The sequence below is a fragment of the Amblyraja radiata genome, chromosome 30 (assembly GCF_010909765.2).
Source record: "Amblyraja radiata isolate CabotCenter1 chromosome 30, sAmbRad1.1.pri, whole genome shotgun sequence".
Classification (NCBI taxonomy): domain Eukaryota; kingdom Metazoa; phylum Chordata; class Chondrichthyes; order Rajiformes; family Rajidae; genus Amblyraja; species Amblyraja radiata.
Genome location: NC_045985.1, coordinates 31,047,585 through 31,119,673, shown reverse-complemented (window position 1 = coordinate 31,119,673; position 72,089 = coordinate 31,047,585). Strand labels below are relative to the sequence as shown.

The 72,089-nt window shown below is 46.8% G+C and overlaps 2 protein-coding genes and 1 long non-coding RNA gene across 3 annotated transcripts; all 3 read left to right on the top strand.

The window, feature by feature from the left end:
* The first annotated feature begins 26,756 nt into the window (after nt 1-26,756).
* LOC116990229 (E3 ubiquitin-protein ligase TRIM17-like) lies at nt 26,757-27,484 on the top strand. Its single transcript, XM_033047776.1, has 2 exons — nt 26,757-27,323; nt 27,413-27,484. Exons 1-2 carry the CDS (start codon nt 27,105-27,107, stop codon nt 27,482-27,484), a joined length of 291 nt encoding a protein of 96 aa, XP_032903667.1. The 5' UTR covers nt 26,757-27,104.
* Nucleotides 27,485-27,925: 441 nt separating this feature from the next.
* LOC116990228 (E3 ubiquitin-protein ligase TRIM39-like) lies at nt 27,926-50,151 on the top strand. The gene is made up of 4 exons (XM_033047775.1): nt 27,926-27,981; nt 37,296-37,318; nt 37,416-37,531; nt 49,536-50,151. Exons 3-4 carry the CDS (start codon nt 37,492-37,494, stop codon nt 50,066-50,068), a joined length of 573 nt encoding a protein of 190 aa, XP_032903666.1. The 5' UTR covers nt 27,926-27,981; nt 37,296-37,318; nt 37,416-37,491; the 3' UTR covers nt 50,069-50,151.
* A 7,649-nt stretch (nt 50,152-57,800) lies between these two features.
* LOC116990232 lies at nt 57,801-58,140 on the top strand. The gene is made up of 2 exons (XR_004416483.1): nt 57,801-58,019; nt 58,110-58,140. It is a non-coding gene; the product is annotated as an uncharacterized LOC116990232 (long non-coding RNA).
* Nucleotides 58,141-72,089: the final 13,949 nt, after the last annotated feature.

The following is a 72,089-nucleotide window of genomic DNA, read 5'->3' as shown; positions in this document are numbered from 1 at the left end:
ATAGAAAATAGTACTCGCTAGAATTTAGACGATTTAGGGGGGGGGTCTTATAGAAACTTATAAAATTCTTAAGGGGGTGGACTGGCTAGATGCAAGAAGATTGTTCCAGATGTTGGGGAAGTCCAGAAAAAGGGGCTCGCAGTGTGAGGGTACGGGGGAAGCATTTTAGGACCGAGATGAGAATTTCTTTTCACACAGAGAGTGGTGAATCTGTGGAATTCTCTGCCACAGAAAGTAGTTGAGGCCAGTTCATTGGCTATGTTTAAGAAGGAGTTAGATGTGGCCCTTGTGGCTAAAGGGATCAGAGGGTATGGAGAGAAGGCAGGTGCAGGATACTGAGTTGGATGATCAGCCATGATCATATTGAATGGCGGTGCAGGCTCGAAGGCCCGAATGGCCTACTTCTGCATCTATTTTCTATGTTTCTATGTTTACTATCCTCCTTTATATCCTTGGCTAGGTTACCTTCGTATCTCATCTTTTCTCTCCGTAGTGTCTTTTTAGTTGTCTTCTGTTCTTTAAACATTGCCAAATCCTCTGGCTTCCCGCTCTGCTATGTTGCATTTCCTCTTTGCTATGTTGTATTTCTTCGCTTTAATTTTTATACTGTCCCTGACTTCCCTTGTCAGCCGTGGTCACCCCTTATTCTCCTTGGAATCTTTCTTCATCTTTGGAATGAACTGATCCGGCACGTTCTGTATTATTCCTAGAAATACCTGCCATTGTTGTTCCACTGTCATCCCTGCTAGGGGTGACAATGGAACAATCTTTCCAGTTAAATTTGGCCAGCTCCTCCCTCATATTCCCATAGGACCCTTTATTCATCTGTAACACTGACACCTCCGATCTACCCTTCTCCCTCTCCAATTGTAGATTAAACCTGACCATATTATGGTCACTGCCTCTTAATAACTCTTTAACCTCAAGTTCCCTTTATCAAATCCGGTTTATTAATAAACACTAAATCCAGAATTGCCTTCTCCCTGGAAGGCTCCAATACAAGCAGCTCTACGAATCCATCACAGAGGCACTCTACAAAGTCCCTTTCTTGGCGTCCAGTACCAACCTGATTTTCCCACTCAACCTCCATGTTGAAATCTCCCATAACAACCACAGCATTACTTTTACTACATGCCAATTTTAACTCCTGATTCAACTTGCACCCTGTATCCAGGCTGCTATTTGGGGGTCCGTAGTTAAGCCCCCATTAGGGTATTTTTATCCTTACAATTCCTTAGTTCTATCCATACTGACTCCACATCTGTTTCAATGTCACCCCTTGCAAGGGACTGCATTTCATTCCTTACCAACAGAGCTACCCCAGCCATTCTGTCCACCTGTCTGTCTTTTTTTTAAGAGGTATACCCTTGGATATTCAGTTCCCAGCCCTGGCCCTCTTGCAGCCATGTCTCAGTAATTCCCACCACTTGCCAATTTGTAACTGAGCCTCAAGCTCGTCCACTTTATTTCTTATACTTCACGCATTCATATACAACACGTTGACCTCAGTATTCATCTCCCCTCTCGCAATTGACCCTGACCTTGCTCTCTTATCCCTTCTCGAACTTACTTCCAATTAATTCGAGAACCTTTTGTAATTTTTCCTGTACTCACTTCCCCTTCAACTCCATCTTTATATTCCCAATTTGTCAATCCCTCCTCCTCACTATTTAGTTTAAACCCACACATGTAGCCCTAGCAAACCTGCCTGCCAGAATGTCGGTCCCCATCCAGTTAAGGTGCAACCCGTCCTTTTTGTACCCCAGAGGAGATTCCAGGGATCTATAAATCTAAAGCCGTGCTCCCTGCACCAGCCCCTCAACCACACATTCAGATCCCTGTCTCCCTATTCCTGTCCTCACTAGCACGAAGTACTAGAAGCAATCCAGAGATAACCACCCTAGAAGTCCCGCTTTTTAGTCTTCTCACTAACTCTGTAAACTCGGGGTACAGAACCTCCTTCCTCTTCTTCCCAATGTCGTTTGTGCCTACGTGCACAACTACTGCCGACCGTTCACCTTCTCTCTCGAGGATGTTCTGAATTTGGCTCGTGACATCCTGAACCCTGGCACCAAGGAGGCAACAGACCATCCTCGCATCTCGCCTGCCGCCACAGAATCTCCTCTCTGCTTCTTGGACAATGGAGTCACCCACCTGACGGACGCCGGTCGAGTCCCATCTCTAGGATTGGAGCCACCGACCTGACATTGTGACACGCGCGTTGTACATATTAAATCAGATTTATTTTAACACTTGCTGCCTGTCATGTAAGCCTCTGCCTGTTGGAACGAGGCCATTTGTGTTGGTTCATTGTTATATGTGTACAGAGATCCAATGATAAACTCCTATCTCTGTGTTATCCAGTTAAGTACAACAGGACTGACATATGACGAAAGAGTGGATCGACTGGGCTTGTATTCACTGGAATGTAGAATGCTGAGAGGGGTTCATATAGAAACATATACATTCTTAACGGATTGGATAGGCTATAGATAATAGACAATAGGTGCAGGAGTATGCCATAGGGCGACAGATGGCGCAATGGGCTAAGTGTTCGGCTGGATCCTGCTTGGAGTGTGTACTGTCGTTGTGTCCTTGGGCAAGACACTTCACCTACATTTTGCCTGGGACTAGAGACGGAAATGAGCTACTAATTGGCTACAATCTCGCATATTTACATGCAAATGTTCATTAATATGCACTGTCCCTATAAACAAAACATTATTATTATTATTATTATTATTATTATTCGGCCCTTCGAGCCAGCACCGCCATTCACTGTGATCATGGCTGATCATCCAAAATCAGTACCCTTTCCTGCCTTTTCCCCATATCCCCTGACTCCGCTTCTTTAAGAGCCCTATCTGCCTCTCTCTTTAAAGTATCCAGAGAACTGGCCTCCACCGCGCTCCGAGGCAGAGAATTTCACAGACTCACAACTCTCCGTGTGATAAAGGCTAGATGCAGGAAAAATGTTGCCGATGTTGGGCGGAGTCCCGAACCAGGGGGTTACAAATTAAGAGTAAGGGGTGGGTAATTTAGTACTGAGATGAGGAAAAACTTTGTCACCCTGATTTAGGATGACCAGCAATGATCATATTGAATGGCGGTGCTGGCACGGAGGGGAAGGGGAGGGTGGGTGATAAAAGGGCAATGTGGGAGGCGTGGATGGGAGAAGACTGTACGGGGCAGGGTAGGGATGAGCAGGGCGAAGGGGGCGGGGGGGGTTAATGAGAGGGGGTGGGAATGATGTCTACCCCGGGGAGGAGCTGGTAAACCCGGTGGGTCGGGCAGCATCTGTGCATCAGGCAGGGTCCCGACCCACATCAGTGACCTTCTCACCACCCCACAGACGCTGCCCGACCCGCCGCAGAGTCCCTGCAGCCCGAGGAGTAGGGGGTGGGCAGCGGCGTCCCAGTTAAGGGCGCGGCAGCGCGTGTACACATGCATCTGCCTGCTCTGCTGTGTTTGAAGAGAATGCATGTCCTGAGGGGGGGGGGGGGGGTAAAATAAACCACTTCTGGGGTTGAACTGTAGACAGACACAAAATGCTGCAGTAACTCAGCAGAACAGGCAGCATCTCTGGAGAGAAGGAATGGGTGATGTTTCAGGTCGAGACGTTGAATTGTGTTTACTGGACAATTGTATTGGGGAGAGAGAGATAACTCCGGACCTTACGCCGGTGAGTGATCCCGTTTTCTCCATAACATACATAAGTGCTTAGGGGATTGGGCAGGCAAGATGCAGGAAACATGTCTCCCATGGTGGAGGAGTCCAGAACCAGGGTTCGCACCGTTTAGGAATAAGAGGTATATTTATTTATGTTTGTTTGTTTTTATATACACTGATATTTTTTGTGTGTATCCTGGGTTTTACAGCCGTGTGCTGCTGCAAGCAAGTATTTCATTGTTTTGCTTCGAGACATATGGCAATAAATCACTCTTAGCTCTAATATTTAGTTTAGAGAAAGAAGGGAGAGATGGAACTTTTTATTCGCCTTCCATCACAGTGAGGAATGTGGAGGAGTCACTGTGGTGGATGTTTATGTTTAAATGTATTTTGTGTGTTCCATTGCTTTTTATTAGTATGACTGTATGGCAAATCAAATTCATCATATGTTGCTAAATATGTCGGCTAATCCTTCGGCCCACCGGGTCCGCGCCGACCAGCGATCCCCGCACATTAACACTATCCTGCACACACGAGGGACACTTTAGATTTACACTAAGGCCAACCTGTACGTCAAGAGTCAAAAGTGTTATATAGTCATATGTCCCAGATAGAACAATGGAATTCTTACTTGCTGCAGCACAATTGAATATAACCGAAGATCTCGGAGAAAACCCATGCAGGTCACGGGGAGAACGTACAAACTCCGTACAGACAGCGCCTGTAGTCGGAACCGAACCCGGGCCTCAGGCGCTGTGAGGCAGCAACCCGACCGCTGCCCCACCTTGCACCGACTGTTGTATTACAACCGCCCTTTAAATCATTAAATGATATTAATGTCGTGGGCAGCTGGAAGCACTCACTCATTGGCTGTCAAAGCAAAGTTTAAACCAATTTCCTCCCTCCTTGGGTTTGAACCCATTCTTCCAATGATCCGTTCCGAAGAAAACGAATCTGTTGCGTGGAGACCAAATGCTGCAACTTGAATTGAATTCCTTTATTGTCATGCACGCTATTCCTTTATTGAAATTGCATGCACGCTATTCAAACACTCTATAAATTCACAGAGGCGGCGGACTTTAGGACCCGGGGGAGCCCGGAGCTCAGGACCCGCCGCCCCCGGCTGCTGCTGAACCCGCGGGAAGGGAGATTGTTTCAATCTTTATATTTGCACAAAAGTAATTTATGTTCCGTTGCCGGACGCGGTTAACGCGTTAAAATGAACGGATCGACAGACAGCTCTGATTTCAGTTGCTGTTTATTTCACTCTTCCCACAGTTACATTCCCCCTGGTTTTATTTCCGCGCTCACTGGGGTTTGTGTCACGATGCGGAATTTGGGGATTAAATGGGACCCGTCGTTCAGCGCCGACCGACCTGTTGTCCACCGGGTTTCTGCCCCACGGCCACTGAGCCCCGCTCCTGACGCCTGCCCCGGGACCCGATCCTTTTACACACCCGGAGCGGTACCGGAGCAGATTCTCAGACACTGGTTTTCATCCCAAGGCCCGAAGAAAGGATAAAGTTTCTCCGTTAATTTATTCCCAGTGAAGGTGTGGAGATGGGACTTGGTGTCCGCGTCGTAAAGTGAAACTGTCCCGGACTCGTAACTGCGATAAACTCCCACCCTCCCGGGGATGGGACTGGCGGGGAGAGGGGATGGAGGGGAGGTGAATGCAGTAAACACGTCACCCTGCCGCGCGATGCTCCAGACTCCAGTCTCCGGGGTCAGTGAGAACATTATCTTCCTCTCCACAGATTCTGCGGCGACTCCCAGCCTCCAGCCCCGACTCCCCGCCACCTCCACCTCCCAGTATTGTCTCCCCGATGTGAATCCCTCCGATCCCAGCACACACTGCAAGTATGTAAACCTCTTCCCGGTGTCAGGAAGACTCCTCCAGGTCCCGTTAAATCTCACCCTTTTCCGATCCTCAGACAGCTCGAGCCACGGATGCGCTGTTTTCACATCCAGGATGACGGAGACTGTGGGGAGAAGCAGAGAATCAGAGAGTCCACAGGGGTCGGGGGGAGACTCGGGCAGCGCGGCCCCGGGATCGGGGGCGAAACCGCTCGGCCTCAGGCACAGGCGGGCGGACAACTGAGACCTTGTCCGGGGACATAGTTAATTCAGAAACAAAGGTTCTGGATTTAAAGTAAGGTAACTTTGAGGTTATGTGACGTGAATTGGCCAAGATAGACTGGAAATTGATTCTTAAAGGGTTGACGGTGGATATGTAATGGAAGGCATTTAAAGACCGCATGGATGAACTACAACAATATTCATCCCAGTTTGGCAAAATAATAAATCAGGGAAGGTAGTGCATCCGTGGATAACAAGGGGGATCATGGATAGTATCAAAACAAAAGATGAAGCATACAAATTAGCCAGAAAAAGCAACCTGCCAGAGGACCGGGAGAAATTCAGAGTCCAACCGAGGAGGACGAATGGCTTAATTACTGCCTGCCATTCTGAAAGGGACCCGTTAATCCCTACTCTTTGTTTCCTGTCTGCCAACCACTTCTCTATCCATGCCACTAAGTTACTAAGAGAAAGGTTGAACAAGTTAGATCTTTTTTCTTTGGAGCGCAGAAGGTTAAGGGGGGACTTGGTAGAGGTCTTTAAAATTATGAGAGGGATAGACAGAGTTGACGTGGATAAGCTTTTCCAATTGAGAGTAGGAAAGATTCAATTAAGAGGACATTAATAGAGAATTAAGGGACAGAAGTTTAGGGGTAACATGAGGGGGGACGTGTTTACTCAGAGAGCGGTAGCTGTGTGGAATGCGCTTCCAGTGGAAGTGGTGGAGGCAGGTTCGATTTTTCTCATTTAACAATAAATTGGATAGGTATATGGACGGGAAAGGAATGGAGGGTTATGGTCTGAGTGCAGGTAGATGGGACAAAGGGAGAATACGTGTTCGGCACGGACTAGAAGGGCCGAGTTGGCCTGTTTCCGTGCTGTAATTGTTATATGATTATATGGTTATGTCAGCATTCTACCCCAATACCATGTGTCCTAATTTTGCTCACTAATCTCCTATGTGGGACCTTATCAAATGCTTTCTGAAAGTCCAGGTACACTACACCCACTGGCTCTCCCTCGACCATTTTCCTAGTTACATCTTCAAACAATTCCAGAAGATTAGTCAAGCATAATTTTCCCTTCGTAAATCCACGCTGACTCCGACCGATCCTGTTACTGCTATCCAAATGTGCGGCTATCTCATCTTTTATAATTGACTCCAGCATCCTCCCATCACCGATATCAGGCTAACTGGTCTATAAATCCCCGTTTTCACTCTGCCGCCTTTCTTAAAAAGGGGAATAACATTCGCTACACTCCAATCCACAGGAACTGATCCTGAGTCAATAGTACATTGGACAATTATCACCAATGCACCCACGATTTCTAGAGCCGCTTCCTTAAGTACCCTGGGATGCAGACCATCAAGCCCTGGGGATTTATCAGCCTTCAGTCCCATCAGTCTATCCAACACCATTTCCTGCCCGTATTGTCTTTTTGGTTATCTTCTGTTGTTCTTTAAACATTACCCAATCCTCTTGCTTCCTGCACATCTTTGCTACGTTGTACTTCTTCGCTTTAATCTGTATACTGTCCCTGACGTCCCTTGTCAGCCATGGTCGTCAGCTTGGAATCTTTCTTCCTCTTGGGAATGAACTGATTCTGCACCTTCTCTATTATTCCTGGAAACACCTGCCATTTTCCTTCCAATGTCATCCCTGCTTGTGTCTCTTTCCAGTCAACTTTGTCCAGCTGATCCCTCATGGCCCCATAGACCACTTTATTCAACTACAAAACTGACACCTCCGATCTACTCTTCTCCCTCTCCAATTGCAGATTAAACCTGACCATGTTATGGTCACTGCCTCCTAATGGCTCATTAACCTCGAGGTCCTTTATCAAATCCGGTTCATTACATAACACTAAATCCAGAATTGCCTTCTCCCTGGTAGGCTCCAAAACAAGCTGTTCAAAGAATCCATCACGAAGGCACTCTACTACGTCCCTTTATTGGGGTCCAGTACCAACCTGATTTTCCCAGTCTACCTGCATGTTGAAATCTCCCATAACAACCACAGCATTACTTTTACTACATGCCAATTGAACTTGCGCCCTATGTCCCTAAAAATACCCTAATGGGACTAATCTACAGGCCTGTCGATTAGTCCCATTAGGGTATTTTTATCCTTACAATTCCTTAGTTCTTTCCATACTGACTCCACATCTCCTGTTTCAATGTCACCCCTTGCAAGGGACTGAATTGCCTATTGTCTATTCTCCATTGTCTAACACAAACTCCTCTCTACATTCCAGCCAGGCAGTCCTGAGACCCCATAGATTATATGGGGGATCAATTAGTTTGGGAACAACAACAGCTGAAACAGTTTAAACATTTACTTAGTTCCGAATTACTGTTAAATGCAGCATTTATTTCTGAAAGGTCACCCACCATTTTGTGACTGCACTTTCACTTCACCAAACTGTAGTGTAACCCTCACCTTCAGGAACACCACACTATCTTTTTGATCCATCTGTTGCTGCAACTTTAACAGTTCCTCCTGAATAGATTTTAAATTCTCTTGAATCTTTCCAAGATTTTTCTCCATTGTATTTAGAATATTCTTCTCTTCCTCTCGGATATCTGACAGTGCGCGCTGCTCTTTCTCAGTGAAAATCTGGTGCAGTTCAGCAAACTGGGATGTGATCTTGGACTGAAGGTTGTGTGACTGTTCCTGTGAAATGAAAGGTGAAGATCAACATATAATGTCACTGATTGTGTTTCCTCACGACTTTGACTGACATTTGCCATATGCATTTTTTATTTGCTTTGGCAATTCAATTATTTGTCTAAATGCTTCTGAAATGTCGTGACGGTAATCTCAGAACCCATTAATCTTCTACCCCCAATACAATTCCCTGCTGCCAATTCCTTTTCACGTGCCCATTAATTCCCATTTAGCCACCCACCACCCACTTTCCCAGGGATTATAACAGTCACCGATTGACCATTGAACCAGCGTGTATTGGGGACGTGGAAGGAATTCGACGCCGTCACATGGAGATGGCGTGAACTACACGGGCAGCACCCGAGGTCAAGATCCAATCCGCTCACCAGAACTAGGAGACAGCAGCACTACTTGTGTCACTGCGCTGCCCTATTATTACACGCATCACAGGGATCAAATCTACACAAGGTCAGGAAATCGAAACTGGAAAGCCTTACCAGAACTCCAGAAATCTTCTGTTTCTTTTGCTGCTCCATTTGCTGTATCTCTGATTCCTTTTTTTGTGAGAGACTGGATGGAAGATTTCACCTGATCCTGGGATTGTGATTAAAAATCAAAGAATAAAAGTGTTAGACCATAAAGATGGAATTAAACAATAATAGACACAAAATGCTGGAGTAACTCTGCTGGACAGCAAGCATCTCTGGAGAAAAGGAATGGGTGACCTTCTTAAAACTGAAATTCCTTCTCTCCAGAGATGCTGCCAGTCCCGCTGAGAACAACAGTGTCAGACGAAAAAGACGGAATTAAACAATGATGCGATCAAAATCGGTTTGCTTTTACCTTGTAGTTTTTAACAGCTTCATCTATCAGCGTGAAGCGGTGATCTCTGTGATCCCACCCATCTGCATAAATCACACAAAGCAGCTTCTTGTCAGTTTCACAAAACAGCTTCACTTCTTCCTGATGTTCCTCGCACTGTAGTTTACTTTCCTTCTCTGTCTGATTCAGGCTCAGTGTTCGAGATTTCTCAGACAGTCTCGCCAAGGCCCAACTAACCATGAGGGTGCGGTCTGTAAACTGCTCTCTATATTCCGGGCAGGAGTTTCTCTCCTCCCTGCCCCAACTCTGTGTGATACAGGAGCGGCAGAAGTTGTGCCCACACTCCAGTGACACCGGATCGGCGAAGAAATCCAGGCAGATGGGACCAATTATCTCCTCGGTTAAACTTTCGAACATGTCTTTCGCAGCCATTCCGCCACTTACTGGTTCAAAACGCATTGCCTTTCGCGCAACTGCTGAACCCCTGCAGTATCGCGAGTGTCTACTGCGCATGCTGCCGTCTCAGGAATTATGTTTAAGTTGAGAGGAGAAAGATTTCTAGAAATCCGAGAGGCAACGTTTCACATCGAGGGTGGTGGGTATATGAAACAAACTACTAGAGAAGGTAGACGAGGTCAGATATAACTGCATTTAAACACCGTTTGGACAGGTTCGTGGATAGGAAAGGATAGAGGGACATTGGCCAAACGCGGGCTGGTGGGATTTGTGCTGATGGGGCATCTTGGTGGGCATGGGCAAGTTGGGCCGAAAGGCCTGTTTCCGTGCAGTGTGATTCTATGACTCTGTGAGGAAGGGACAGGGCCGGCACTAACGAGGCCTCGGGTGTAACTGACTTGCTCCTGTTGGGCAGTGGAACCCGCCGCCCGCACCTCCGTTCACAGCCCGGGATCAGGATGTACGCAGACCTCCCTCCGGCATCATTCTAATCCCCGTCACTGCACCTGTCTCTCATACACCATTCTTCAGCTCACACCTACCCTCGCCGACAATGGGTATACCTAGGCACCATTTGCCATTTGCCATCTTCCCTTCTCCCCTCTCCCATCAGGCAAATGATGTGGAAGTGTAAAAACGCACTCCCCCAGATTCAGAAGGTGGATAAATCTGCTGGAGAAACTCGGCGGGTGAGGCAGCATCAATGGAGGGAAGGAATAGATGACGTTTCGGGTCGCGACCCTTCTTCAGACAGTTTCTTCCCAGCGGTTATCAGGCAACTGAATCTCCCTATACAACTCGAGAGCAGAGCTGAACTACTATCTTCCTCATTGGTGACACTCGGTCGATCCTTGATCGGATTTTACTGGCTTTGCCTTGCAATAAACGGTAGGCACTGATAATGCATCTTTCCACTGTAAATGGCTGGATTGTAATCGTGTATTGTATTTCCGCTGACTGGATAACACACAACCAACAGCTTTTCACTGGACCTCGGTACACGTGACAATAAATTAGATTAAAATAAAGTTGCGGCCAGCTCTGATTGATCTTGGACTTTCCTCGCCTCCAGCTCTTCACTCCCACCCCACTCACCCCACTAGTCTGAAGAAGGGCCTCGACCCGAAACGTAACCCATCCCTTTCCTCCAGAGATACTGCCTGACCCGCTGAGTTACTCCAGCATTTGTGTCCATGTTTGGTATAAACTAGCATTTGCAGTTCTTTGTTTCAACACCAAGTCTCAGAGCTTCTTAGGTCAGGGCAGAGGGCGGCGATCAAAGTCCGACCTCGAGGATTAGGGAGAAGGAGGTAAAGCAACAGGGACAGATGATCAGGGTTGTAAATATGTCAAGGTATTGGACCTTTCAAATGCAATACACTTGCAATATCATGAACTCCATTCAATTTAATAGATTAATTCAATGGAGATATTCAATGTCATTTCTCTGAATTTGGATAATTTGCACAACATGTAACATGCACAGGAATCTCATCAAACAATGGTTTTCATCTGAAATAAGTGCCTTTGTGCTTCTAATACTGTAAGTTGAATGTTGGGAGTGGGAGATACAGTGGGTCTCTCGGTGTTGTTGATGGCCATGCCGAAATAGAACAGGCTCTTCGGCGCACAAGAACAGTGAGAAGAATGAATGACTGGGGTGGGACAAGTATTCGATTATGTTGGCTGTTTTTCAATGATCTTAGAGGGGTGATCTTAGAAGATATTTACAAAATCATGAGAGGAATAGATCGGGTACACGCACAGAGTCTCTCGCCAAGAGTAGCGAAATCAAGGACGAGAGGATCCAGGTGAGGGTGGGAAGATTTAATTTACCTGACGGGTAACATTGTTCACACAATGGGTGTTGGGTGCATGGATTGAGCTGCTGGATGAGGTAGTTGAGTCAGGTACTATCGCAACTTTCAGGAACCATTTAGACAGGTACATGAATTCAAGTTTACACATGAGACTATTAAATAAAAAATGAGCGTATAAGAAGGAACTGCAGATGCTGGTTTAAATCGAAGACAGACACAAAAAGCTGGAGTAACTCAGCGGGACAAGCATTATCTCTGGAGAGATGGAATGGGTGACGTTTCGGGTCGAGACCATTCTTCATTACAGTGTCTGGTATTGCAGTGATGTTATTGTGCAGACTGATATAATGAACAATTCACGATAGGAAACACTGTGTATTTAATTTCAGGGAATGAAATTTACCCGAAGCTTATTTCAAATGCCATCCACTTTCTGGTCAGGGATGTGTTTGACGGGGCTGAGCCCAGCCTCCCCTCAGCCGGGCCCTGCCCATTTCATTGAGTGTTCCGAAGCCGGGAAGGGAGATAGTTTCATCTTTATATTTTCACAAAGGTTATTTCTGTTCCGTTGCCGGACGCGGTTAACGCGTTAAAATGAACGGATCGACAGACAGCTCTGATTTCAGTTGCTGTTTATTTCACTCTTCCCACATTTACATTCCCCCTGGTTTTATTTCCGCGCTCACTGGGGTTTCACGACGCGGAATTTGGGGATTAAATGGGAGCCGTTCGTTCAGCGCCGACCTGTTGTCCACCGGGTTTCTGCCCCACAGCCCGTGAGCCCCGCTACTGACGCCGATCTCGGGACCCGACCCTTTTACACACCCGGAGCGGAACCGGAGCAGATTCTCAGCCAGTTGTCATCGCAAGGCCAGAAGAAAGGATAAAGTTTATCCGTGAATTTATTCCCAGTGAAGTTGTGGAGATGGGACTTGGTGTCCGCGTCGTAAAATGAAACTGTCCCGGACTCGTAACTGAGATAAACTCCCACCCTCCCGGGGATGGGACGGGCGGGGAGACGGGATGGAGGGGAGATGAGTGCATTAAACTTGTCATCACACCGCCTGATGCTCCAGACTCCAATCTCCGGGGTCAGTGTGACCCCTCTCTTCCTGTCCACAGACTCTGCGGCGACTCCCAGACTCCAGCCCTGACTCCCCGTCACCTCCACCTCCCAGTAATGTCTCCCCGATGTGAATCCCTCCGATCCCAGCACACAAGGCCACAACCAGTGTGTAAACCTCTTCCCGGCGACAGGGAGACTCCTCCGGGTCCGTGTCCATCTCACCCTCTTCCCATCCTCTGTAGTGTAACCCCTCACCTTCAGAAATATCCCGTTGTCTTTTTGTTCTATCTGTTCCTGCAACGTTGAGAGTTCCTTTTGGATTGAATTTAAATTCACTTGAATATCTTGAACATTTTTCTCCATTGCGTCCCGAATTTTCACCTCTTCTTCCCGGATATCTGCGAGTACATGCCGCTCTTTTCAGTGAAAATCTGGTGCAGTTCAGCAAACTGGGATGTGATAGGTGACTGAAGGTTGTGTGACTGTTCCTGTGGAATGAAAGGTGAAGATCAAGATATAATTTCACTGATTGTATTTCCTCACGATATGCGAGGGGATAGTTGGCCAATCAACCTTGTGGCATGGAGCACAGACATAAGCCATTTGGCCCAACATGTCCATGCTGCCGACCGTAGTAATCTACAATAGTCCCACATTCACTTGGATTTAATCCGTATCTTTAATTACCGAGGTAACTCAAATCCTTGTCCAAATGCTTCTGAAATGTGGATAAAAGTGCACAGTTCACAAGTTATAGAGGTAGAATTATGTGATTCGGCCCATCGATTCTACTCCGCCACTCAATCATAGCTGATCTCTGCCTCCTAATCCCAATTTCCTGCCTTCTCCCCATAATCCTGACACCCTTTCCAATAAAAAAAAAAGGTCTCTCTGTGCCTCAAAAACATCCACTGACTTGCCCTCCACAACCCTCTGCGGCAATGAGTTCCAAAGATTAATTACCCTCTGACAAAATATGTTTAGTTTTTTTTAGTTTAGAGATACAATGCGAAATCAGGCCCTTCGGCCCACCGGGTCCGCGCCGACCAGCAATCCCCACACATTAACAATTTTTACATTTACCAAGCCTATTAACCTACAACCCTGCACGTCTTTGGAGCGTGGGAGGAAACCGAAGATCTCGGAGAAAACCTCACGGGGAGAACTTACAAACGCCATGCAGACAGCAGCCATCGTCGGGATCCAACCCGGGTCTCCGGCGCTGCAGTCGCTGTAAGGCAGCAACTCTACCGCTGCGCCACCATGACTGCTTTTCTAAGTTCCTCCTCACCTCCTTTCTAAAAGAGCGCCCTTTAATTCTAAGGCTGCTACCTCTGGTCCTGCAGTCACACCAGTGGAAACATCCTTTCCACGTCCACTCTATCTACTGTCAGTACCTGCCCGCCCAATCTCTATCTCTATAGCTCCAACCCTCGTCTCTTGATAAAGGACCTCGAGGATTTGATAAAGGACCTCGAGGTTAATGAGCCATTAGGAGGTCGTGACCATAGTATGGTCAGGTTTAATCTACAATTGGAGAGGGAGAAGGGTAGATCGGAGGTGTCAGTGTTGCAGTTGAACAAAGGGGACTATGGGGCCATGAGGGAGGAGCTGGCCAAAGTTCACTGGAAAGATAAACTAGCAAGGATGATAGTGGAACAAAAATGGCAGTTATTTCTCGGAATAATACAGAAGGTGCAGGATTAGTTCATTCCTAGGAGGAAGAAAGATTCCAAGGGGAGTAAGGGGCGACCGTGACTGACAAGGGACGTCAGGGACAGTATAAAAATAAAAGAGAAAAAGTACAACGTAGCAAAGATGAGTGAGAGGCAAAAGGATTTGGTAATGTTTAAAGAGAAACAGAAGATAACTAAAAAGGCAATAAGGGGAGAAACGATAAGGTACAAAGGTAAGGTGGTCAGGAATATAAAGGAGAATAGTATAAGCTTCTTTAGGTATTCGAAGAGGAAAAATTTAGTTAAGACCAAAGTTGGATCCTTGAGGACCGAAAAAGTTGAATTTATTACGGGGAACTAGGAAATGGCAGATGAGTTGAACAGGTACTTTGGATCCGTCTTCACTAAGGAGGACACAAACAATCTTTCTGATATACTAGTGGCCAGAGGATCTGGGGTGACGGAGGAACTGAGGGAATCCACATTAGGCAGGAAATTCTGTTGGATAGACTGATGGGATTGAAGGCTGATAAATCCGCAGGGCCTGATGCTCTGCATCGCAGGGTACTTAAGGAAGTGGCTCTAGAAATCGTGGATGCATTAGTCATAATTTTCCAATCTTCTATAGACTCAGGATCAGTTGCTGTGGATTGGAGGGTAGCTAATGTTATCCCACTTTTTAAGAAAGGCGGGAATGAGAAAACGGGGAATTATCGACCAGTTAGCCTGACATCGGTGGTGGGGAGGATGCTGGGGTCAGTTATAAAATATGAAATAGTGGCACATTTGGATAGCAGTAACAGGATCGGTCCGAGTCAGCATGGATTTACGAAGGGGAAATCATGCTTGATTAATCTTCTGGAAAATTTTGAGGATGTAACTAGGAGGGGGGGGGGCAGAGAGAGAGAGAGAGAGAGAGAGAGAAACTCCAGAGTATTCAAACCCAGCTTCACCATTCTCTCAGCACATGACAGTCCCGCCATCCCGGGATTTAACCTTGTAAGGCTACGCTGCACTCCCTCAATAGCAATAGCAAGAATGTCCTTCCTCAAATTAGGGGACCAATACTGCACACAGTACTCCAGATGTGATCTCACTAGGGCCCTGTACAACTGCAGAAGGACCTCTTTTCTCCTATACTCAACTGCTCTTGTTATAAAGGATGATTCAGTTGCCTGAACTACAGGGAGAGGTTGGGCAGGCTAGGATTTTGTTCCTTGGAGTGCAGGAGGCTGAGGGGTATCTAATGGATGTGTATAACATTTTGAGGGGAGGGGTGGGGTGAATGCACAGTATTTTACTCAAGGTCGTGAAATCAAAGAGCAGAGAACACAGGTTTAAGGTGAGAGAGCAAGATTGAGTAGAAAGCTGTGGAGCAGCTTCTTTACACAGGGAGAGGTTGGGCAGGCAAGGTTGGATGGGTATGGAACGAGCTGCCAGAGTATGTGTCTGAGACAGGAACTATAACCGCACTAGAGACACTTGGACAAGTACATAGATAGGAAATGTTTAGAGGGGTGTGGCCCAAATGTGGGCTAATGCGACTAGATAGAAGGGCCGGCATGAATTGTTGGGCCGAATGGCCTGTTTCCATGCTATATGACTTTGTAATTAAAAACAAACACAGCAGCCTATAAGAACTCAGCAGGTCGAGCAGCATCTGTGGAGATGAAAGGGGTAGAAACGGATCTGTGGCGGTTTCAGACTGAGACTCTGCATCAGGGTCTGTGAATGCAGGGTCTCCACCTGAAGCTACAACAAGCACCGTTTCCACCACGGTTCCCCTTTCCAGATTCCAGCGACTGCAGTGGCTTGTGCCCACCCCACCCCCCACCCCGACACCGAGCATTGTACAGCCCCCCCCGCCACCTCCAGCTCCCATCTGCGGCAGGGAGCCGGGCGGGGTTTGGGACGTGGACAACGAACTCCCCCCGCTCTCCAGTAACGCTGCCTCGCCACTGAAGCGTTTCCAGATCTCTCTGTTTCAGTTTCCTGCTGCGCCTTCGCTTGGGACGGAATGACTCAGAGCCTGCACCGCCATTCAATATGATCATGGCTGATCATCCAACTCAATATCCCGTACCTGCCTTCTCTCCATATCCCCTGATCTCTTTAACCAAAAAGGCCACATCTAACTCCCTCTTAAATATAGCCAACGAACTGGCTCAACTACCCTCTGTGGCAGAGAATTCCAGAGATTCACCACTCTCTGTGTGAAAAATGTTTTTCTCATCTCGGTCTTAAAGGATTTCCCCCTTATCCTTAAGCTGTGACCCCTTGTCCTGGAGATGGGGAGTGAGAGGTAGAAATAGTAAGGTAAGAGTCATTGACCGAAAGAGTGAATGATAGTTCAGCCCCACGATGCTCCCACATTCACAGCGATGACCACGGGTCACTGGTCACAAGACTGTCCACTGACACCCCCTCTGTCCAGTGCACTGGCACGGACACTCCTTCTGAACAATTCCTCCAGTTTGATGACCTGGAAAAGATCATCCACACTTTCATCTCCTCCCGCCTAGATTACTGCGGGAGGAGATGAATGTCCAACTAGTCCAAAACGCCGCAGCGAGACTCCTGACGGGCACCCGAAAAAGGGACCACATCACCCCGATCCTGTGCTCTCTCCACTGGCTCCCTGTGCGGTTCCGTTTAAACTTCAAGATCCTCCTCCATGTCTACAAAGTTCTCAATGGGCTTGCCCCCACCTACATAAAAAGTCATCTCACCCACCACTCCACCTCCAGGCCCCTCAGATCGGCCGACTTGGTGTTGTTGAATATCCCACGGTCGAGGCATAAGCTCAGGGGCGACCGCGCATTTGCGGTTGCAGCTCCTAGGCTGTGGAACAGCATCCCCTTTCCCATCAGAACTGCCCCCTGCATCGACACTTTTAAGTCAAGACTAAAGACTTATCGATACTCCCAAGCCTTTCCTGACGTCCTCAGAGTGAGGGCTACATGTATATATGTATGTAGTTTGTTTTGTTGTGCTATTCTTATAACATATGTAAAGCACTTTGGCCAACGAGAGTTGTTTTTTTAAATGTGCTATATAAATAAATGTGATTTGACTTCAACAGTGCACCGGCACAGGTATGGTCTGGTGCTTTATTTATCACCTGTACCGAGGTACAGGGACATACATTGTGGGATACAGTTTAGTACAAGTATCACTATACATAAACACTTAGATACATATTAGATAAGCATTGTGGATACAGTGTTGGTGTACAGCAGTAATACAGTGAGACAGAATACAAAGTTGTCAGTTTGGCGCCATGTTCAAGTCCCAGTTGTTGTAAGTGCAGGGATCTTGATCTGACCGTGAAGGCCCGTTGTCCTGGCGGCGTTGCAGGCTCGGCCTGGCCAAGCGTAGCCGTGGTGTCCTCCACCGCTGCTCCACCGCGTCTGGTCCACGTGCTCGGCCTCTTGGAGCGCCTCCAGCGGCCCACTCCCCCGTCGAGGCCGTGCATTGATTAGATTAGATTAGATTATACCTTTAATAATCCTTTTCAGGAAATTACAGTGCCACGACAGCTTCAAGACAAACATAACACCACACATTTCCTCAAATGGCTTCCATACTTAACAAGTTAAAAAAACGTTAAAATACAAGTTAAAATACAATTAATTTATAAAAAGTGCAATTATTTATGCGCATTATAAAGTCTTATAGCAGCTGGTAAACAGGACTTCCTATATCTCTCCGTTTTGCACATTGGTGCAATCAGCCTCTGACTGAAGATGCTGCTCTTGATCACCCTCAGGGCATGGAGTGGGTGAGTGGGGTTTGTCATTATAGAACCTAGTTTATTTAGAGTTCTGGCCTCTGCCACCTGCTGGACCGTTCGTTGCTCAGCCCCGGCCACTGAGCCGGCCTTCCTGATTAGTTTGTCCAGTCTGTTTTTATCCGCTATACGGGCGCCATCTCCCCAACAGGCCACAGCAAAAAACAGAGCACTGGCCACCACTGAATGGTAGACACTGCACAGTAGGGGTTGGCAGATATTAAATGACCTCAGCCTCCTTAAAAAATACAGTCGGCTTTGTCCCTTCCTGTACACCGCCTCCATATGACACTTCCAGTTCAGCTCACTGTCAAGCTGCACCCCAAGGTACCTGTGATTAGCGACCACCTCCACCTCAGTGCCCTTAATGGTGATCGGCGTTGCTTGAGTCCTCCTCCTCCCCCTCCTGAAGTCCACAACTATCTCCTTTGTTTTTTTGGTGTTAAGATGGAGGTTATTGTGTGCGCTCCACTCCACAAAGTTACTTATTATGTCTCTGTATTCCTCCTCATTGCTCCCTTTAATGAGGCCGACAACAGCTGTATCATCCGAAAACTTCTGCAAAAAGCAGCTGTTGGTGTTACATTGGAGATCCGCTGTGTAGATGGTAAACAGGAACGGAGCCAGCACAGTTCCTTGTGGAGCCCCTGTGCTGCTCAAGATGGTGCCCGAGACACTGTTCTGTAGGCGCACGTACTGTGGTCTGAGGGAAAGGTAATCCAAACACCACAGTATCAGTGCTGGATCCACTTTCATCTTCTCCATCTTCTCCCCTAGCAGTCGGGGCTGAATTGTGTTGAAGGCGCTTGAAAAGTCAAAAAAAGTAATCCTTACAGATGCATCAGTAGTGTCCAAATGTGTGTACACCCTCTGCAGCATGTAAATGAGGGCATCATCGACACTGATGTTAGGCTGATATGCAAACTGTAAAGGATCCATTTGATTTGACACACTAGTCCTGATGTAGGAAAGGACAAATCTCTCAAACGTCTTCATTATATGTGAAGTGAGCGCTACTGGTCTGTAGTCATTGTGGAGAGTGGGATGGGTCTTCTTTGGAACAGGTACCAGGCAAGATGTTTTCCACAGCCTTGGAACCCTCTGTAGACGCAAGCTCAGGTTGAACAGGTGTGTTAGAATACCACACAGCTCTGAAGAGCAAGTCTTCAGTAGCCTTGGGCTGGTGTCATCAGGCCCCACTGCTTTCCCTGGCTTCAGTCTGTCCAGCATCACCTTGACCTGAGCAGTATGTAGAGTCATGGGTGGGGCTGCCGGTGGAGTGGGAGGTGGAAAAAGGGGACTCCGTACAGGTGACATCTCAGGAGTGATGGAGAGAGGGATGGGAGGTGGAGAGGAAGCAGCAATGGTCAGCAGACCAGGTGGGGGAGGCTGGGGTGGTGTGGAGCCGTCAAATCTGTTGAAGAATCTGTTCAGATCATCAGCCAGACTCTGTTCACCATCATGCAGTGTACCACCATCCTGCCTCATGCCCGTGATCTTTCGCATTCCAGCCCATACCTGCTTCACACCATCTTGCTGCAGCTGTCGTTCCAATTTGAACCTATAGGCTTCTTTCCCCTCCTTAATCCTCACCTTCAGTTCCTTTTGGAGTTCTTTGATTTTATTCCTGTCGCCCTCCCTGAAAGCCTTTTTCTTCTCATTTAGTAAGGCCTTCAGGCTGCTGGTAATCCAAGGTTTGTTATTAGGGTAGCAACGAATTACCCTGGGTGGCATGATGTCATCATAACAGAAATTGATGTAATGGGTAATGCATTCTGTTAGGCCGTCAATGTCTTCCCCATACTCCTCACAGAACGCATCCCAATCTGTTGTCTCAAAACAATACCTCAGGGCTTCATCTGCCTCAGGATACCAGTCTCTTGATGTTCTGATGGTGACAGGCAACCTCTTGGCAGCTGGTGTGTAGGAGGGAGAGAGATGTAGCATGTCGTGGTCTGATCGACCAAGAGGGGGCAGTGCAGTACATTTGTATGCATTTTTGACATTTGCATACAAGAGATCCAGCGTTTTATCGCCTCTGGTTGTACAGTCAATATACTGTTTAAAAGTGGGCAAAGTCTTAGAGAGACAGACATGGTTATAATCTCCAGACACAACAATGAACGCCTCTGGGTACTTGGACTGGAGTCCCGCTATAGTGGTGTGCAGCACGTCACACGCGACTTCCGCCTTGGCAGATGGAGGAATATAAACAACAATGGCTACCACCACAGTGAACTCCCTGGGTAGGTAATAAGGTCTTAAACTAACCGCTAAGAGTTCAATGTCCTTGTTGCATATCCGTTCTTTGATAGTAGCGTGATTAGGGTTACACCACTTGTTGTTGACGAGCAGTAAAAGCCCCCCCCCCCCCCCCTTTCTGATTACCGCTCGCTCCGGTGTCCCTGTCCGCACGTATCGACCTGAAGCCGGTGAAACTGATTAAAGAGTCGGGCGTGTGTTCCGTCAGCCACGTCTCTGTCAGGCTAACAATGCTGCTCTCCCGATACACTTTCTGGTACCTGACCAGGGTTTCTAATTCGTCTAATTTGTTCGTTAGACAGCGAACATTTCCCATGGTGATAGATGGAAGGGCTGGTTTAAAAGTCTCTCTCCATGTTCTCGTCAACCTCCTCTTGTTTCTCTTCACTCCCGCACGCGTTCCCCGATGTCTCCTCCGTAAGAGTTCCCTCGATATGTCATGTCGAGTCCCGAATATTGAGCCATGTACCAAGCTTAGCAGTTCCTGACGGGTATATATCACGGCAGTTTGCTCCGCCCGTCTGGCCGATATCAGGCACATATTTCCACTCCACTCCCGTTCCCCAGAAAGTATGGTTAAGTCTTGATTACGAACTCAACAACACGCAATAGTTGTAGCTATAACACTTATATGTAGTCTACTAAAATACTAACTAAGCATACACACTAATAATCCTATATAATACTAAAATAAATAAACACTACACACAGCTGCACGCGACAGGCTGCCGTCTCACCGGCGCCATTTTCCATGATTCCCGCAGCCGGTCTGCTCACCGGCCCTCCAGCTTGGTTCCCGTGGGTCCTCGATACGTGGCGGGCGAGCCGGGTCTTCCGGGCTGGTCCTCGGTTATCCCACTTTTTAAGAAAGGCGGGAGAGAGAAAACAGGGAATTATAGACCAGTTAGCCTGACATTGGTGGTGGGGAAGGTGCTGGAGTCAAATATAAACGATGAAATAACGGCACATTTGGATCGCAGCAACAGGATCGGTCCGAGTCAGCATGGATTTACGAAGGGGAAATCATGCTTGACTAATCTTCTGGAATTTTCTGAGGATGTAACGAGGAAAATGGACAAGGGAGAGCCATTAGATGTAGTGCACCTGGACTTTCAGAAAGCATTTGATAATGTCCCACATATGAGATTAGTGGGCAAAATTAGGGCACATGGTATTGGGGGTAGAGTGCTGACATGGATAGGAAGTGGTTGGCAGACAGGAAACAGAGAATAGGGATTAATGGGTCCCTTTCAGAATGGCAGGAAGTGACTAGTGGGGTACCGCAAGGCTCGGTGCTGGGACCGCTGCTATTTACAATATACATCAATGATTTTGATGAAGGGATTCAAAGTAACATTAGCAAATTTGCAGATGACACAAAGCTGGGTGGCAGTGTGAAGTGTGAGGAGGATGTTATGAGGATGCAGGGTGACTTGGACAGGTTGGGTGAGTGGGCAGATGCATGGCAGATACAGTTTAATATGGATACATCTGAGGTTATCCACTTTAGTGGCAAGAACAGGAAGGCAGATTATTATCTGAATAGTGTCAAGTTAGGGGGCTTATTCATCAGTCTATGAAAGTAAGCATGCAGGTACAGTAGGCAGTGAAGAAAGAGAATGGCATGTTGGTCTTCATAACAAGAGGTGTTGAGTATAGGAGAATAGAGGTCCTTCTGCAGTTGTACAGGGCCCTAGTGAGACCACACCCGGATATTGTGTGCAGTTTTGATCCCCTAATTGGAGGAAGGACATTCTTGCTATTGAGGGAGTGCAACGTAGGTTCACCAGGTTAATTCCAGGGACGGCGGGACTGTCATATGCTGAGAGAATGGAGCGGCTGGGCTTGTACACTCTGGAGTTTAGAAGGATGAGAGGCGATCTTATTGAAACATATACTAGTATTTGGGGATTGGACACGCTAGAGGCAGGAAACATATTCCCGATGTTGGGGGAGTCAAGAACAAAGGGTCACAGTTCAATAATTAGGCAATTTAGAACGGAGATGAGGAAAAACCTTTTCACCCAGAGAGTTGTGAATCTGTGGAATTCTCCGCCCTAGAAGGCAGGGAAGACCAATTCTCTGGATGCTTTCAAGAGAGAGTTAGAAGGAGCTCTTCAAGGTAGCGCAGTCAAGGGATATGTGGAGAAGTCAAGAACAAGTCACAGTGAATGGCGGTGCTGACTCGAAGGACCGAATGGCCTACTGTTGCAACTATTGTCTATTGTCTAAGGTGTTGGTTTAAACCGAAGTTAGGCACAAAGTGCTGGAGTAACTCAACAGACAGGCAGCATCTCACGGGAATGGACCCATTCCTTTTCTCCAGAGATGCTGCCTGTCCCGCTGAATTTCTCCAGAATATGGTGTCCATGTTCAGCATTCAGTCCACTGCTGACTGAATAGGGCTGCGTTTGACAGAAACACAACCTGTACACCCTCGCTCTACCCAGCAATTGCTGACTCACAGCCGCCCTCTGCTCCCATTGGCCAACGCCACGACTGGCAGCCCCGCCCCGCTGCAGCTTCGCAGCGAAGGTGAAACCAGTGGAAATCCCCTGGTAGCGTGGGGGAGGGGAGAGGAGGAGGGGAGAGGGGTAGGGGAGAGGGGGAGGGGAGAGGGTGAGGGGAGAGGGGGAGGGGAGAGGAGGAGGGGAGAGGTGGAGGGGAGGGTGGTAAGGGGGAGGGGAGAGCGGAGGGGGGGGGAGGGGGAGGGGAGGGGAGAGGGGGAGTGGAGAGGGGAGGGGAGGGGGGAGGGGAGAGGGGGAGCGGAGAGGGGGAGCGGAGAGGGAGAGCGGAGAGGGGAGAGGGGGAGGGGAGATGGGGAGGGGAGAGGGGGAGGGGAGAAAGGGGGAGGGGAGAGGGGGGGGAGATGGGGAGGGGAGAGGGGGGAGGGGAGAGGGGGAGGGGATAGGGGAGGGGAGGGGGGAGGGAGAGGGGGAGGTGAGCGGGGGAGGGGAGAGGGGAGGAGAGAGGGGGTGGGGAGGGGAGAGGGGGAGGGGAGTGGGGGAGGGGATAGGGGAGGGGAGAGGGGGAGGTGAGCGGGGGAGGGGAGAGGTGGAGGGGAGGCAGGAGATGGGGATGGGAGAGGGGGCAGGGGAGAGGGAGAGGGGCAGGGAAGAGGGGGTGGGGAGAGTGGAGAGGGGGTAGGGAGAGGGGAGAGGGGCAGGGGAGAGGGGGAGGGGAGAGGGGAGAGGGGGAAAGGAGAGGGGGTGGGGAGAGGGGGAGGGGAGAGGGGGAGGGGAGGGTGTGAGGGAAGAGGGAGAGGGGAGAGGGGAGAGGGGAGAGGGGAGAGGGGGGAGGGAAGAGTGGGAGGAGAGCGAGTGGGACGGTAGACGGGGAGGGGAGAGTGGGAGGGGAGAGGGGGAGGGGAGAGGGGAGGGGATAGGGGATAGTGGGAGGGGAGTGGGGGGGTTGAGAGGGGGAGGGGAGAGGGGGAAGGGAGATGTGGAAGGGAGGCGGGAGATGGGGATGGGAGAGGGGGAGGGGAGAGGGAGAGGGGCAGGGGAGGCGGGAGGTGGGGAGGGGAGGGGGAGATAGAGGGGAGCGGAGAGGGGGAGGGGAGAGGGGGAGGGGTGAGTGGGAGGGAAGAGGGAGAGGGGAGAGGGGAGAGGGGGGGGAGAGGGAAGAGGGGGAGGGGAGAGGGAGGGGAGAGGGGAGGGGGAGGAGGGTTGGGGAGACGGGAGATGGGGAGGGGATAAATGGAGGGGAGACGGGGGGTGGGAGGCGGGAGATGGGGCGGGGAGAGCGGAGGGGAGAGTGTAGGGGAGAGGTGGATGGGAGAGAGAGGGGAAGAGAGAGAGGGAGAGCGTGGAGAGGGAGAGGGGGAAGAGGGGGAAGGGGAGACATCAGGTGCAGGTGTAGGCCATTCGGCCCTTCGAGCCAGCACCGCCATTCAATGTGATCATGGCTGATCATCCCCAATCAGTACCCCGTTCCTGCCTTCTCCCCAAATCTCCTGCCTCCGCTATCATTAAGAGCTATATCTAGCTCTGTCTTGAAAGTATCCAGAGAACCGTCCTGCGCTGCCCTCTGAGGCAGAGAATTAGACAGACCCACAGCACTCTGTGTGAAAAAGGGTTTTCTCATCTCCGTGATAAATAGCTTTGCCCTTATTCTTAAACTGTGGCCCCTGGTTCAGGCCTCCCCCAACATAGGGAACATGTTTCCTGACTCTAGCGTGTCCAAACCCTTAATAATGTTATATGTTTAATAAGATTACCTCTCATTCTTCTAAATTCCAGAGTGTACAAGCCCAGCCGCTCCATTCTCTCAGCATATGACAGTCCCGCCATCCCGGGAATTAACCTGGTGAACCTACGCTGCACTCCCTCAATAGCAATAATGTCCTTCCTCAAATTAGGCGACCAAATCTAAACACAACACTCCAGGCGTGGTCTCACGAGGTCCCTGAACAACTGCAGAAAGACCTATTTGCTCTTGCACTCAACCCCTCTTGTTATGAAGGCCAACATGCCATTCGCTTTCTTCACTGCCTGCTGTACCTGCATGCTTACTTTCATAGACTGATGTACAAGGACCCCCAGATCCCGTTGTACTTCCCCTTTTCCCAACTTGACACCATTTAGATAACAATCGGCCTTCCTGTTTTTGCTACCAAAGTGGATAACCTCACATTTATCCACATTAAACTGCATCTGCCATGCACCTGCCCACTTACCAAACCTGTCCAAGTCACCCTGCATTCTCAAAGCATCCTCCTCACAGTTCACACTGCCACCCAGTTTTGGGTCATGTGAAAATATGCTAATGTTTATTTTAATCCCTTCATCTAAATCATTGATGTATATTGTAAATATCTGCGGTCCCAGAACCGAGTCTTGCGGTACCCCACTGGTCACTGTCTACCATTCTGAAAGGGACCCGTTAATCCCTACTCTTTGTTTCCTGTCTGCCAACCAATTTTCTATCTATATCAGCACTCTACCCCCAATACCATGTGCCCCAATTTTGCCCAGGGAGAAATGTGGCTGAGGTGGTGGGGTGATGAGGTTGTGGAGGGAGGGGGAGAGGGAGGGGGAGGGGGGGGAGAGGGGGAGGGGGAGAGGAGGCAGAGAGGCAGGTGAGTGTAGGGTAGAGATGGTGAAGGGAGAGGTGGACGGGGGTGGAGGAGGGGGGAGAGGGACGGGGAGGGGTGGGTGGATGTGGATGGGGTGGGGAGATGGGAGGTGGAGGAGGAGGAGGGGGAGTAGCAGGGGCAGGAGGGAGGCGGTGGGGGGGGGAGGGTCCGGGCGGAGGCGGAGAGCGGAAGGGGGGGGGCATAACGAGGGACGGGGCTAGAGGGAGGGGCGGGATTGGGCCATAGGGGGGGGTGGGCGGAGGGGCGAGGGAGGTGAGAGGGGGAGGAAGAGGAGAGGGGGCGGAGCGAAATGGGTCGGGGAGAGGCCATGGCGTGGGAGGAGAGGTGGTTGAGGGGGGGCAGGGGTGGTTGAGGTGGATAACCCTGGGATGAAACTGTCTGAAGAAGGGTCTCGACCCGAAATGCCACCTATTCCTTCGTCCCATTGATGCTGCCTCATCCGCTGAGTTTCTCCAGCAGATTTATCTACCTTCTGAATCTGGGGGAGTGCGTTTTCACACATGTACATCATTTGCCTGATGGGAGAGGGGAGAAGGGAAGAGGGCAAATGGAAAATGGTGCCTAGGTAGACCCATTGGCGGCGAGGGTAGGTGTGAGCTGAAGACTGGTGTGTGAGAGGCAGGTGGAGTGACGGGGATTAGAATGAAGCCGGAGGGAGGTCTGGGTCCATCCTGATCCCGGGCTGTGAACGGAGGTGCGGGCGGCGGCTTCCACTGCCCAACAGGAGCAAGTCAGTTACACCCGAAGCATCGTTAGCGCCGACTCTGTCCTTTCTTCACAAAGTCATAGTCTCACTGCACGGAAACTGGCCTTTCGGCCCAACTTGCCCATGCCCACCAAGATGCCCCATCAGCACAAATCCCAACAGCCCGCGTTTGGCCAATGTCCCTCTATCCTTTCCTATCCACGAACCTGTCCAAACGGTGTTTAAATGCAGTTATATCTGACCTCGTCTACCTCCTCTAGTTGTTTGTTTCCTATACCCTCCACCTTCGATGTGAAAAGTTGCCTCTCGGATATCTAGTAAATCCTTCCCCTCTCAACTTAAACATAATTCATGTGGTCCTTGATTCCCCTAAATGTCTGGGTAAAAAGACTGGGGTGCATTCACCCCAGCTATTTCCCTCGTGATCGTATACCCCGTATACTATCAGATTACCCTGCAGCCTCCTGCGCTCCAAGGAATAAACTCCTACCCTGCCCAACTTCTCCCTTTCGCTCATGACCTCGAGTCCTGGCAACATCCTCGTAAATCTTTCCTGCTCTCTTTGCAGCTATCTGTTCTCCCTTCGACTGCCGCAAGAACTATTCAAGGCTGTTTAATATCTGACGGATCCTTCCCTCGTGTGAGATTAGTTGGAAGCCGCCAGGAAATCTTCACATTGAACACTAGCAGCAAGTTAACATTCATTCCCCGAGACGGCAGCGGTTGCAATAGACACTCGCGATACTGCAGGGGTTCAGCAGTTGCGCGAAAGGGAATGCGTTTTGAACCAGGAAGAGGAGGTTAAAATGGCTTCGAAAGACCAGGTCGTGAGTTTAACCGAGGAGGCAGTTTGTCCCATCTGTCTGGATTTCTTCACCGATCCGGTGTCACTGGAGTACAACTTCTGCCGCCCTGTATCACACAAAGTTGGGACAGGGATGAGAGAAACTCCTGTCCGGAATGTAGAGAGCAGTTTACAGACCGTACCCTCATGGTGAATCGGGCCTTGGGGAGACTGTCTGAGAAAGCTCGAACACTGAGCCTGAATCGGACAGAGGAGGAAAGTAAACTTCAGTGCGAGGAACATCAGGAAGAACTGAAGTTGTTTTGTGAAACGGAAAAGAAACTGATCTGCCTGGTTTGTCGAGATGCGCGGGAACACAGAGATCACCGCTTCATGCCGGTTAAAGAAGCTGTTCAAATATACAAGGTAAATGCAAACTGAATTTAATCACATCATTTTAATTCCTTCTTTAATGTTCAACAATTTAATAATCTGATTTTCAAACACAATTCCAGGATCAGATGAAATCTTCTTTCGAATCTCTCACAAAAGAGAAATCAGGGATCCAGCGAATGGAGCAGCAATAGAAACAGAAGATTTCTGGAGTTCTGGTGAGGCTTTTAAGTTTCGATTTCCTGATCTTGTGTAGATTTGATCGCTGTGATGCGTGTAATAATAGGGCAGCGCAGTGACACAAGTAGTGCTGCTGTCTCCTAGTTCTGGTGAACGGGTTCGATAAACTATTGAATTGCCAACACAAGTAAAAAAATGCACAGGACAAATGTCACGGTCAAAGTCGTGAGGAAACACAATCAGTGACATTATATATTGTTCTTATTTCATTTCACAGAAACAGTCACACAACCTTCAATCCAAAATCACATCCCAGTTTGCTGAACTGCACCAGATTCTCACTGAGAAAGAGCAGCGCGCACTGGCAGATATCCGGGAGGAAGAGAAGAAAATTCTAAATACAATGGAGAAAAATCTTGGAAAGATTCAAGTCAATTTAAGTTCCATTCAGGAGGAACTCTTAAAGTTGCAGCAACAGCTGGATCAAAAAGACAGTCTGGTGTTTCTGAAGGTGAGGGGGTACACAACAGTTTGGTGAAGTGAAAGCGCACAGTCACAAAATGGTGGGTGACATTTCAGAAATAAATGCTGCATTTGCCAGTAATTCAGAACAGGGTAAATTTTCCGTCTGTTCCAGAGCTGTGCTGCTGTTGTTCCCAAACTAAATGTCCTCCTGCATAATCTGTGGGATCTCTAAACTGCCTGCAGTTTCCTTGGGATGAATTATTGTGATCTTGTCACTGAGTTAGTGGCTGTTTGATATTCCCCGAAAATATGGAAAATCTCCAGGAAAGAAAATATCACGTGGAAAGTTTGTCGTATGTTCCTCTTTGGTGGGAAATAAATTTGTGGCGTCAAACCGATCTGTTGAAGTCAGCATTGGTGAGACCACAGCTGGAGTATTGCGCTAAATTTTGGTATCCAAGCCTGAGGAAATACATTCTTGCCATAGAGGGAGAACAGAGAAGGATAAAGCGGAAATCCTTTAGGACCGAGATGAGAAAAACATTTTTCACACAGAGAGTGGTGAATCTCTGGAACTCTCTGCCACAGAAGGTAGTTGAGGCCAGTTCATTGGCTATATTTAAGAGGGAGTTAGATGTGGCCCTTGTGGCTAGATGGATCAGGGGGTATGGAGAGAAGGCAGGTACAGGATACTGAGTTGGATGATCAGTCATGATCATATTGAATGGCGGAGCAGGCTCGAAGTGCCGAATGGCCTTCTCCTCCACCTATTCTCTATGTTTCTATGTTTCTATGCACTTAATCAACCCTTGTGATTAATCCTCGTTAACATGCTTTAAGGTCGCCAGCACTTAAGGGGACATATTCTATCCTAAATTATCCTTTTGCTCTTAAAGGGACCTAGTCTCCCCCTAGTTATTATTTTGCTGTTAATACACTTGTAGAATCTCGACGGCAATATCCAATTGCATTGTCCCTGTGACAATGACAATAAATGTTGGGCAATGGAACATCCCTGGGGCTTGTTGTAATTTGTGTGAAACCTCTGCTGTCGGGATGTGGATGTCCCGTGTCAGTCTACTCAAGATTTGTGTTTCATTTCTTGCAGGAGGAAACTGGTGGGAAGAGGAGATAGGACATGCTCTTGACTGAAACACTGCACGTTTGTGTAGATCAGCTCAAAAAAATTGTTGAGCTCACTTGATAACCAGCTGCTAAATATTTGCAGGGTTAGTGATGAAGATAAAGCAATCTCAGTGGCAGACGCTGCCTTGCCGATTGAAAAATTCGATCACCACTTTTTGATGAACACGCTGTGGAGAGAAACATCTGCCATACTGAGTTGGATGATCAGCCATGATCATATTGAATGGCGGTGCAGGCTCGAAGGGCCGAATGGCCTACTCCTGCACCTAATTTCTATGTTTCTATGTTTCTATGTTAATTCCCGAGATGGTGGGACTGTCATATGTTGATAGAATGGAGCGGCTGGGCTTGTATACTCTGGAGTTTATAAGGATGAGAGGGTATCTTATTGAAACATATAAGATTATTAAAGGTTTGGACACGCTACAGGCAGGGAACATGTTCCCGATGTTGGGGAGTCCAGAACCAGGGGCCACAATTTAAGTATAAGGGGTAAGCCATTTAAAACGGAGACGAGGAAACACTTTTTCTCACGGAGAGTTGTGATTTTGTGGAATGCACTTCCTCAGTTGGCGGTGGAGGCCGGTTCTCTGGATGCTTTCGTGAGAGAGCTAGATGGAGCTCTTAAAGATAGCGGAATCAGGGGATATGGGGAGAAGGCAGGAACGGGGTACTGATTGGGGATGATCAGCCTTGATCATATTGAATGGCGGTGCTGGCTCGATGGGGGCGAATGGCCTACTCCTGCACCTAATGTATATTGTCTATTGTCACTCACCTCAATATCCTCTTGATCCGATCTGCCTCCACATGTGAATATTCCGCATCATTCCTCCATCCCCACCGCAATCCTCCTCACTCTCCGCACTCGTCCTCCCCGTACATCCTTCCTCGCCTCACGAAATTTCCCTCTCCACCCCTGGCTAAAAACACGTTAGTGATGTCTGTTGTCCACCCGATGTGATTGTGGGTGAAACCCCGGGCAAGGTTTCAGTTGTCCGTCCGCCTGTGCCCGAGTCGCCCCCCGACCCCCGGGGACTCTCTGATTCTCTGCTTCTCCCCCCAGTCTCCGTCACCCTGGGTGTGGAAACAGCGCATGCGCGGCTCGAGGTGTCTGAGGATCGGAAGAGGGTGAGATGGACCCGGGCCCGGAGGAGTCTCTCTGACACCGGGAAAATGTTTACAGGCTGGGAGTGTGTGCTGGGATCGGAGGGATTCACATCGGGGAGACATTACTGGGAGGTGGAGGTTGCGGGGAGTGAGTGGTGGATTCTGGGAGTCGCCGCAGAGTCTGTGGAGAGGAAGGGACCGGTCACACTGGCCCCGGAGACTGGAGTCTGGAGCATCAGGCAGTGGGGTGACGAGTTTGATGTACTCACCTCCCCTCGATCCCGTCTCCCCGGGAGGGTGTGAATTTATCTCAGTTACGATTCCGGGACAGTTTCATTTTACGACGCGGACACCAAGTCCCATCTCCACACCTTCACTGGGAATAAATTAACTGAGAAACTTTATCCTCTCTTCTGGACTTCTGATGAAACCAGTGGCTGAGAATCTGCTCCGGTTCCGCTCCGGGTGTGTAAAAGGGTCGGGTCCCGGGACAGGCGTCAGGAGCGGGGCTCAGTGGCCGTGGGATAGAAACCCGGTGGACAACAGGTCGGTCGGCGCTGAACGACGGGTCCCATTTAATCCCCAAATTCCGCATCGTGAAACAAACCCCAGTGTGCGCGGAAATAAAACCAGGGGAATGTAAATGTGGGAAGAGTGAAATAAACAGTGAACTGTGTCTCTCTGGGATTCTCATGTATCCTTCCCTCCTGTTTCTCCCTCTGTCTGCTCCTTGTCTTGATCCGAGATTCATTGTCCCCATTTCTCTCTCTAGATTTACGAGCACGTTGCCAAAACTAGAGCCACTGAGCAATATGGAGAGGTTGAGTAGGCTGGGACTCTATTCCTTGGAGCGCAGGAGGAAGAGGGGTGATCTTATAGATGTGTATAAAATCATCAGAGGAATAGATCGGGTAGGTGCAGAGTCTCGTGCCCACAGTAGGTGAATCGAGGACCAGAGGACAAAGGTTTAAGGTGAAGGGGGAAAGATTTTATAAGAATTTTCACACAAATGGTGGTGGGTGTATGCAACAAGCTGCCAGAGGAGGTAGTTGAGGCTGAGACTATCCCAAAGATTAGACTGATACATAGATAGACAATAGACAATAGGTGCAGGAGTAGGCCCTTCGGCCCTTCGAGCCATTCAATGTGACCATGACTGATCATCCATAATTAGTACCCAGTTCCTGCCTTCTCCACATATCCCCTGACTCCGCTATCTTTAAGAGCCCTATCTCCTCTCTCTTGAAAGTATCCAGAACACCGGCCTCCATCACCCTCTGCGGCAGAGAATTCCACAGACTCATAACTCTCTGTGTGAAAACGTTTTTTCTCATCTCCGTCCTAAATGGCTTACCCCTTATTCTTAAACTGTGTGTGGCCCCTGGTTCTGGACACCCCCACATCGGGAACATGTTTCCTGCCTCTGGCGTGTCCAAACTCTGAATAAACGTATACGTTTCAAAAATAAACCCTCTCATCCTTCTAAACGCCAGAGTTTACAAACCCAGCAGTTCCATTCTCTCAGCACATGACAGTCCCGCCATCCCGGGAATTAACCTTGTGAACCTACGCTGCACTCCCTCAATAGCAAGAATGTCCTTCCTCCAATGAGGGGATCAAAACTGCACACAATACTCCAGGTGTGGTCTCACCAGGGCAAGTTTGGAGGGATATGAACTAGGTGGGACTACTGTAGCTGGGACATGTTGGCCAGTGTGGGCAAGTTGAGCCGAATGGTTTGTTTCCACGTTGCATCCATCACTTCATGGCTCTGCAATTCTCAGCCATCGAACAGGAAAGTCTGAGCGGGATCTCTGCACCAGTACGGCGAAGTTCAGGACAATGGAAATCTCGCTTGCACTAGATTCACGGGCAACAGATACTCAAAGCCACACACGAGAACATCAATGATATTTCAGTTACACAAATGGTTGTGCAGGAACTAAACACTAGTGCAAATCACAACTAGAAACTAAACCTATCGCGCTGCAAGAGGGGTCCTGTGATGTTTTGTAGCTGAGAGGGAGGAAAGGTTGAGGGGAGACACGAAATGCTGGAGTAACTAAGCGGGGCAGGCAGCATCTATGGAGAGAAGGAATGGGTGACGTTTCGGGTCGAGACCCTTCTTCAGACTGATGTCAGGGGCGGGCCAAAGAGAGAATGTAGGCGGAGACCGTAAGGCGAGTGGGAGAACTGGCCAGGAGCGGAAAAGACTGGAAAAAGTTGTGACCACTGCCCAGTCCATCACCGGCTCTGACCTCCCCACCATCGAGGGGATCTACCGCAGTCGCTGCCTCAAAAAGGCTGGCAGCATCATCAAAGACCCACACGATCCTGGCCTCACACTCATTTCACCACTGCCATCAGATAGAAGTTACAGGAGCCTGAAATCTGTAACGTCCAGATTCACGAATAGCTACATCCCCACGGCCATCGGGCTATTTAACTCAACCTCAAACAAACTCTGAATTATAACAGCCTATTGCACTGTATCTGTTTATTTATTGTGTATATATGTGATCTATGTTCTATAGACACACTGAACTTTTGTCTCCTGTTCTGTATTATGTTTACATATTCTGTTGTGCTGCAGCAAGCAAAAATGTCATTGTCCTCCCCGCTCTCTCTCTCCCCGCTCTCTAATCCTCGCCACTCTCTTTCTCCCCCTCGCCACTCTCTCTCCCACCGCTGTCTGTGCCGCCTGCTGCGCCGGCAGCTTCATGTGTGCCCTTAGAAAACAATCGGCGACTTGTGAAGTACAGCTCGCCTATCTGCATGTCCTTGCTAGTCTGTAGACCTTCCCCACTTGCCCTCGCTCAGGACCCTCTCGGCGGCTGCTGGCAAGTTTCACAGCCCAGATCCCCCGCCCCCACAGCCCCTCTCCCCTCCCCTCGGGAGACAGACAGACAGACAGACAATCAGACAGACAGACAGATCGACAGACAGACAGACAGATCGACATACAGACAGACAGATCGACAGACAGACCAGACAGACAGACAGACAGACAGACTCGTCCACAAGGCGCTGGGTATGCTATATTGCTGCGCTAAGCTGCCGCTGCCCGCTCCGCCTTCACTTTGGTCTCCGGTGAGCGAGCGAGCGAGCGGACCCCGCGGCCGTCCGACCTACCCAGTCCCAGCGCTGCGTCTCCCCCGTGCCCGCGCACCACCGTCCGCTTCAATGGGAGCCGACCAGCCGCGCTCGCTCCCGCGACCAGCCCTGTGCTCACCCGGGTCCTAGCGCCCGCCGCCTAACTCCAACCTCTCAAGAAGCTCCACAGTCTCTTAAGTCTCACTGACAACTTAAAAAAAAGAGTTTAAATTGTTCTCAATGTTAAATGAAACACTTAGTGGACCTGCCACTAAACTTTTATTTTCTAAGAATCTTAGGGAAACGTCCCTCATTGCTTCTCTTCAGAGATGCTGCCTGTCCCGCTGAGTTACTCCAGCATTTTGTGTCTATCTTTGGTTTTAACCCGCATCTGCAGTTCCTTCCTATACAACATTATGATATATCCCCTATCTTTACAGAGTTATAGAGGACCAATAAGTCGGTGTGGGAGTAGGATTGATGATTACAGTGAGAGGCAACGAGAAGTTCAGGGTGGTCGCATGGAGCAATCGCAGGTCGTCGCCCAACCAGCGTTTGATTTCGACAATGAAGTCAAAAAATGTGTAGGAAGGATTATGATGGGTGGTGGGGGAGGGGGGACTTATGGAGCGCAGAAGGTTAAGGGAGGACTTGATAGAGGTCTTTAAAATGATGAGAGGGATAGACAGAGTTGATGTGGATCAGCTTTTCCCTTTGAGAATAGGGAAGATTCAAACAAGAGGACATGACTTCAGAATTAAGGGACAGAAGTTTAGGGGTAACATGAGGGGGAACTTCTTTACTCAGAGAGTGGTAGCGGTGTGGAATGAGCTTCCAGTGGAAGTGGTGGAGGCAGCTTCGTTGGTATCATTTAAAAATAAATTGGATAGGCATATGGATGAGAAGGGAATGGAGGGTTATGGTATGAGTGCAGGCAGGTGGGACTCATGGTAAAAAGTTGTCCGAGATGGCCTGTTTCCGTGCTGTAATTGTTGTTATATGGTTTCTATGCCCCGCTGAGTTACTCCAGCACGTAGTGTCAGTCTATAGTCACAGAATGATACAGTGTGGAAACAGGCCCTTCGGCTCAACTTGCCCACACCTGCCAACATGTCCCAGCTACACCATTCCCACCTGCCTGCGCTTGGTACATATCCTCCCAAACCTGTCCTATCAATTAAACATTTTTTTTAACGATGGGATAGTTCCAGCCTCAACTACCTGCTGTGGCGTCTATCTGAAGAAGGATCTCGACCGCAAACGTCACCCTTTCATTCTCTCCAGAGATGCTGCGTCCCGCTGAGTTACTCCAGCTGTTTGTGCCTATCTTCGGCTCAAACCAGCATCTACAGTTCCTTCCGACACATACCTCCTCTGGCAGCCTGTTCCATATACCCAACATCCTTTGTGTGAAAACGTTACCGCTCGGATTCTTAGCAACCTTTTTCCCTTCACTTTGAACCTTTATCTGGTCCTCGATTCCCACACTCTGGACAAGAGACTGCATCCACCCAAATTCTGCGCTTTCGTCTATATTCAGGCCGGTTTAATGTCTAACTGTCTCCTCCCTCGTGTAATTAGTTGGGAGTGGCCAGGACACTGAACATTGAACACTTGCAGCCCAATAACATTAATTCCCCCGAGACGGCAGCGCGCGCAGTGGAAAACACTTTGAACCAGGAAGTGGAGGACTTAACAGAGGGGCGGACTTAATATGGCTGCGAAAGACAGGTTCGCGAGTTTAACCGAGGAGGTAGTTTGTCCCATCTGCCTGGATTTCTTCACCGATCCGGTGACACTGGAATGCGGGCACAACTTCTGCCGCTCCTGTATCACACAGAGTTGGGACAGGGAGGAGATAAACTCCTGCCCGGAATGTCGAGAGCAGTTTACAGACCGCACCCTCAGGGTGAATCGGGCCTTGGTTAGACTGTCTGAGAAAGCTCGAACACTGAGCCTGAATCAGACAGAGAAGGAAAGTAAACTTCAGTGCGAGGAACATCAGGAAGAACTGAAGCTGTTTTGTGAAACTGACAAGAAGCTGATCTGCCTGGTTTGTCGAGATGCGCGGGAACACAAGTCTCACAACTTCATGCCGGTTAAAGAAGCCGTTCAAATATACAAGGTAAATGCAAACTGAATTTAATCACATCATTTTAATTCCCTCTTTATTGTTCAACAATTTAATTCTCTGATTTTCAAACACAATCCCAGGATCAGGTGAAATCTTCCATACAGTCTCTCACAAAAAAGCAATCAGGGATCCAGCGAATGGAGCAGCAACAGAAACAGAAGATTTCTGGAGTTCTGGTGAGGCTTTCCAGTTTCGATTTCCTGATCTTGTGTAGATTTGATCCCTGTGACGCGTGTAATAATAGGGCAGCGCAGTGACACAAGTAGTGATGCTGTCGCCTGGTTCTGGTGAGCGGGATCGACAAACTATTGAATTGCTAACGCAAGTAAAAAAATGCACCGGGCAAATGTCACGGTCAAAGTCTTGAGGAAACACAACCAGTGACATTATATGTTGTTCTTCACCTTTCATTTCACAGGAACAGTCACACAACCTTCAGTCCAAAATCACATCCCAGTTCGCTGAACTGCACCAGATTCTCACTGAGAAAGAGCAGCGCACACTGGCAGATATCCGGGAGGAAGAGAAGAAGATTCGAAATACAATGGAGAAAAATCTTCGAAAGATTCAAGAGAATTTAAGTTCCATTCAGGAGGAACTCTTAAAGTTGCAGCAACAGCTGGATCAAAAAGACAGTCTGTTGTTTCTGAAGGTGAGGGGTTACACAACAGTTTGGTGAAGTGAAAGCGCACAGTCACAAAATGGTGGGTGACATTTCAGAAATAAATGCTGCATTTGCCTGTAATTCAGAACTGGGCAAATGTTCCATCTGTTCCAGAGCTGTGCTGCTGTTGTTCCCAAACTAAATGTCCTCCTGCATAATCTGTGGGATCTCTGCACTGCCTGCAGTCTCTTTGGGATGAGTTACTGTGATCTTGTCACTGAGTTCGTGGCTGTTTGATATTCCCCCGAAAAGATCACGTGGAAAATTTGTCGTATGTTCCTCTTTAGTGGGAAAAAAATTTGTAGCGTTAAACAGATCTGTTGAAGTCAGTTTTGGTGAGACCACACCTGGAGTATTGCGTACAGTTTTGGTCTCCAAGTCTGAGGAAAGACATTCTTGCCATAGAGGGAGTACAGAGAAGGTTCACCAGACTGATTTCTGGGATGTCAGGACTTTCATATGAAGAAAGACTGGATAGACTCGGCTTGTACTCGCTAGAATTTAGAAGATTGAGGGGTGCTCTTATAGAAACTTACACAATTCTTAAGGGGTTGGACAGGCTAGATGCAAGAAGATTGTTCCCGATGTTGGGGAAGTCCAGGACAAGGGGTCACAGTTTAAGGATACAGGGGAAATCCTTTACGACCGAGGTGAGAAAAACATTTTTCACACAGAGAGTGGTAAATCTGTGGAACTCTCTGGCACAGAAGTTAGTTGAGGCCAGTTCATTGGCTATATTTAGGAAGGAGTTAGATGTGGCCCTTGTGGCTAAAGGGATCAGGGGGTTTGGAGAGAAGGCAGGTGTAGGATATGAGTTTGGATGATCAGCCATGATCATATTGAATGGCGGCGCAGGCCCGAAGGGCCGAATGGTTTCCTCCTGCACCTATTTTCTATGTTTCTATACATTTAATCAACCCCTGTAATTTATCCCCCTTAACCCCCTTAAGCCAGCACTTAAGGGGACCTATTCTGTCCTAAATTATCCTTTTGCTCTTAAAGGGACCTAGTCTCTCCCCTAGTTATTATTTTGCAGTTAATACATTTGTAGAATCTCGACGGCAATATCCAATTTCTGTCTCTGTGACAATGACAATAAATGTTGGGCAATGGAACATTTCTGGGGCTTGTTGTAATTTGTGTGAAACTCCTGCTGTCGGGATGTGGATGTCCCGACTCAGTCTACTCAAGATTTGTGTTTTATTTCTTGCAGGAGGAAGCTGGTGGGAAGAAGAGGTAAGACATGCTCTTCACTGAAACACTGCATGTTTGTGTGGAACCGTTCAAAAAATGGTTGAGGCTCAGTTTATAACCAGCTGCTAAATGTTTGCAGGGTTATTGATGAAGATAAAGCACTCTCAGTGACAGACGCTGCCTTGCCGATTGAAACATTTGATCACCACTTTTTGATGAACACGCTGTGGAGAGAAACATCTGGCATTAAGCGAGGTAAAACCTGTCCAGTTTCCTCTCTACTTGTTTATAACGCCTTTTAGTAACACACATGCAAACATTGCCGATAGATATTGTATTTGCCTCTAACACCCCTTATGGCAGCTGTCTCTCTCCTGTGAACTTTAGAAAACTGCATCTTCCATTCCTCAGTCCGTTGGCCCAGTTCATCAGGATCAGTTTAATCTTAGACAACCTTCTTCACTCTCCACGATATCTGGAGTCAGCAGCATTGTACATTGGAGCCATCACTTGTGACAGGCCTCCAGTCTGAAAAACAATCTCGACCTCCGCCCTCAATCTTCCAGCTTTAGGCCACATGTTTACCCACTGGCTAACTACCCTGGATTCCATATGATCCAACCTTCCAGATCAGCCAACCATAGACGTTGCTGCTCTCAAATTGCCAATCATACTTCCCACGTTCACATACAAGCCATAAAAATGTAACATAAACAGCAGTGAACATCTGTAATGTTCAGCCCCAGGAGGTAGTGATAGGTCAGATTGTTGGCAATAGGCAAAGTGGATACAAATGGATATTTGAAGAATCGAGAAATTGGCAGTTATAGATAACTCACATAGAACAGGAATTGATGCCACCTTAGATCAGTCATGATCACATTGATTGGCAAAGCCGGCCTGAGGAGTGGAGCTTACTCCTCCTGCTATTTTCTTGTGTTCTTTAATTTTTTCCTTACCTACCGAATGATAAATTTTACACAGCGGGAATGTGGCAAAGATTGACAATACTTGTCCATGGAACAATGAATTTGCTGTGCGGGGTGAGATTGAGTAGATGAGGCCTGTATACTCGAGAGTTCGGGTGTATTGGAGGAGATCACAGCGAAACACAAAGTTCTTACAGGGCTCAGTGGGCTGGATGCAGTGAGGATCTTTCCCCTTTCATTGAAACATAGAAAATAGGTGCAGGAGTAGGCCATTCGGCCCTTCAACATGTTCATGGTTGATCATCCAAAATCAGTACGCATTCCGGCTTTTTTCGCATGTCCCTTAATTCCCTTAGCCCTCAGAGAAAAATCTAATGCTCTTGAAAACATCCAGCGAATTGGCCTCCACTGCCTTCTGCGGCAGAGAATTCCACAGATTCACAACTCTCTGGCTGAAAAAGTTTTTCCACATCTCAGTCTTAAATGGCCTACTCCCTTTTTCTTAAACCGTGACCCCTGGCTCTGGAATCCCCCAACATCGGGACCATTTTTCCAGCATCTACCCTGTCCAAACCTCTAAGAACTGTATATGTTTCTAATAGATCCTCTCTCATCCTTCTAAATTCCAGCGAATAAAAGCCCAGTCGACCCATTCTTTCATATGTCAGCCCAACCATCTTGAAAATTTACCTGATGAACATACTCTGCATTCCATAAGTAGCAATAATGTCCCTCCTCAAGTTAGGAGACCAAAATTGCACACAATACTCGATGTGCGGTCTCACCAGTACAACTGCAGTAGGACCTCCTTGCTCCTAAATTCAAATTCTATCGCAATGAAGGCCAACATGTCATTGGCTTTCTTCACTGCCTGCTTGCTACCTGCATGCTACCACTCTCTGAGTAAAGAAGTTCCCTCTCAAGTAACCCCTAAAATGTTGTCCCTTAATTCTCCAGTCATGTCCTCTTGTTTGAATCTTCCCTAATCTCAATAATAATAATAATAATAATAAATTTTATTTAATGGGCGCCTTTCATACATCTCAAGGACACCTTACATAGTAATCGGAATAAAAACATATAATCGGAATAAAACAAGTAATTAAAGACATCACAGTGACACAAATTAAAAACAGAATTCAATCCAAAAACAGAAAATCAAAAACACAGTGTGAAGAGAGAGCAGCGGCAGCCAAAGCGCGCCAGCGTCCACTCTCTCTTCACGGCAGCCATCTTGGACACAGACCTACAGGACTACAATTAGACAAAAAAATCATCCCCCCACAGTGGATAGCACTGTGGAGGAAGGCACAATGTCCAGTCCCCACCCCATGATCACCCCAAAGTCAGGCCTATTGAGGCCACCGCAATTGCCTGTACGGAGGCCCGATGTCCCTGGCCGTTCTCACCGGGTGGTCTTGCCCCGGCGTCGGGAGAGTCCTTTCGGCGGCTGGGCCACTTGGAACGGCCGCTTCTTGGTTGGAGCCCGCGGCTGCAGAAGCCGACAAGGCCGCGCCGGTTTGGCGCTCCCAGGCTCCAGATGAAAAAGTCGGCGCCCGCTCTCCGCACTGCCGCCTTGCCGCCTCTACGCACGCCGTCTCTCCGCACGCCGCCTCTCCGCTCCGCAAACCCGCAGCCCGGAGATGTTGCTCACGGCGGTCCAGCTCGCCAGAGCTCCAGCGCGGCGACCCAGGCAAGGCATCGCCCGCTCCAGCGCTCCAGCGCTGTGCCGCCACCCAGGCCGAGGTGCTGGGTGGTTCCCGCCAAGAAACGGCGCTCCAAGCCCGCTGGTAGGCCACGAGGACGGGTCGACGGGCAGCCCGGAAAAAAGGCTGCCACACCGACCAGGTAGGGACCTATAAATAAAGTAACACCTACCCCCCCCCCCCACATTAAAAGACCATATCCCCTACAAACAAAAAAAACAGGACTCACTAAAAACTAAAAAAAACGAATTTGGGGGAAATTCAATGGGAAAAGCTTATCCACGACAACTCTGTCTATCCCTCTCATCATTTTAAAGACCTCTATCAAGTCCCCCATTAACCTTCTGCGCTCCAAAGAATTAATGCCTAACTTATTCAACCTTTCTCTGTAACGTAGTTGCTGAAACCCAGGCAACATTGTACTTATTACATCCTCAAAAAATTCCAAGATTAGTCAAGCATGATTTCCCCTTCATAAATCCATGCTGACTTTCACCGATCCTGTCACTGCTTTCCAAATGCGCTGCTATAACATCTTCAATAATCGACTCCAGCATACTCCCCACGAGCGATGCTGGAGTCTATAATTCCCCGATTTCTCTCGCCCTCCTTTCTTAAACAGTGGAGTTTAAGATTGGCTACCCTCCAGTCCACAGGAACTGATCCAGAGCCGAGAAAACATTGGAAAATGATCACCAATGCTCCCACAATTTCTACTCTGGGATGCAGACCATTTCTCCTTCAGTCCCAACAGTTTACCAAACACCTTTATCTGACTAATGCAGATTTCCTTCAGTTCCTCCCTCCCACTAGATCCTCGGTCCCCGAGTATATCCGGGAGATTGTTTGAAGCTTCCTTAGTAAAGACAGAACCGAAGTACTCGTTTAACTCTTGTGCTATTTCCGTGTTTCCCACCTGTCTCTGACTGTAATGGACCTACATTCGTTTTCACTAATCTTTTCCTTTTTAGATAACTAAAGATATGTTATGCTCTTTTCCACCTTCTTAATTAAATCCTTTGATCTCTGTTGAGTTTTAAATTTCCCCCAGTCCTTTGGTTGACCGCTTCTTCTAGCTATTTATATGCCTCTCCTTGGATTTAACACTATCCTTCTTCATCATCCGACTTCCCAGTTTTTTTTCCGCCACACAAGGAAAACAATTTATGGAGTTCATCCATGCGGTCTTCACTGTCAACCCTTTAATATATTTTGCTAGTCTATCCTAGCCAATTCCCGTCTCATACCTTCAAAGTATCCTTTATTCAACTTCAGGACCCTAGTCTCTGAATTAATCGTGTCACTCTCCATCCTAATGCAGAATTCCACCATATTGTGTTCACTGTTGTCCAAGGGCACATAATGTCCCATCATGTCTGTGTCCACCTTTTCCCCAACTATACTAATCCATTTGCCCACGTTACATCGCTATTCTCCTGCACCTCACATATAGTGCCTCAAATATGGTGATTTTACTTCGGAGTCACGTGAGTGATTCCGTGAAGAACCCGTTCAGCACGTATGCGCGACATTACGTCCAGCAGAGCAACAGCGGCACAGCGGGAGTCGGGCTCTCCCGCTATGGAGGTGAAAGAACGAACCGCCAGGTAAGCTGACGTCAGTTTTCTTTCACAGGGAGCCTTCTGCTGTCCGGCAGAGAAGAAAAGCTCTGCAACAAACCTGTCCCCCGCTCGACTCCACGAGGAGCGTCCATCTGGGGGGGGGGGGGCAACAACGGAAAAGACCTGTAACCCGCTCGACTCCACGGAGGAGCCTTCCTTCAGGGCGGGGGGGGGGGTGGGGCAGCAACAGAACAGACCTGTCCCCGCTCGACTCCACGGAGGAGCGTTTTCCATCGCGGGAGCAGCAACAAGGTAGTAGGACCGCTAACCCAGCGCCCCGCTATCCCGACACCGCCCCGAGCCCAGCCCCGCTAGCGCCTAACCAGCGGGCTGGAAGTAACGGCACGGAGGCGTCCGGCCGGTGGCTGCGACTTATCGGACGTGACGTCTTTCCACCCGCACGGGGGCAGCAACAAGGCGGTAGGACCGCTTATCGGGCGGTCCGCTACCCCGACACCGCGACCGAGCCCAGCCCCGCTAGCGCCTGAGCAGCGGGCTGGATGTACAAGCCATGGAAGAGGCGTCCGGCCGGTGGCTCCGACTTATCGGACGGGGTCGTCTCTCCACCCAGGCGGGGGAGAGACAGCCGCGTGAGCCGCTTGGAGCGGCTCTTGGAGCAGGAGCTCCAGCGAAGTGCACCCCAGGAGGGGCGCTCTCGCAGAGGGGGGTCAGGCACTCCCTCCACAGTGCCTTGTGCACTGTCCATTGCTTCCTCCTTTCCAGAGGATAGCTTTGGTGACCAGGACTGGGCTGGTCAAGAACAGGGGCAATGGCTGAAGATCTCGGGAGTATACAAGGGGTGCAGGAACAGGAAGAGTTGCTAGGTGTGGTGGACAGCTACGTGGAAACCCCACGTGCAGGAGGCCGTTAAAAGCCTGACGACAGCCATCACATCGTTTTTTCTCCTCGTTCCATGGACAAATACGGAGATGACCACAACCTTCGTAAACAAGTCATAACACCTGCCATAAAATCCTACATTGCGGGGTTGTGCATACCCCAGCCCCTGAGCCAGACCCACTGCTCTTTGTGGAAAAAACTCACAAAGCATATGAAACATAGAAACATAGAAACATAGAAAGTAGGTGCGAGAGTAGACCACCAGGTCCGTCGAGCCCGCACCGCCATTCGCTCATGGCTGAACACTAAACAGACACACTTACCCACAAACAGTAGACACAAGACACAGAACACAAGACACTACCCTCCCCTTTATACCGCTATCACCCCTCTCCACCCCAAGAACCGCGTGATCTCCTGGGGGAGGCAAAAAAACGGATAAAAACCCAGGTCCAATTCGGGAAAAAAATCCGGGAAATTCCTCTCCGACCCCAATCCAGGCGATCGACACTTGTCCAGGAGATCACTCAGGTCTTACTATACTAACCATACCTAGGTCCATATCCCTGCCCTCTCCCCGTAGCCCCTTATCCCCTTGGCAGCTAAAAAACCATCTATTTTAGACTTAAATATATTTAACGTTTCTGCTTCCACTGCTCCCTGGGGCAGTGAATTCCATAAATTAACCACCCTCTGGGTGAAGAAGTTCTTCCTCATCTCAGTTTTAAAAGAGCCCCCCCCTTATTCTGCAACTATGTCCCCTAGTTCTAGTTTCCCCGATCATTGGGAACATCCTCGGTGCATCCACCCGATCAAGGCCCCTCACGATCTTATATGTTTCAATGAGATCGCCTCTCATTCTTCTAAACTCCAAAGAGTAGAGTTCCAGCCTACTTAACCTTTCCTCATATGTCAATCCCCTCATTGCAGGAATTAATCTTGTAAACCTTCGCTGCACTGCCTCCAGGGCTAGTACATCCTTTCTTAAGTATGGACCCCAGAACTGTACACAGTATTCCAAATGTGGTCTCACTAATACTGTGTACAGCTGCAGCAAGACCTCCGTGTTTTTATACTCAATCCCCCTAGCAATAAAGGCCAAAACTCCATTGGCCTTCCTGATTGCTTGCTGCACCTGCATACTAACTTTTAGTGATTCATGTACTACTACCCCTAGATCCCTTTGCGTTGCATTACAACGCAGCTCCTCCTCATTTAGAAAATAACTTGCCCTATCATTTTTTTTCCCAAAGTGAATGACTTCACATTTATTAGTATTAAATTTCATCTGCCAAGTTGTTGCCCACTCACCTAGCTTATCTATATCCTTTTGCAGACTCTTCCTATCCTCCTCATCCCCTACTTTTCCTCCCATTTTTGTATCGTCCGCAAATTTTGATATATTACACTTGGTTCCCTCCTCCAAATCATTTATATAAATTGTGAACAACTGGGGTCCCAGCACCGACCCTTGCGGAACCCCGCTAGTTACCGGTTGCCATCCCGAGTATGAACCATTTATCCCCACTCTCTGCTTCCTATTTGTTAGCCAATCCTCTACCCATGCTAATGAAGGACATGCAAGAGGTTTTACAAAACTTTCGGCTCATGAGGGCAGGGCCGGGACGAGTAACTAAAAACAGTAATCCCTACGCAGCAGCACCCCATCGCGTGCATCAGTCAACGTCTACCATATCGGACTGATGAAAGCTCGGGGTCCGCATCTATCACCGAAAGTCTTCTTTAGACCAGGGCCCAGAACGGACCCCATGGAAAATGTGCCACCCCCCAACGTCACCGCCACGTCAGACGGCGTGCAACACTAGTTGGACCGGCAGGAAACAGAAGAATACCCATAACCATGGAGGTAGATGGGTCTGGTTCCTACCTGTATATAGAGTAACACTACCACATGGGAGTCTATCACGAGTGATCAGTATATACTCAATGGCATTAGTGAATACAATTCATACTAGAAAGATTGCCACCGGGTCAACATTCACCCCAGAGGGTATTTTTCCCCTCTCCGTTAAAGAAACAAGAGGGACAAGCTGAACTGGTGAGAATAATTACAAAGGGTATCATGGGAAAACCTGAACCCTTGCAATTCGTATCAAATATATTCACTAAACCCAAAAAAGATGGTGGATGTCGCATCATCATTGACTTAACTTCACTAAATCTGTTTGTTAAGTATATACATTTCAAAATGGAACCGGTTGTTACTGCCAAACAACTAAATTCCAAAGGATACTTTATGGCAAGCATTCATCTTAAAGACGTTTACTATTTAGTACCATTCACTAGGATCATCGCAGATACCTGAGATTTACCTGGATGGGCAGCTATAGCAGTTTAAAGCGTTACCCAATGGGCTCACATCAGCCCAAGAGTGTCACCCAGACACTAAAACCAGCTCTGGCAATATTCAGAAGACAAAAACATATTGTCATGGCATATCTTGATGATATCCTAAATGGTAGGCAAGACCATGAAATTGACTATGTGAGCTGTTTAGCTACCAAACAATTATTCGAAACCCTGGGGTTGTCTTATATCCAGATAAATCGAAGTTGAAGCCATCCTCTATCATGGACTACTTGGGCTTCATAATTAGTTCAGTCTACGTGACTAATATTGCCAAGAGACAACATAGTTGAATTGGCACAATCATGCAACAATTTAATGGTCAACAAACTACCAACTACTCGACAAGTAACAGAGTAATTAGGAACACGGTAGCTGCATTTCCGGCTACATAATTCGGACCTTTGTACCAAAAACGACATACAGGTCATTATGATCGTTTCATGAAGTTACCCACTGAAGTAATATCAGAACTACAGTGGTGGGCAAAAAACGTTTGGCATAGTTTCAGCCTATTATCATCACTAACCCTACGTCAGTTATCCAAACAGATGCCAGTGCTCAAGACTGGGGAGCAACTAACTCTATATCCAGCATAAGTAGTAGATGGACTAACCCAGATTCATCGTTACCACTTACACTGGGCATTAATTAACTACAGATGTTGGGTGACTTTTATGGTTTAACAGCATATGCATAAATAAGCATCACTTGCATGTATGGTTATACATAGATAATACTACGGTGGTGGCCTACATTAACCATATGGGCGGCATAAAATCGGTATCATGCGACAAGTTGGTCAACACAATTTGGCAATGGTGTGTCCAAAGACATATTTGGCTATCAGTAACTTACCTGCCAGGTAAGCTAAATACAGTGGCAAACACCAGGTCATGTAAATTTAATGACAACATCGAATGGATGTTAAATCCCAAAAACAAAATTTCACAAAAGGTATCAAGCAATATGGCACGCCAGATATCGATTTATTTGCATCGAGGCTAAATCACCAGGTACCTATGTAAGTCGCTTGGGAACCAGACCCTGAGGCAGCAGCGGTAGAGGCGTTCGCGCTGGATTGGGGAAATTCTTATTCTATGCATTTCCTCCCTTCTGCCTCATCAGTCGGGGACTACGCACAGTACCAATGGACTCTGCTTCAGATATTTTGATAGTACCCGACTGGGCTACACAGCCATGGTTCCCAAAACTCCATGACATGGTTGTTGAAACTCCGATGGTATTCCCCAGTGACCCAGAGTTGTTAAAACCCAGTGTCGGGCACAAGCCACCCGTGTCATGAAAAAATCAAACTCCTGGGTTGCAGATTCTGCACAAACCACTTCTGGGACTGGGATTATAATAACAAACCGTCGACACCATGTCAGCATCCCTCCGAACATCCACTGAAAAACAGCACTTGTCCAGCATCAAAAAATGGGAGAAGTACTGCTTGGATACAGGGACCACCTATTCAACTGCTACAGTTACCAACGTACTGGAATTCCTGGTGAACTTTCATCACGATGAACGACTTCAGCTACAGAGCCATCAACACAGCTAGAATTGCCCTGCCTGTCTATTTCAAAACCAGCTTCAGGACAACAGGCCATGGGGTCCCACCCGCTGGTGGTCAAACTAATGAAGGGTATTTACAACTCTAAACCCCTAGACCAAGGTACACCCATATATGGGATGTCAGTGTGGTCCTGACATACCTCAGGGGATGGCCACCAGCCAGATCTCTCAACCTTGAAATATCTATGCTCAAAACACTCATGTTGATGGCACTTGTAGCTGAGGGTCCAGTCACTACACCTATGGCGACTGGACACCATGCTCACAGCTCCAGATCAGATCTCTGTCGTTGTCCAGGGAATGATCAAACAGAGCAGACCATGAACACCTAATCCAGTCGTGGAATTCCGGGCTTACCCGCCAGAAACACGATTATGTGCCATGACCCTATTATCCTACATAGACACAACCAAAATATTCGAGGGAGATGAAAGGCCTTGTGGGTCAGTCATAAAAAAACCTTATGGTCGGGTGACGAGCCATTTCAGGATGGCTCAAGCAGGTGCTAAAAGCAGCTGGGATAAAAACTAACATGTACAAAGTTCATTCCACCAGGGCAGCATCCACGTCGACGGCTAAAAGAATGGACGTGCCTATAAACCACATCCTGGCTACAGCAGGATGGTGGGGGGAAAGACCGTTCAGAAATTTTATAATAAGCCGTTGGCAAAACCTGTTTTATTTGCAGGAAAGATTTTACAGACTGCAAATGTTTAATTTAAGCCCAGGGGAGCAATTTAATTTCTTTGTTGTTATTGTTAAAACATACCATTGTGTTTTTCTACAAACAGATTCATTGGTTGATTACGATAACCCACTTCCTCCCTCAAAGACTTCGGCAGTGATGTAGTAATAACTGTTACACGGTTTGAAATCACAGAGCTTTGAAATCTTCACGGAATCATTCACGTGACTCCGAAGTAAAATAGTAAGATTAAACGAGAACTTACCAGTTTGAAGTTTGATTTGTATTTTACAGCCCTCCGCTCCCACCCTCAATAATATGGGTCAAGTTCATAAACTGATGTCTCCTTATCTTTACTATGTTTACTTCAATAACTGTGTCTATCTGTGATTCCACACCGCTGCTTTGAAGTATATAGCGCATGCGTGCTGAACGGGTTCTTCACGTAATCCCTCATCGTAACTCCTCATAAAATACAGATCAAACTTCAAACTGGTAAGTTCTCGTTTAATCTTACTATTATATCGCACTCCACCACCTCCTCTGTAGAATGTTCCAGATATCACCCGCTATTAGTGTAAAGAAAAGGTAAATCTCAGATATACTTTAAAATTCCTTGCTCTAAAGATAAACCTGCACTCTCTTGATCTGATATCCCTGCATGCGAATCAGGTTTTGATAATCTACCTGATATCCTGCTGCAGACTTTGACAACCTTCCCCGCTATCCACAATTGTTGCGTCCTCCACAGACTTACTAATCACACCTCCTACATTCAGATCCGAGCCATGAACATATAACATCAACAGCAAAGGTTGCAGCACCGATCTCTGCTGCACTCCACCAGTCACAGACCACCAAGCAGAAAAATCATCCCTCTACCGCTACCTTCTACCTCCAACCACCAAGCCAATTTTGGATCCATTTCACCAGCTTGCCTTGGATCCCACCTGCCTTCACTTTCTGGACCAGCCTTACATGCGGAACATTGTCAAGTCCCTCAGTGAATTTCATATATTGGTTCACAATGAGATCAGTGTGTTCTTGATTGTACACACCCATTAAATCCACCCGTGAATCCACTCTCTTTCAGCGACCCTCAACCACACGACCCCATCCATTCTGTCTAACACCCGATCATTCAACCTCTGCTTCCTTCCATGGTCCATGCCACCCCTCCCTCACTGTCACCCTCCACTCAAAGAAACAGGGGCAGGTCATCTGGCCCCTCATGTCTCCCCCCATTCTCTATGATCGTGGCGACTCCACCCCACACCTCTACCTCCTCTTTCACAACCTCACATTACCAAATTACCATTGGGGGTCCTTGAGATGAGAAAAACATTTTTCACACAGAGAGTGGTGAATCTGTGGAAATCTCTGCCGAATAATGTAGTTGATGCCAGTTCATTGGCTATATTTAAGAGGGAGTTAGATGTGGCCCTTGTGTCTAAAGGGGTCAGGGGGTATGCAGAGAAGGCAGGTACAGGATACTGAGTTGGATGATCAGTCATGATCATATTGAATGGCGGTGCAGGCTCGAAGGCACCTATTTTCTATGTTTCTATGTCTTTTATGTGCAGTTTTGGTCCCCTATTTTGAGGAAGGACATTCTTGCTATTGAGGGAGTGCATCCTAGGTTCACAAGGTTAATTCCCGGGATGGCGAGACTGTCATATGCTGAGAGAATGGAGCGGATGCACATGTATATTATGGAGCTTAGAAGGATGAGATGGAATCTTATTGAAACATATAGAGAGAGTGGTGAGTCTGTGGAATTATCTGCCTCAGGTGGATGCAGGCTCTCGGGTTGCTTTCAAGAGGGAGCTGGATATGGCTCTTAAAAATAGGGTTTGAACATGCTAGAATAAGGAAACATGTTCCCGATGTTGGGGGAGTCCAGAAGCAGGGGCCACCGTTTAATAATAAGGGGTCAGCCATTTAGAACGGAGACGAGGAAACACATTGTCTCACAGATAGTTGTGAGTCTGTGGAATTCTCTGGAGGCCGGTTCTCTGGATATTTTCAAGAGAGAGCTTGACCGGGCTCTTTAAGATAGAGGAGTCAGGGGATATGTGGAGGAGGCGGGAACGGGGTACTGATTGGGGATGATCGGCCATTATCACATTGAATGGCGGTGCTGGCTCGAGGGACCGAATGGCCTCCTCCTGCACCTATTGTCTATTGTCTATTTTCAATCACCTCAGTATCCTCCTGCTCCGATCTGCCTCCATATGTGAATAGCCCTTATCATTCCTCCATCCCCACCGCAATCTCGCCATCCTCCCCAATCTTTGCAATCATCCACCCCGTCCACCCGCACAACCTCACGAAATTCTTCTCTCCATTCCCGGAGAGGAGTCTGTTTTCCATCCGGTGTTGTTGTGGGTGAAACCCCGGGCAAGGTTTCAGTTGTTCGCCCGCCTGAGCCTGAGGCCGAGCGGCTTCTACCCCGGTCCCGGGGCCGCGCTGCCCGAGTCTCCCCTCCCGACCCCCGGGGACTCTCTGATTCTCTGCTTCTCCCCCCAGTCTCCGTCACCCTGGATGTGGAAACAGCACATCCGGAGCTCGAGGTCTCTGAGGATCGGAAAAGTGTGAGATGTACCGGGACCGAGAGGAGTCTCCCCGACAACGGGAAGAGGTTTACAGGCAGGCTGTGTGTGCTGGGATCGGAGGGATTCACATCGGGGAGACATTACTGGGAGGTCGAGGTGGCGGAGATATGGGGCTGGTGTCTGGGAGTCGCCGCAGAGTCTGTGGAGAGGAATGGTGAGGGCGACCTGACCCCAGAGACTGGAGTCTGGAGCATCGACCAAGATGAGGACGTGTTTGATGCAGATACCGACCCTCCATCCACTCTTCCCGCCCGCCCCATCCCCGGGAGGGTGGGAGTTTATCTCAGTTACGAGTCCGGGACAGTTTCATTTTACGACGCGGACACCAAGTCCCATCTCCACACCTTTAATGGGAATAAATTCACAGAGAAACTTTATCCTTTCTTCGCGACTTGGGAAGAAGACCTGTGGATGAGAATCTGCTCCGGTTCCGCTCCGGGTGTGTAAAAGGGTCGGGTCCCGGGACCGGCGTCAGGAGCGGGGCTCAGGGGCTGTGGGGCAGAAACCCGTTGGACAACAGGTCGGCGCTGAACGGCTCCCATTTAATCCCCAAATTCCACGTCGTGAAACCCCAGTGAGCGCGGAAATAAAACCAGGGGGAATGTAAATGTGGGAAGAATGAAATAAACAGCAACTGAAATCAGAGCTAAATGTCGATCCGTTCATTTTAACGCGTTAACCGCGTCCGGTAACGGAACAGAAATTACTTTTGTGAAAATATAAAGATTGAAACAATCTCCCTTCCCGCGGGTTTAGCAGCAGCCGCGGGCGGCGGGTCCTGACTCAGGGTTCTCCCGGGTCCAAAAGTCCGGCGACTCAAAAATGTTATCGCGTGTTGAGAAGCTTTTGCTCTCCACAAAAACTGATTCGTTTTCTGCGGAACGGATCTTTGGAAGAATGGGTTCAAACCAAATTCCTCTTTCCAGGTGGGAGCCCGTTGTGCTCAGGCTGTCTGTCTCTCTGTATAATCTGTAGGTCATTCCCTGTTTCAGTCGCCGCCAGACCCCTCTTCACCTCTCTCTCCCATGTAATTCAATAGTCCTTTATTGTCACCGGTACCCTAAGGTACAATGGAATTAGATTTTTTTTAAAGCAACAAGACACAAAATTACATTAAAAAAATAAACATAAACAGCCACGACCTAATGGTCGAAAGTGGTTTCCGCTTCTTCTATGTTCCGGCGATTATTTCAAAAAATTCAAAACCGGCTGCGACTTAGTAATGGAAGTCTCACCTTCCACCACCTGCAACCTCCATCAACCACCTACAACTAGCATCTCAACCGGCTTCGACTAAAAAATGACCGATTTTTAAAACGGCAAATTATTTTTTAGTCGTGGCCGGTTTTGAATTGTTTGAAATAATCGCCGGAACATAGAAAAAGCTCAAACCACTTTCGACCATTAGGTCGTGGCTGACGTGGCTGTTTATGTTTATTTTTTTAAATGTAATTTTGTGTCTTGTTGCTTTAAAAAAAAATCTAATTCCATTGTACCTTAGGGTACCGGTGACAATGGAGACTGACAAAAACCTTCCGGAACCGCACGGTAACCGTGGGTGGGGTGCAAAGTCTCCAGAGGTTTCCGTCCGCGTTTCCTAAGTGGGACAGGGGCATAAGAAGCACCAAGCACATATTTCTAATAAACCCAATGTTTCTACTTGGTTCTTGGGAATGTTACTGGTCGTGCGAATTATCCAAATTTACTAGCAAGATATAACATGTATCTGTTGTATTACTCTATTAATCTATTAATCAGCCATATTGTAAGTGTGTTTGATTTCAATGATCCAATCCCTTTTCCTCTCTGATTATCGGCATCTGATTCTTCCCTTCTTTTGCCCAATCCACAAGGCGAAACTTTAATCGCTGCCCTCAGCCCAAGAGAGAGAAAGAGTCACGTGTTTTAATTGTCATATGCACCGAGACGGAGTAATGACATTATTTCTTGTCCTTAACCTGAATTTGCATCTAGGTCACTCCTCGTGACTTTCCCTCCCTAATCTGGGCGACAAACAACTCTTACTGACTCCAGTGATAGCAAATAATCCCCGCTCCACACTCAAGTACTGTTGCCATTCCATCTCCCATCTACTCATCCTTCCAGACATGTATTCAGCATTCCCAGCTCCCAACAAAGTGCGATGCAAAATCCCAGACTCAGACCTTGTTGCCTGATTCCAGACCACTGGAGTTAAGGTTAGACAAAGCAGCTGAGGGGGTCGGCGAGCTAGGAATGTGATCGCGGTTGGTCAGGCAGCATCTGTGGAGACAGAAACTGAGTTGCAGTTACAAGTCTCTGATCGAAATTAGGACTCACCTGCTTGTCGTGCTGCATATTTTAAAAACATTTTCTACGATTTTGAAGTTCTATAATTAACCGATTTATTTAATGTAATAATTTATGGTGGTTGGTTCATCATTGTTGATATCCTACATTCAAGGAGACACAAGAGTCTGCAGATGCGGGTATCTGCAATCCTGCATCTTGTCTTCATGATTCAGGGTCCCGGCCCTCAACGTTGGTCCACTCTTAGCTTCCACAAATGCTCTTAATCAATTTAATTCGGCCAGAAGTTTATTTCTCGCTACTGCACTACGGGTCTCCAATATTCCACCTCATGCATGACAGAAGGTTCGTTCACGGCAATGCAGCTTCAACCACCAGATGGTGATGCCGGGTTGTCGAAAGGTGTGCGGTGCAGGATCCCCGCCTGCAGCTAGAAACCGGTACTGGAGGATCGGCCGCAACCTTTGCTGTTGATGTTATATGTTCATGGCTCGGATCTGAATGTAGGAAGTGTGATTAGTAAGTCTGTGGAGGACGCAAAAATTGTGGATAGCGGGGAAGGTTGTCAAAGTCTGCAGCAGGATATCGGGTAGATTATCAAAACCTGATTCGCATGCAGGGATATCAGATCAAGAGAGTGCAGGTTTCTCTTTAGAGCAAGGAATTTTAAAGTATATCTGAGATTTACCTTTTCTTTACACTAATAGCGGGTGATATCTGGAACATACTACAGATGAGGTGGTGGAGTGCGATACAATAGTAAGATTAAACGAGAATTTACCAGTTTGAAGTTTGATCTGTATTTTATGAGGAGTTACGTTGAGGGATTACGCGAAGAACCCGTTCAGCACGCATGCGCTATATACTTCAAAGCAGCGGTGTGGAATCACAGATAGACACAGTTATTGAAGTAAACATAGTAAAGATAAGGAGATATCAGTTTATGAACTTGACCCATATTATTGAGGGTGGGAGCGGAGGGCACGTAATCCCTCATCGTAACTCCTCAAAAAATACAGATCAAACTTCAAACTGGTAAATTCTCGTTTAATCTTAATATTTTACTTCGGAGTCACGTGAATGATTCCGTGAAGATTTCAAAGCTCTGTGATTTCAAACCGTGTAACAGTTATTACTACATCACTGCCGAAGTCTTTGAGGGAGGAAGTGTGTTATCATAATCAACCAATGAATCTGTTTGTAGAAAAACACAATGGTATGTTTTAACAATAACAACAAAGAAATTAAATTGCTCCCCTGGGCTTAAATTAAACATTTGCAATCTGTAAAATCTTTCCTGCAAATAAAACAGGTTTTGCCAACGGCTTATTATAACATTTCTGAACGGTCTTTCCCCCCACCATCCTGCTGTAGCCAGGATGTGGTTTATAGGCACGTCCATACTTTTAGCCGTCGACGTGGATGCTGTCCTGGTGGAATGAACTTTGTACATGTTAGTTTTTATCCCAGCAGCTTTTAGCACCTGCTTGAGCCATCTCGAAATGACTCGTCACCCGACCATAAGATTTTTTATGACTGACCCACAAGGCTTTTCATCTCCCTCGAATATTTTGGTTGTGTCTATGTAGGATAATAGGGTCATGGCACATAACCGTGGTTCTGGCGGGTAAGCCCGAAATTCCACGACTGGATTAGGTGTTCCTGGTTTGCTCTGTTTGATCATTCCCTGGATAACGCCAGAGATCTGGTCTGGAGCTGTGAGCATGGTGTCCAATCGCAATAGGTGTAGTGACTGGACCCTCTGTGCAGCTACAAGTGCCATCAACATGAGTGTTTTGAGCATATATGGTTTCAGGTTGAGGGGCCTGGCTGGTGGGCATCCCCTGAGGTATGTCAGAACCACACTGACATCCCATATATGGGTGTACCTTGGTCTAGGGGTTAGAGTTGTAAATACCCTTCATTAGTTTGACCCCCAGCTGGTGGGACCCCGTGGCCTGTTGTCCTGGAGCTGGTTTTAAATAGACAGGCAGGGCAATTCTAGCTGTGTTGATGGCTCTGTAGCTGAAGTCCTTCATCGTGGTGAAGGTTCGCCAGGAATTCCAGTACGTTGGTAATTGTAGCGGTTGAGAAGGTGGTCCCTGTATCCAAGCAGTACTTCTCCCATTTTTTGATGCTGGACAAGTGCTGTTTTTTAGTGGATGTTCAGAGGGATGCTGACATGGTGTCGACGGTTTGTTATGATAATCCCAGTCCCAGAAGTGGTTTGTGCAGCATCTGCAACCCAAGAGTTTGATTTTTTCATGGCACGGGTGGCTTGTGCCCAACACTGGGTGTTAATAACTCTGGGTCACTGGGGAATGCCATCGGAGTTTCAACAACCATGTCATGGAGTATTGGGAACCATGGCTGTGTAGGCCAGTCGGGTACTATCAAAATACCTGAAGCAGAGTCCATTTGTACTGTGCGTAGCCCCCGACTGATGAGGCAGAAGGGAGGAAATGAATAGAAGAAACATTTCCCCAATCCAGCGCGAACGCATCTACCGCTGCTGCCTCAGGGTCTGGTTCCCAAGCGACATACATAAGTACCTGGTGATTTAGTCTAGATGCAAATAAATCGATATCTAGCGTGCCATATTGCTTGATAACTTTTGTGAAAAATATATATTTTTGGGGTTTCAACATCCATTCGATGTTGTTATTAAATTTACGTGATCTGGTGTCTGCCGCTGTGTTTAGCTTACCAGGTAGGTAAGTTACTGATAGCCAAATATGTGTTTGGACACACCATTGCCAAATTGTATTGACCAACTTGTCGCATGATACCGATTTTATGCCGCCCATATGGTTAATGTAGGCCACCACCGTAGTATTATCTATTTATATCCGTACATGCAAGTGATTCATATTTATGCATATGCTTTTAAACCATAAAAGTCACCCAACATCTCTAGATAATTAATGCCCAGTGTAAGTGGTAACGATGAATCTGGGTTAGTCCATCTACTACTTGTGCTGGATATAGAGTTTGGTGCTCCCCAGTCTTGAGCACTGGCATCTGTTTGGATAACTGACGTAGGGTTAGTGATGATAATAGGCTGAAACTATGTCAAACGTTTTTTGCCCACCACTGTAGTTCTGATATTACTTCAGTGGGTAACTTCATGAAACGATCATAATGACCTGTATGTCGTTTTTGGTACAAAGGTCCGAATTATGTAGCTGGAAATGGTGCTACCATTATCCCAATTACTCTGTTACTTGTCGAGTAGTTGGTAGTTTGTTGACCATTAAATTGTACGATTGTGCCAATTCAACTATGTTGTCCCTTGGCAATGTTACAGTCACGTAGACTGAATTAATTGTGAAGCCCAAGTAGTCCATGATAGAGGATGGCTTCAACTTAGATTTATCTGGATGTAAGACAACCCCAGGGTTTCGAATAACTGCTTGGTAGCTGAACAGCTAACATAGTCAATTTAATGGTCTTGCCTACCATTTAGGATATCATCAAGATATGCCATGACAATATGTTTTTGTCTTCTGAATATTGCCAGAGCTGGTTTTAGTGTCTGGGTGACACTCTTGGGCTGACGTGAGCCCATTGGGTAACGCTTTAAACTGCTATACCTGCCCCATCCAGGTAAATTTCAGGTATCTGCGATGATCCTTGTGAATGGTACTAAATGGTAAACATCTTTAAGATGAATGCTTGCCATGAAGTATCCTTTGGAATTTAGTTGTTTGGCAGTAACAACCGGTTCCATTTTGAAATGTATATACTTAACAAACATATTTAGTGAAGTTAAGCCAATGATGATGGGACATCCGCCATCTTTTTAGGGTTTAGTGAATATATTTGATACGAATTGCAAGGTTCATGTTTCCCCATGACACCCTTTGTAATTAGTCTCACCAGGTCAGCTTGTCCCTCTTGTTTCTTTAACGGAGAGAGGAAAAAATACCCTCTGGGGTGAATGTTGACCTGGTGGCAATTTTTCTAGTATGAATTGTATTCACTAATGCCATTGAGTATATACTGATCACTCGTGATAGACTCCCATGTGTTGGTATGCTCTATATACTGGTAGGAACCAGACCCACCTACCTCCATGGTTATGGGTATTCTTCTGTTTCCTGCCGGTCCAACGAGAGTTGCACGTCGTCTGACGTGGCGGTGACGTTGGGGGGTGGCACATTTTCCATGGGGTCCGCTCTGGGCCCTGGTCTAAATAAGACTTTCGGTGATAGATGCGGACCCCGAGCTTTCATCAGTCCGATATGATAGACGTTGACTAATGGATGCGATGGGGTGCTGCTGCGTAGGAATTACTGTTTTTGGTTACTCGTCCCGGCGCTGCCCTCATGAGCCGAAAGTTTTGTAAAACCTCTTGCATGTCCTTCATATGCTTTGTGAGGTTTTTGCCACAGAGCAATGGGTCTGGCTCAGTGGCTGGGGTCTTATGACTTGTTTACGAAGGTTGTGGTCATCTCCGTATTTGTCCATGGAACGAGGAAAAAACGATGTGATGGCTGTCGTCAGGCTTTTAACGCCTCCTGCACATGGGGTATCCACGTAGCTGTCCACCACACACCACACCTAGCAGCTCTTCCTGTTCCTGCACCCCTTGCATACTCCCGACATCTTCAGCCATTGCCCCTGTTCTTGACCAGCCCAGTCCTGGTCACCAAAGCTATCCTCTGGAAAGGAGGAAGCAATGGACAGTGCACAAGGCACTGTGGAGGGAGAGCCTGACCCCCTCTGCGAAAGCGCCCCTCCTGGGGTGTCGCGCATGCGTGCTGAACGGGTTCTTCACGGAATCACTCACGTGACTCCGAAGTGTTGCGGTCATCGTATTTCAGACAGTTTATTTATTTCAAGAATTTGAGGTTATTAACTGTATTTAAGGTGGGAGAAAATACTTAAAATTGTGTCCCTGTATTGTGCCACTGGATTCCTCGCTCGATAACTAAATCGGTGCCTCGTCACCGCGCTCCAACCTCCAGTTGATGCCTCGAGTTCACCAGTTCCTATTGGATTGCTGACCTTGAGTTTAAACCGGGAGTATTCCCGTCATGACCTTACACACCTCTATAAGATCAACCCTCATCCTACTGCGTTCCAATGAATAAGGTCCTAGTCTTCCCAACCTCTCCCTATAGTGAGACCCTCAGGCCGAGGCAACATCCTCATTAATATTGTCTACACCCTTTCCAATTTATCCACATTCTTCATACAGCAGAGTGAACAAAACTAAACATATTACTCCAAACTGACCATCCTTAATATGAAATGGTGCACGGTTTCTCCAAATATAGAAGCGTCTGGGGACTGCAGCGTGAGAGACCAGTGTACGGATGTGGATTAAAATATGTCTACTTCCATCCTGATCCCGGGCTGTGAAGGGAGATGCGGGCGGCGGGTTCCACTTCCCAACAGGAGCAACGCCTCATCAGTTACTCCTCCTTAGCGCTGGTCCCTGTCCCTTTCCGTCCTGCCTTAGACAATCCCATGGAAATCTCTCCGCTTTCGTCTAAATTCAGGCCGGTTTAATGTCTAACTGACCCCTCCCTCGTGTGAGATTAGTTGGGAGTGGCCAGGACACTGATCAGCACAGCGGAGGATCTTTGCTGAACACTGAACACTTGCAGCCAAATAACATTCATTCCCCGAGACGGCAGCGCGCGCAGTGGGAAACACTTTGACCCAGGAAGTGCCGGAGTTAAAATGGCTGCGAAAGATATTTTCGAGAGTTTAACCGATGAGGTAGTTTGTCCCATCTGCCTGGATTTATTCACTGATCCGGTTATACTGGAGTGTGGGCACAACTTCTGCCGCTTCTCTATCACACAGAGTTGGGACAGGGAGGCGAGAAGCTCCTGCCCGGAATGTATAGAGGAGTTTACAGACCGCACCCTCACTCTCAGGATGAATCGGGCCTTGGCGAGACTGTCTGAGAAAGCTCGAACACTGAGCCTGAATCAGACAGAGAAGGAAAATAAACCTCACTGCGAGAAACATCAGGAAGAACTGAAGCTGTTTTGTGAAACGGACAAGAAAGTGTTTTTTTCTGATCTGTCGAGATGCGCGGGAACTCAAGTCTCACAGCTTCACACCGATAGAAGAAGCTGTTGAAATCTACAAAGTAAAAGCAAATCGATGTTGATCACATCATTGTGTCGTGTTTTGTATATTTTCTAACTTGTTTACTCTCTGATCTGAAACCCTACCGCAGGATCAGGTCAAATCTTCCTTCGAATCTCTCACAAAAAATAAATCACGGATCGAACAAATGAGCAGCAACAGAAAGAGAAGTTTTCCGTTGTTCTGGTGAGCTTTTCCAATTTCGATTTCCTGAACGTGTATTTTTCATCAATGTGATGCATGTAACGTTAGAACACCACTCTACAGCACAATAGCTGAGGGTTGGACCTATAGAGATCGGGACTGGGCGGGCAGGTACGGACTGCAGATAGAGTGGATGTGGAAATAATGTTTCCACTGGCGGAACTGTATGACCAGAGGTTATAGACTCAGAATTAAAGGGCGCTCTTTTAAAAAGGAGGTGAAGAGAAACTTAGAAAAGCGGTCACGGTGGCGCAACGATAGCATTGCTGTCTTACAACGAATACAGCGCCGGAGACCCAGGTTGGATCCCAACTACCGGTGCTGTTCGTACGGAGTTTCTACGTTCTCCCTGTGATGTTTTCTCCGAGATCTTCGGTTTCCTCCCATACTCCAAAGGCTTGTAGGTTAATTGCATTGGTAATACGGGGGTACCTTGGTCTCGGTTAACGTCTCAATACTATTAATCGGTGGCCTTCTTCCCGACGATTCACTAACAATTACATTTCCATCCTACCCCGCAGTGCACTCCTTTTATATACCGTCTACGGTCCCCCTCTACGGGGTGTTTTATCCGCTCGATCAGACTAGGACAATCTCGAGACGGCCCTATCCTAGTGCCCACAACCGGAACGTTCGGATGTCGTCCCACCGACTGACGCGCGCCGGCGAATTACATGCTGTGCCGGGATACGAAGAAGGACCAAGAGGTGATTTAACTAAATCTACTCACTTGGCGGCGCACCTTTCACATCGATACCGTCGCCCAGTGGATTCACTCGCCGGCTCGATCAGCCGCTGCTTGACATCCCACTCCTGACACCAAATGTGATTCTCGATTTTCGCTTACATCTGTTGTTTCGACAACAGACACCTGGGTTGGTTTAAACGTACGTCTATTCAGCAGGAGTCTTTACACAGGTTAGCAACCTAGCAACGAGTCAAGCTCCATACCTTTATTCGTAATGCCTTATATAATTTACTGCTACGGTTTATCACCTCCCATATCACCCAATCAAGCAACAGACACGTACGCAACGGTCAGGAAAACAGGCACGTGTTATTTAGTGGAACAACACTAGAGCTCAGACAGGTACATTCCCCAGCCTTCCGGATGCGGCGGTTTGTATATTCCTCAACCTTGTCAGACGGGTGCGGTTAATACCCTAGTCGGGAATATGCAGTAACAACCGGACAATGTGTATTTCTCCTGACCACATTTCCTGAAACCTGCAGGTACATATTCAGCAACTTTGGTCAGCAGACATTTTATGTTTTAATCCAGTCCACCTGGCCACCATTTTACCTTCACACAACAATCTTACAGCGTTTATTCAAGATTTACATTCACACTCCCATTAGTCTTACTGCCTCCGAATACATTCTATATTTGTCTCGTCCCCTCCCCTGACTTTACTCTGGAGAAGGGTCTCGACCCGAAACGTCACCCATGCCTTATGTCCATATATGCTGCCTCACCCGCTGAGTTACTCCAGCATGTTGTGTCTACCTTCATTTTACCAGCATCTGCAGTTCTTTCGTACACATTTGTACTGCCCTATCGACAGCAGCATTATGTATTTGCTCCTCCGTATACCGTGCAGTGTGGGAATCTACGAGCTAGACCGTAATCAGGCGGTGGCGGTGGCGAGCCTGTTGGCGTATATGCTCCCATTAGGGGCGACACCATAGGGGGCGGCCGTGTATTTCCCAATTCCTTCTTTCCAGCGGGGCATCCAGACAGCCACCCAATTCACCACTGCCCATGAATCTGTATAAATCCACACCGGTCCCGCCGCGTGTTTAAGCGGCAGCCAGCTGACTAGACCCCCCCCCCCTCTACAACAAACCTCTGTGGGTCCCGCGCTCCGACGTGAATCCCTGGTTATTTTCTTTGTCTTTATAACCAATAATAATTTAATCCATTATTAAAAATAATATTTACAGTACATTATAAAACGAAACAAAACCCACCACCATAATAAACGTCACACAAATATCCGAAATAAACTCCTATACAACTATATTACAAACCCCATCGTGGATGACTTCCACCCCCACGCGATGCCCAGCGGTCCCGGAAATCCACCGTGGACAGCGCGTCTCAAGTACCACCCGGGCGCGGAAGCAACCCCGGAAAAGGAGCAGGCAGCCAGCTCTGGCAAAGCCCTCTTCTGCCTGATGCCTTGACTCGCGGATGGCCACTTTGTGTTTTTTATTGATTCTTTTGGCATGTAAAATGTTTCAGAAGTGATAAATCTGGCTGTGAAATTTTAAAATCGCCCATGGTTCTCAACTGCGTTTTACATTAAAAAAGTAAATGACTCTGAAGCAAAATTTATCATTAGAAAAATCGCAAACCATACGTGGGTTTTGAATTACATTTTACTCAGATGCAAGCCAAGGAATGGCATAATTGTTAGCTGTTAATTGGACATAATCAACCGCAGCAAATTGACAATGTCCTATTGAAAGGGAGTGGGTGTTTAAGCTGTCAGGACATTTTATTATTTGACAAAATATACATCTCAAGAGCATAATGATAGAAAACTTACTTTTCCACACACCACTCGTAAGTCCATTTTTTTAAATGATAACTTTAGCTTCAGAAGCGTTTTACTTTTTGCATGTAAAAACCCACTTCAAACCATGGGAGATTTAAAAATTTTAGAGCCAGATTTATCACCTGAAACTTTTTAGATACCAAAGGAATCCATAAAAAACACAAATAATGCTTTTCTGTTGATGAAATGCAGTGAGCAAACGCGATAATCCCCAATATTTTCAATCTCGATATCTGCACTGCCAATGTTCGCCAGGCACTTTAGCAGTCGTTGTCCCTTCAGCTCTCGCTCCTCTTTACCTTAATTTCTCTTCACTTTTGGAATTCTGAAGTAGGATAGATATCTCTCACGGTTACCCCGACTTCCACAATTATTTACAGTGCAAATAATCACTCTTTTGGCGGTTTTTAACAGGTTGGAAAGTACCCGTTTTGTGTATTAACAACATATCCCGGAAGCTTATATGTCCTCCGGATGGATTGAGCGGCTGCGTGTGTCAAACCCTTCGACCCGGTGACCTTACATGCCGCCCCCTATACACACACACACACTCTCTCAGACACACACTCTCACACACTCACACACTCACTCACACACTTACACAGACACACACACACACACACAGTCACTCACACACACAGACTCACACAGATTCAGACTCACACACACACATAATCACACACACACACACACACACAGACTCTCACACACACATACACACACAAACAGACTCACTCACACGCACACAGACTAATTCACATTCACACGCACTCACTTACACACTGACACACACTGACACACACTCACAACCAGTACTAAAATGGCAAGTACATTCAAATCGTGCTAAACATACAGTAAGTAAACCGAATGATTGAAATGTTTAAAGCCTCCTGAAAAGGCTGCTGCTGAAGCAAACACTTGCTTTAAATAACGTTCAACAAACAACGCACCATAGGCCGACCAGTACGCTTTCTTGAATTATTCAACGACGTCTTCACTATGCCTTCTGCAGTCAGCGCCATCAGCGCCATCATGCCACGAACCGGAAATGACGCACTCAGCGCCCTTGCCGCTGACCGAAAATGACGTTATCTTGCCACTAAGCGGAAATCACGGATTGAGCGCGAATTTTGCAATTAAACACAGTCCTGATCTAATAAAATGTTTATTCACGCTTTATCCATCCGAAAAGTGTTGCAACCATTTTAAAGCCAAGACAAACAATTTGACAAACACTTTTCAACTATTACATTTTCTGAAAACATTTTTTAAAGCCAAGGCAAAAATTTTAACAAATAGATTACAACCAATACATTAAAATACAATACAAAAAATACAATACAATGTGTTTAAAAGCCAAGACAGACAATTTTGCAAACACTTTACAACCAATATATTTTCTGCAAACACACACAAACACACACACACACACACACACACACACACACACACACACACACACACACACACACACACACACACACACACACACACACACTCACAACCAATACTAAAGTGCCAAGTAACTTCAGAACATGGTAAACATAGTGTGTAAACCGAACGATTCAAATGTTTAAAGCCTCCTGTAGAGGCTGCTGCTGAAGCAAAAACGTGCTTTAAAAAACGTCCAACAAACACGCTCACCATAAACAGAGCGGTAAGCTCCCTTGAATTATTCAACGACGTCTCCACTGTGCCTGTTAAAGCCAGCGCCATCTTGCCACGAACCGAAAATTACGCACCTAGCGCCTTCTTGCCGCTAACCGGAAATGATGTCATCGGCGCCATCTAAGCAGAAGTCGTGGAATGAGCGCCAATTTTGAAATTAAAGACAGTCCTGATCTAAAGAAATATTATTCAAGCTTTATCCACCCGAAAACGATTGCAACCATTTTAAAATCCAAGACAAACAATTTGGAAAACACTTTACAACCAATACATTTTCTGAAAACATTTTTTTAAAAGCCAAGACAAATAATTTCGCAAACACTTTACAACCAATATATTTTCTGAAAACATTTTGTAAAAATCCAAGACAAACAATTTGGCAAACAAATTATAACCAATACATTTTCTGATCAAAAAAAAAAAAAGCCAATCAAACAATTTGGCAAACACTTTACAACCAATACATTTTCTGAAAACATTTATAAAACACAAGACAAACAATTTGGCAAACAAGTCACAACCAATACATTGTCTGAAAACATTTTTTAAAAAGGCGAGACAAACCATTTGTCAAAGGTTTTACAACCACATCGAGGGGACTCACCGTCGAGTAGACGTGCGTTCAGTGTTATTCGCAGCACAGAGAGCCGTGCCCCTCTCGCCTCCTCCATCTCGCAGAGACTGAGTGAGGCACGACACTTCCACGTTTTATAGTCCATCATCCCTGCCGCCAGCGGGGGCAGCAGAGAGAATGGTGATTTAAAAAACCCCATTAATAACTCTCTGATTTTTCATCGATGGGAAAAATCCTCTGTTCCAATCCGGCGGAGGGGGACTCTGAACGAGGTGGTCATAAAAGACGGCCAGAAGTAGCGGAGTTCTTTCATAAATCACGAAACAGGAAGTCAGAAAGTGGTCAAGGTCTTAGTTTTAGTAATATAGATATCTTTCTCTCTCAAACCCATTATCCTGCATTCTCCTCATTACCTCTGACACCCGTGTCAATCACGGAGCTACGAATCTCCTCCTGAAAAATGTCCACTGGCCTCCACAGCTATCTGTGGTAATGAATTCCACAGTTCACTCTGACTTAAGAAATTCCTGCTCATATCCTTCCTAAAGGAACATATTTTAATTCTGAGGCTGTGGCCACTGGTCCTAGACTCTCACACTCGTGGAAACATCCTCTCCACATCCACTCCATCCAGGCTTATACCAGGCTGGGACAGACTGCAACACCTTCACACCGTGTCCCAAAGCCCGTATCCTGTCCTGCATCACCCAAGGCAGCAGAGACGTTGTAGGAGAGGGCAAGCACCGTCACAAGGTAGCTCACGACGGTTTGGGTAACATTCGGGAATATCCATGCATGTCACACCATGCATATTACTGAAGAAGGGTCTTGACCCGAAATATAATCTATACCATTTCTCCAGAGATGCTGCCTGACCCACTAAATTACTCCAGCACTCTGTGACATAACACCTATTCATGTTCTTCAGACAGTCTGCCTGGACCGCTGAGTTACTCCAGCACTTTGTGTCTATTTTCCCTTCACCCATCTGCCCAAAACAACCCCTCCCCCTCCTTTCCTATCTTCCTTTCCACCCATGAACCTCTCTATGCCTTTACATTTCACTCCCCTTTCAAATCTGCTCTACCTATCTACATGCATTTTTCTTCTTAACGTTTTATTCATAGAATGATGCAGTGTGAATACTGGCCCTCCATCCCAACTTACCCACACCGACCAACATGTCCCATCTACACTAGTCCCACTCGCACGCGTTTGGCCCATATCCATCTAAACCTCTCCTATTCATGTAAGTGTCCAAATGTTTCTTAAACATTTGGATCGTCCCAGCCTTAACTACCTCCTCTGGCAGCTCGTTCCATACACCCAGCACCCTTTGAGTGAAAAGGTTACCTCTCAGATTCCTGTAAATTTCTGAAATATTATTCATGCATTTGGTCCAAAAAAGCTCCAAAATAAGGCTCAGAATGCATCTACAACCCCTGAGCTTCCAGGGCCCGCTAAAGGACACTGGCATCGAGGGACTCACGCTTCGCGCTCGTGATGTGCGCAGCGCGCACGTTATTTCACATTAAAAGTGTTTGTAATCCTGTCATGCCACCACCCCCCCCCCTCTTTGTAAAGCTTCGTACGGGACTGTTTACACAACCTAATCTTTGCCTCATACCAGTTTAGGAGACACAGATTGTTGAACTATACAATTACCACCTTCATTCAGATAGGAAGGTGAAGATCAAGTAACAAATGTGCTGATCTGAACTGGGAACAGTCAATGCTGGAGAATCAATATCTGTGGGACCAGCATCAGTCAACGATCTGGTGGAGAAATATAAAAGGTTTTTGCTTCCTCGTTTTTCTTTTATTCCATCACAGTAATTTGCACTTTCCTTTCCGGCAACTGTGCAAACATTTAATGATGCTGTAGCAGGGTAACACAAGTTTATTTACCTATTATGGATCATATCAAGGCGTAGAGTGCACTTAGAAGTCATTGAATGAATAAGGTTTATAGTGGTCAAAAGAGGAGATTGTTTAGCCAGAATGCGGTGCCTATTTGAAAGTCCTTGCCACAAATGGCTGTAGAGATCAGAACATATGGTTCTTTATAAACCGATAACCGATTCATATGCCCTTGATCAGGAAGGACGTCCAAAGCTACACAGAGAATGAAGGAGAATGCGGTTGAGGGGGGGAAATCGCCATGATCAACGGGCAGAGTCGACGGGTCGAATAACCTAATTGTTCACCAATGTCTGAAAGTCTAACGGTCCAAGGAGCGTTAAATCTGAAGCAATGTCTCATCAGGTATAGTCAGCATGTAATAGTGCGTGGGAACTATTCACAAATATTGCGGCATTTAATAATATGGATGAAGGCAGTGAACAATGTCTAAATGGATTTTATTGCGGCATGTGTCAATATCTCACAATGTAGAGCAGGCCAGTATTCTAATTCACAGGGAGATCAATGCAATTTTGTCATTTTTGTGATAAGGCCCCGAGGTGGTAGGTGGAAGATTTATTATCTCATTAGATAATATGCGGCCACCGTTGGACTTTAGATCGGTGATGGATCTTTGCTTTTTTTCATTAAATTGCTAATTCGGTGCGTATGTTGGATATATCATTAGTGAGTTTGACGATGACAGGAAAAACATGGATGTTGTTGACCGCGAGGAAAATTAGCTGAGCCTGCAACTGAATATCGAACAGATAAAAACCTTGACGGAACATTGAATTTTATCCCGAAATGTGAGGTAAGGAATTTTGCGAAAGCAAATACTTATGGAGTAAAGAAGGCAAATACATTGCGGCAAGGGATGCCGAGAAATGGACGAATTGATACAGTTACCTCAGTTACCTTACTAAACATCATTTAAATTTTCAGTTACCTTGGCGTCCGTCAGGTCACAAAACTTTTTTTTTATTCCGTCTGTCTTTAATTCCGCCCGGTTTATAATAAACCATATTATACTGACTTGAACGATTTTCTGTTTCTGATGATAGACAATGGACTTAAAACTAAGTTGGCGTCATAAATGGGATAAGAAAATGGAAACAAATATACAATTTAAATGACCGTACATTATATTAAAAAAAATATATAGTACTTTGATTTATTATTGGTTCATGGTAACTAAATAGGGAAACAAAATCCCAAGTGATTGTGGAAAGGGATACCACGACATATCCTATTACATGATACAGATATATATGTGTGCCTCGCAAATTATCATTTGATTACATTTTTGTGTGTAAACGTTTGAATATATTAGCAATGGCAAGAAAGGGACATGACATTACATTCTTCAGTTCCTCTCTGAAGTGTCTCTGAGAAACTGCATAAATGAAAGTGTTTGTGCAAGTACTCAAGCACCTCAGCATATAGCCACTTCTTGCCGCAAGGGTGAACGAGTCGATGTAAGCTGTTTCCATAAGTTGACTATCTGTCAACTGTACACAGATGAAACACGCAAGGTTTACCATCCATAAGAAAATAAAGTTGCCAGATATTGCAACGAGTAATATAATCGATTTCCTTCTGTTCTCGGTCTCTTGATCAGTCTGACACGCCTCTCCATTACTCCCTCGGAGCTTGCTCCTGACTCTGTTGGCCATGATAATATGCTTTATGGTCAAGGTATTGAGCAGAAGAATCAACAAAAATGGCGCAAATGGGGTTAAGAGTGTTTCAAACCAGAAAAACGCGACCCAGATGAGTGATGTGTAGAAACTTGATTTTGCATCACAGGACCATGGTACATCATTAATCACTTCCCGAGGTTCAAATATAAAGTAGAATGGAATATTTTCTAAAATACTTAACATAAACACAGCAGTTATTACTTTCAATGCAGTCTTCATGGTACAATATTTTGAACGCAACGACTGGCAACATATAGCAACAAATCGATCGAATGTAAAAGTGACAGTCAGCCAGACGGAACAATCGAGCGACATATAAACCAGTGTTATAACAAAACTGCAAATGGGGGTGTAATTGAGGAATGAATGCGGAAAATATGCCTCTTTAATCTCATAGAGTATTACATCGAAAACCAGTACCATTAGATCAGCTACCGCCATTGATTTCAGATACTGGATCACACATCTAGTGAGGCCGCACTTTCCAGACGACAGGATAAGGATTGCCACCAAATTTGCTGCAACAGAAAGAGGAAAATTGAATTACGAACGAGAACTAATCCGCGAAATATATATTAATTGGTTTCAATTTGTCATGCGTGTACGAGTTGTTCTTGCATTTAAGACTTTGGAATAACAAACCATATTTCACAGGTTTACGGTTGGACCCATTTTAATTCAGCAAGTCTGATGCTCCACTAAAATAAACATATTTGGTCATCGAGCGAGACATTCCTATGGTAAAAATACTTCAAACTGAAAAGCCCTCATGGTCACTGCTCCTTGCAAAATATAAAGTTTTTCAATAAATATACTCGAAATACCCCAGGTTCACATTACGTTGTTGTCAAATAAACCTGGATGCAATGAAATCATGTAGCTCATGGAGATAATGGCGTACGGTAATGGTAAATGCAATAAAACATGTACCACCGACTGCAAATTCAGTTTGAACAATTGCAAAAGAAAAAATCACTAATTAACAATAACGTGATAATAGAATGGTGGAGTGCTAAGAGTAAGGGTATCTGACGCTGCCTCGCTGAAAGTGGTGTGAAATTCATGATTGTTTAAGGAGATTGATAGCAGTGGAGCAGAATCTTCCTTTAAATATGGACGTTCCAGAAGGGTAACAGAATAGTCTGGGCGGCAGCAAAATTGCATTCGCGTTGGACTGGGTGGAACAAAACGGCTACTCTGTGTTAGATTATTCCGTGTTTCTCCGCCCTCTGCCTAATCAGGCGGTTACGGACTGTGAAGTTGACGTTCCTGCCTGAGAACGAATCCGTCGAAATTATTTGTACAGCGCATCTGCCTGGTTTGCAATAAAATCCTCGTGGAAATGTCGAATATTGTCAGACTTAGCAGGGGACAATTGTTAACATTTTCTTGGCAACCTGCTGTCCATTTCTCTCCCCTTAGAGTCCACGTCCACAAATTAATTTCCGATATGGCGGACCAAGCAGGCTGACGTCTGATATCCGTTTCATAGGCTGTGCGGCGGGTACGATTCACACATTAATTCGGCACACACACACATCATGGACCGAGGTCCAGACTTTCGAAAAGCCGGACAAACTTTAATACTTAACATTTATCGCCAGTTTTATTTGTGAAATATCTCCAATGGCTCAAGGCAAGCTAGAAAATATTGGAATAGATTTAACACACTAAATATTGAAACATTTCAGCATTAAAACAACCGATTTAATTTAAACATCTGAAGAATCTGCCAAATAATTCAAACTTACTGAGAAATGGAAGGGCAATCACTTGCTTTAATTACTACCCCCCACGTCGACCAGGACCATATTCAAATAATTTTGTCCTGCTACCTTTTGTTCTCTGCCGTCACAGAATTAAATTGGTCACGGACACAAATTGTGCTCATAATCGCTATTAGCAGTTCCAATTCTAAACACATGTGTGCTTCCGATACAGAGGTGCACGACAGAAAGGCCGGCATCAGTCCGCCAGCTCCCCTCGGTGGTGTCTTGATGCTTTGAAATTCAGTCAATCATAGATGGTAGACAGTTGCTCCAGAGCCAACAAAAACCGGGCAACACAACTCAACGGCAGAGGCACAACCTGCCGATAATTTCACAGCTCCAACCGTCATGATCGGGTTTCAACACGGCTGTACTGACTGACAGGTTAGCATTCTCTTGTTAAAAATTGCAGTCTACAAACCACTAAATGCGTGGGATCGTTGTCTATCTTGCAAGACGAATTCATTGGGAACATAAATGTAAGACCCATGCAATCGGGGTATGCGTGCGCATACGACATCACAACTCAATAATGTTGAGTTACCGGATCTAATACACTATTGGTGATCAGCAACAACATGAGTGAAGAGAGAGCGTGCTCTTCGAAGTGATTAGGCGTAGGCTCGACCCAAACCACTAAACCTGGCGAATGCCCTAATCACCGCTACACAACCTTTCGCAGTTTGCAAATGGATCCTCAATACTTCAATACCCTCTCGGCGATATGAACAAAAATGTTAGCGATTAAACCTGGCAAAACAGTCTAAAAGCAACAGGTAACACGAAACGTCGCCCATTCCTTCTCTCCAGAGATGCTGCCCGTCCCGGTGTCCAGCATTTTGTGTCTAAAAGCACCAAGTCTTACCTTTCTTCTGAATGTCTGCTGAATGTAAAAGTTAAAACTTCCAGTAATGCAACGGCGAAATTTATTTTTCTGCTGTGTCATTACAGTATTCTGATTTATTGTTTTCCGTGTTCTGTTTTATTTATAACAAATTATCTTCGTTTATTTCAATAATACGCACAGGTAAAAATCCGTCAATAGATTAATTTACACATTACTCTGAATGGCAAATCACTGCTATTAGAACTGGTAGGTCAGATCAGGACTATTAGACAGTTTCACTTTGTGCAACTTGTATTTAAATATTACAATGCTTTAAAGTAAACCACGTTGCTCAGCCTCAGTAAACCATGAGCTAATTTAGCTGAGCATTCACAATGGAAATAAAAAGGCGTCTGTTTTATGGAAACTCACCGACAGATTCCCTCGACTTGCATGTTTTATTTCGGGATAAGTTATCAGGCAGATGGAGGCACCTGCGATCTTAGCATGCGCACGGACTCGCTTACATGACTAACATTCTTTAGCGAGAGTTACAGAATACAGAGAACAGCATCCAGCAAACCGTTGTTTTTTTAATTTCGACAATGAAGTCTAAAGTTAACATCAGTCATGATCTATAATGCTCAGCGGCAGCCGCCGTACGTTTACTTGTTCTTCGTATAATGAAGCTGTGCAAAATCAACTGCATGGAATGAAAATGGAAAGAGCTTGAAACACCGCATTTATCTGCAGACTCCTCTTTGGAAGCGTTCCATCGGCCATTGTTCAGGTAGAGTATTTTAGATCCAGTACATAAGTGAGGTATGCACGGTACTTTGGATCAGGTAGCGAGAAGTATTTTTTTACAGCACTTTGTTGGTATTAATAATTTCATATAAACTGTAATCTTTTCAGATATGTTTGCTATGATGTTTAATATCGTCTGTCATGCATATCGACGTATATCTGTAAAACCATTCTCTGGTTCACCTACCTGGGACTGCAATGATTGCAAGAATAGGATAGTAAATACTCTCGGTCATCAGGAGTGCAGGCCTGTTCATATTTAGTTGGAAGATGCCTTTCTAGTCAGTTCAATAGACTCACGGATCTCCCGTTTTCAAAGTTAGCTCGCACTTATACTTTGCAGAAAACTCAGGGGTGGAATCAACACGCTATGAGATTTGTAGTATTCAATCACGATCACGTTAATTAGGTTGTTTGTTTCATGCCCTTCATCACTGTTAAAATGGTAGTCTGTAGAGACATGTTTCTGCAGTTGAAATCGTCAATACATCAAACATCAGTTATCAAAAATATTGTTGTAGATCCATTAATGTGATTTCATTTGAATTTTCATCATTAGCTGCACCAATAAGTTGCAATGTGCACCCTCTCTCGTGTTTTGCAAGTATTGTGTACAATTAAAATCGGAGATATCTATTTTTAAACGAACAATCAAATTTACCGAGATTGTGAAAGATTCTGAAGATGTGACTGAAATATTGCACAAAACATAACAAAAAAGGTGATAATTACTGTAATCCAATGCATTCGCACTCAAGTGAATCGATAATTTTGTACCATCGTTAACAAATCGTCATTGATTTAATATTTCTGCAGCGGTTTAAATTATGTGTTTTCAAGTGATACCCTGTTGTGACATAATGGACCGATGATGACTTTTCCAATTCCATGCCCTCTTCCAACACAATCCCGTGCCCTCTTCCAACATATCTACCTGTCCGCCTAGTTTCGAACTCAGCACCATCGAAGCAGAATGGTTCATGCACTCCACCTCTCTTATTAAGTCCAATTCCTCGCTCTTTCGTATTTCAGACACGAGGGAAGAGGCTGTTGTCTTGACATAATGCTACGAAGCTCACAATCTTCTTGTGAGATCCGGCTGACCACGGTGTAGTAATGTACAAACCTGTAAATGGAGCTGGACCAAGAACTGGTCACACGCCAGTAAGGGAACAGTAATGAGGCGTTGTGCTGTGCGCCGACGTTGAAAATTATCGCGGACGATGATATTTCGCCTACCCTTTCAGATTGTGTGTGTGAGTCAGGGAATCAGTGGCAGAGGGCGTGATGACTGCAAGTTACCGAAATTTGGAGATGGGTTTGGTTCATATTGTGATATCGATTGTGGATTTATAGACAAAGCATAGGAGGCCTTCTTCTGCAGATGTTCTAGAGATGACTGTACCGTAGCGCCATAGAGATGGCGTCCGATGAATTGTCCGAGAACGGTAGGCAAACTGTCACGTGTCAAGGGTGATTGTGAGGCTGGACTAATGTGCACCATAATCACCGGCTCTAGACAAGTTATGGATGTGGATGCCAGAGACACTGCACTCCAGCCACATCATTTACATGGGTGTGTGAGAAAGAACTGGAGATGCTGGATAACATCGAAGGTTGACACAAAATGCTACAGCAACTCATCGGGTGAGGCAGCATCTATGCAATGGGTGACGTTTCGAGTCGCGAAGCTTCTTCAGACTGATGTTGGGGGGGGAGGAAAATATAGAAAGTTGGCGGAGACAGTAGGACTTGTAGGAGAACTGGGAAGGGGACGGGAAGGACGGAGAAAGGAAGGTACATTCGGCTTGGGTAGTTTACACCCCAGCGGTATGAACATTGATTATCTAATTTCAGATAGCCCTTGCTTTCTCCCTCCTTCCCCTCCCCTTCCCAGTTCTCATACGTTCTATCGTCTCCGTCCACTTTCTATCTTTTTCCTGCCCCCCTACGACATCAATCTGAAGAAGGTTCTCGACCCGCAACGTCACCCAGAATTGATTCTTAAATGTTCACTTTGTTATCAGTAGACTGCGGAGAGGTGTAACGCCCGGGTT

Coding starts and splice junctions, on each gene's coding strand:
- LOC116990229 (XM_033047776.1), top strand. CDS start 27,105: ATGGTGAATCGGGCCTTGGGGAGACTGTCTGAGAAAGCTCGAACACTG. Junction 27,324..27,412: donor AAGCTGTTCAAATATACAAG/GTAAATGCAAAC, acceptor ACACAATTCCAG/GATCAGATGAAATCTTCTTT.
- LOC116990228 (XM_033047775.1), top strand. CDS start 37,492: ATGAACACGCTGTGGAGAGAAACATCTGGCATTAAGCGAG. Junction 37,532..49,535: donor AACATCTGGCATTAAGCGAG/GTAAAACCTGTC, acceptor TTCTCCCCCCAG/TCTCCGTCACCCTGGATGTG.